The sequence below is a fragment of the Prosopis cineraria genome, unplaced genomic scaffold, assembly GCF_029017545.1.
Source record: "Prosopis cineraria cultivar Desert tree isolate PC_DT_omini unplaced genomic scaffold, ASM2901754v1 PC1, whole genome shotgun sequence".
NCBI classification, from domain to species: Eukaryota; Viridiplantae; Streptophyta; class Magnoliopsida; order Fabales; family Fabaceae; genus Prosopis; species Prosopis cineraria.
The window spans coordinates 43,577,390-43,629,549 of NW_026555332.1; the positions used below are offsets into that span (position 1 = coordinate 43,577,390).

Sequence of the window (52,160 nt, forward strand, 5' to 3'; positions counted from 1 at the left end):
CCATAGCCCAAGTAGCCTAGTAAATAAAATTCTTTCTCAAAACAAGGGGAGGATTATGGCTGATAGAATTGACCACCAAGACTCTGTGATTAGACTTGCATCGAAGATCATGGAAAAAGCTAGATTAGAGGAAAGCATAGAGCCATTGGAGGTTGGTGAAGGCCTAACCAAGACGTTCTTTAACGTGTGTTTTCTCTCAAATGAATCTATTACCTTTGTGAGGAAGAGTGATCAAACCAGCATCATAGATATAAGAGTTGAAGTTCATCATACTTATAAAGTCAGAAGGTGATCCCCTTCTTTGTCTTCATGAGAAAGGAAAGAGTTTAAGTTATTTGTTACAAGCCAACGTTTAATGGTGAATCGTGAAATCAATATGAGGGATTCTCATAAAAATTTCTTGCCACTGCTAAAAGTTTCACCATAGACAATTGCTAGGATGTGCTTATGGGTTTTTTCGGTCAATGACATTGTAATGGAGAGTTTGAGGTTACATAATTAATCATGTAATCTGCATTGTTCCAAAGAATCTAAGTACTTTTAGAGAACCCATTAGACTCAACTCAAATCCAATTGTTGAAACCCAAAGTTATGAAGGAATCGGTTAGCACGACTATTGCTAACGCGAGGTTCTTCCAAATAAAAAATGTCAATTTTATTTTGCTAGATAATGTTCTTGACAATGAGTGGGAATGTGTAGCCACCAGCATATTGACAATTTTAAGAAAATATTACCATGATAAAAGATGAAAGTGGGAAAGAAGATGAACCTTATTGTAGTTCATTTCTTTCATCAACCATGGCCAACTCATGCTATGTCTTTGGAAGAATTGATTCATGATAAAAATTTAATTATATAATTTATGAATGAGATAAAAAAATATTATCTCTTTACTCATAAATAGGATCAGATGATGTAAGTGTTATTTAAAAATTATTCAAGTTACCCTCAAAATATTATACATATAAGAGGAAGTATGTGTTATTTATAGATATTTTTCATCCTATGTGAATAAATTTTATTAATTAAATTGCGGGTCCTGCATTGATCTCACCTTTTTAAAATGATAGATCTCACACCTAATTTTTGTTATCATGAATCCCACATCCATATATTTTTTTTGACAAAATATCTATTAACTATTTTTTAAATCAAATTTAAACAAAAATTTAAAAATAGCATAGCATTATTCAAAATACTGTATATCTATAATATTTTGATGTTCATTACTATATATATTGATTTATTAGTGTGAATATTTTACGATGCTCTATATTTTTCTTTTTTATCATTTGATTTATTATTAAAATTAAAAATAATATTTGAAACAATATCAATCTTTCCTTGATGCCCATGACTTCTCCAAATGATATTTAATAATTCATTCTATTTAATTGTTGATTTTGAAATTTTCTTCATCCCTAGTTGTCATTGATTCCTCTAATATTCTTTTTATTAGTTAAGATTTTCTTCATCTCCAGTCACCATTCATTCCGCCGGTCTTCGTTTCGTTCAAATTCACATTGCTCCAACTCTTTCTATCATCCAACTCTTTCTATGCTCCTATATTTTTATCATCAACCACCACTTAACAAATATAAGATGATATATTTCTTTTAATTTATTAATGAAAATATTTATAATGTTCTATCTTTTTCTTTTTTTTATCACTTGATTTATTATTAGAATTAAAAACAATAGTTTAAACAATATCAATCATTTCTTGATATTTGTGCAAAAGCACGAGATGATTTTCTAGTTATAATTAAATCACTGTGCTTAGAGTAATGGATAGACTAATAATTTTTTAATAAAATTGCATACAATTTACGAAGCCATTCTAATTTAATATTATTTCATATCAGACTTCAAAACTACACTGAAGTTGCAATTAATGTATCCCTGTCATCAACAAAAAAAAAAATATATTAACGTATCCCGTCCATTTCAAGCAACAAATTTATTTATGAAGTTAATTACTGAACGGGGCAAAGAGTTAAACGGGGTTTTTGTCCAAAAAAGAAGAAGAAGAGTCAAACGGGTTTTAGGGCCTAAAATGAGGTGGACTAATAGCATAAACAAGCTATAAATTAATTAATTTCACGCCTTCACGGGGGTTTTGATTCAACGCAAAAAATGAACCTCTAGAATTCAACAAGATTGCCTGTGTTTCATAAGGAGCGAAGCAAAACCAGGACGGGGCAACCCCGCCAGATTGGCGAATTGCCATTTTTTTCCTTCGCTGCTTCTACTGCCACTGTTTCTTTCCCTCACTTTGCATCAATGGCGGTTCATTCCTCCTTCGCCGGTCGTTCTGGAGTTCGAGTCGCCGTCATCGGTGACCGAGGTACCGGCAAATCCAGTTTGATAGCTGCTGCGGCTTCTGAGTCCTTCCCCGACGCCGTCCCCCTGGTCCTGCCCCCCACTCTGTTGCCTGATGATTGGTTCCCCGATCATGTTCCGCTTACCATCATTGACACATCTTCCAGGTCCGTCGCAGAGAACTGTTGTATCAGCATGAAGAAAGTTGTTTCCCCCTCACCCCTTAATGACAGGAACCGTACACAGACGCATATTAATTTCTCCCATATCTTTTATGAAGCTGTTGCTAATCAAACATATGCCGTGCAATCGTGCATTTATCTTACTGATGCATTGCTATTCTTTTTCAATCCTGATTAAATTTGGTTTCCTGTTTTCTTCACAATTGCTTGGATTTTTTTTTTTTTACTCTCCGTGCTCACAATGAGTGTTGATATTTTCTTCGGGAGAAGATAATAGCCTGATCATTCTTCATTCTACTTAAACTATTATTTTCTCGTTTAGCTTGGAAAAACGGGGCAAGCGCAACGACGAGCTGAAGCGAGCTGATGTAGTGATTTTGACATATGCTTGTGATGAACCGACGACCATTACTCGTCTTAGTACTTACTGGATCCCTGAACTGGAGGAGTTGGAGGTTTGAACTGTCATTTCCAATGACAAATTAAGTATTAATGTCAATCAAATAATCGTTTATTCTTTATGATTGTGCAGGTAAGGGCACCTGTAATTGTGGTTGGTTGCAAGCTAGATCTACAGGACGAGAATCAGCAAATAAACTTAGAGAATCTCATGACGCAGCTCCTACAACAGTATAGTGAAATCGTGACCTGCATTGAATGCTCTGCTGCTACACTATATCAGGCATGTTGTCTAACCGTGCGATACTTGACAATCTTACTTTTGTTTGCCTAGGAGGTAACCCATGTTTAACCAGTCGTTTGGCGTTTCATTAATGATTAAAAAAAGATTAAAACCTTATTATTGGATCACTCTATTGGTTTAGTGTTTTTGTATTTAAAAGATGAGCCAATCGCATAACTGATCATCACAATAATTTCTTATAGTAGCTAAGCAAGTTTCATTCATGGGCATCCCAGTGGGACATTGAATCTTCCATTTAGATCTATTTGTTTTTGGAAGGGGGTGCCATCTTGATTTCCAGCAGTCACCTAATACAAGAAGCATGAAAGGTTGAAAAACGTTTAAATTATTTTGCTTGTTTTCCCTCTGTAAGTATAATAATCTGAAATTCATTCTTGTTGGCAATCGTGTAATTGTTTGGGTTCATATGTAAAAGTATATTATCTTGATGATGTTGAACTCACATTTGGCTTCCTCTATGCAAAACTGAAGCTCTCCATAATTACGTATTAATTTTACTTGCTATCAGGTCCCTGAAGTTTTTTATTTTGCTCAAAAAGCAGTACTGCATCCAGTGGACCCATTGTTTGATCACGAGAGGCAAGCTTTAACAGATAGATGTTTAAGGGCACTGAGAAGAATTTTTGTCCTCTGTGATAGAGACATGGATGGTGCCCTCAATGATGCAGAGCTAAATGGATTTCAGGTTTCTGATGACCTTTAGTTTTTTCTTATTATATTTATTTTGAATAACAAGGTTTGTATCCTTTTTGGAACCTCTTGTATTTTGAAAATTCTGAAAACCTGTAGTTGTAAATATTTCAACAGGTTAGATGTTTTGATACGCCATTGCAGTCAGCTGAAATAATGGAAGTCAGAACACTTATTCAGCAGCAAGCACCTGAAGGAATCAACCGGCATGGTCTTACTTTTGCAGGCTTTACTTATATCCATAACACATTCCTGAAGAAAGGGCGTCCTGAGACAATATGGGCTGTTCTGAGAAAATTTGGATATAATAATGATTTAAAACTCCGTGATGATTTTCTTCCAGTTCCATCTAACTATGCATCCGATCAGGTCCATTTTTTTCCAAAAAAAATCTCGATTATATTGAGATCCGCTTTGATCTACCCTGTTTGACTTAAATGGAAGAGGTTAGACTACTGGCACAAGAATTGGTTGTTAAGAGTAGATTAAATTTCTATATTTGCAATATTCCTGTGAGTTTGAAAGTGATGAACAAGGAATGCTAAAATGTTTCTCATGGTTCATGCTAGTATGTACTGGTTGTTAACCATCAGATTCACTGGGGTTGATGAGTGCCTAAATTTAAAAGCATATTTGGCCGTATGCAAAAAAATTGTTGTGTGCTTCTTGGGTATCATGAAAAGAGAGAATTTTATCTGATCCTATAATTGACACTTAAGTATTGCCTTGCATTTATTGTCAGGCTTTTTCCATTAGCCTCGACATTTTGTACAAATTTCATAATTTGAATCCCACTTAGTTAGCAGCTGTTACTTGGTAGTGGTCATTATATATTATTTCTTGTTGCTCATGAATGAATTGAAGATGGGGATGTGTTCTTTGATGGTGATGGTTTTACGAAGCATGATTGTTGAATTAGAAAATTTTATACTACATTTCCCTTGTCTATAGGTTATTGAGTTGTAGATAAACTTTGTTGTGAAGCTGTTTCAGAGAATCAAAAACCTAATTTATGTCATGTGTAATATGTAAGTAATCACATTTTTGATACCATATTACAGAGAGTGGAGCTGACAAATGAAGCTGTAGAATTTCTGAATGGTATCTTCCGATTGTTAGATACAGATAGAGTATGTGTGATAGCATTTTGAATATTGTGTCATACTCACCACTTTGTGCTATTACTAGCTTCCCCCCCTTTTAGGTTGTATTCCATAGCTAATGCTTCTCTAACCTGTGCTTTGGAATTTTGATGTTTTCCAGGACCGAGCCGTACAACCTGCAGAGCTTGATAAGCTATTTTCTACTGCCCCAGAAAGGTCAGCTTTTTTTTTTTTTTGCAGTACTTTTTTTTTTGGGGCGGGGGGTATGCATTAGTGTGACTTTCTTTGTGAAATTACTGTCTTAGTAAGGATCAAGTAGTCTAGAAATAGTTGGCTGTTTGTAATAGCTGCTATTGCTGAAGTATAAGAGGAGAACTTCGAGATAAATCCCAGGTTCAAAAATCAAAACCCAGGAAGAGAACTGTCCTCGTGAGATTCTACTTATGCCCGCTGAATATTAAAGGTTTTTCATTTCCTGTAAATATTTCAAGTCAAATCACATGAAGCTTGCTTCTTCAACTTCTAAGTGCTAAGCCCTTCATATTTGCTGTATTTGCATGGGACTTTTCACAAAGAGAGATTGATTAGAATTGGCCATACGTGTAGGGGAAAATAGATTATATAATATCTCAATCAAAGCTTTGATGGGATGAATTTTGTTTGCGTGGAAATTAGAGTCTTTAGGTCGTTGCTTCTATTCATGTTTTCATGACAATGTAGTTGGCAGTGCTTATGACTAAACTGTAGCCTATTTCTTGCAAGTTCTGGGCTTTATATTCTTGATTCTTCTATTTAGCCCAGCCATCTGGTGTTCATAGGGTTCTTTTGGGTCCCATCCTTTGAGACTGTTGGTCTTGCTTAGAATGTAGTGGTAATGTCTTTGTCATTATGGTTACTGCTTGGGCACTCTAGTTAGCATCCAACGTCTCTTGCTTTCTCTAATTAGAAGTGATTCCCAGAAATATTTTAGTTTGCTGCTAATAATAGTTGATTTTTGTTTTGCCATAGCTCATGATATTTTAGGCTTGAGTATATATATAAAGTTGTTTCCCCTAAATCTTCATTTGTTTTTCATACAACCTATGCTAATTTCCTTTATATACTACATATGATATGGGTATGCCACTTGCTATACTATTATGATGTTGTATACACATGCTAAACACATCTATTTTCTTTCATTCACTTGCAATACTTATTAAAAAATTCCAATCTATCACATTGTATAGAAAACTAATAATGACAGATTGGTGTAAGCAGCAATGTATGATAGTAAAGGCACAAGTAACAATTTCGGATGAGTTTGTGTTTGACAAAAAAATTTTTGCTTAAAGGATCACTTCTAAAAAAAAAAACAAAAGGAAAAAGGAAAAAAGGATCACTTCTCATGGGGCTGTGGTTTCTGTTTCTGTAGCGTTACAAAAACATTCCCCCCTACTTGTTCGAGGATAGATGTCTTGTTATTCTGTTATACTATGATTAGCATTAGAGTTATCATAAGATGTGATGGTGGTATGCACTAGTGAACTATTGGCTGTCTTTTTATTCTTTCTTCTTCTTCTTCTTTAATATTGCGCAAGTTCCTTTGGTTTGGTTCTCCTAATTCGTTTTGAACTCTAATTCTTCCTTTGAACTTAACTTTATGTATGTTGTGCCTTATTGTATGTCTCAAACATTGATAATTTGTAGAAGAATGTAAAGGAAGCTGTTAGGACACTATCCAGTGCTTTCAGAACAAATCACCAAATGGCCCTATGGGGAAGAAATTTAACCAAGAAGTTAAAAAGAAAAGATGAAATACATCACTTCCAGATGCGGGCACAACACCCTAATTCATATGAGCACATAGTGATACAAACTTTAATAACACACGCCAGTTACAGACACTAAACTTCAACAATACAGAAGATACTAATGATGCTGAGAATGAAGATATAGACAACAATACATAACACAACAAAGATGGAGAACGAGAGGATTACAGATCTTTTACTACACTGAATAGGAAGGCGCGCACACACAATACTGCATATTAATCTTCAGAACAGAACACAAGACTCAGTTGCCAAAATTTTGAGAGGTTGGCTTGATCCATCAAGACCTAACCCAAGCTTTTCTTCCTCACCCTTCATACCTCTCAGTCCCTCCCTTGCACACCTACTCATGACTTTTCAACTGCTTCCTCCTACCCTTCATCATTATTCCTTTCTTTTCTCCTTTACTTCCTGTCTTATCTGATTTTTTAATTTCTGTGTATTCTCCTGGACTTTCCTATAAAGATTGGACTACATCAGGGATCATCTCTGAGTCCTTATTTGTTCAACTTGATCTTAAATGTTTTGACGGAACATATTCAAGAGGAAATTCCGAAATGTATGCTCTTCGCGGATGATATAGTTCTTATAGCAGAGACAAGAGAAGAGGTTAATTGCAAACTTGAGTTATGGAGGAGGACATTGGAGTCGAAAGGTTTTCGTTGAGTAGAAGTAAGATGGAATATTTATATTGTAAATTTGGTAAAGGACTATTCGACAATAATTTGGAAGTGAAATTGGGAGATCAAATTATACTTCAAGTGGAAAGTTTAGATATTTGGGAGCCATTATTCAAAATGATGGCGAAATCAGTGGAGATATTTCACATAGAATTCAAGTTGGGTGGTTTAATTGGAGAAAAGCTAAAGGAGTTATTTGCGACCGTAAGGTGCCTAATAAACTTAAAGGAAAGTTTTATCGCACTGCTATCAGACCGGCAATGTTATATATTAGTGAATGCTGGGCTCTAACGGGACAGCAAGAGCATAAAGTTGGAGTAGCAGAGATGAGAATATTACGATGGATGTGCGGACATACACGTAAAGATAAAATTCGAAATGAGCACGTACGCGAAAAAGTGAGGGTGGCACCTATTGAGAAAAAAATGGTAGAAAATCGGTTGAAATGGTTTGGGCATGTACAAAGAAGACCAAGGGAGGCACCAGTGAAAAGAGTGGAGCATATAACTTTGAGTCCGATTAAGAGAGGTAGAGGAAGGCCTAAGAGAACACTCTTGGAAGTTGTTGAACGCAATCTCTTAATTAATAATATTCCTAAAAGCTTGATAAATGATAGAGCACAATGGCGTCTTGCAATCCATGTAGCCAACCCCACCTAATGGGATAAAAGCTTGTTGTTGTTGCTGTTGTGTATTCTCCTGGACCAATAGATCCCCATTTTCTGCCTGTTGCCTCTTTTCCACTTTGCTATGTCCCTTTCTATGTGTTTTGGTGGTAGTAGGGAGTTGGGTCTTATCAGAAGAATTTGTCATTTTTATCATACAAATATTAATTAAGAAAACCATAGTCCAGCCAATGTCATATTGTATCGTGATATTGAGATCAAGGGGTTCCGATTGCCACCTATTCTTCTAAAGGGTGGAATGAGACTAGTACCATTGAATGAATAAAAAAAAAAAGACTATTACCATTGAGTATTTGTCATCCTTATCATATAGGATTTGGGAAGACTTGCTTGGTTTGGATACTGATTGGGTGTATGAATGAGGATAATAACAAAGGAACGCTTTAAATGAACTAGAAAGGGGAAAACATTGATAATCGGCATATCAATTTGTCATAGAAAATCTAGAGCAGGCCACACTATTCAATTTTTCATAAGTTATAAACAGTATGATTTATTTTCCAGACTCCATGTAATACACAAGGAACCATGTCTAGTTTTTCTCTATTTTTTCCTTTTCTCTTGGGTTTCCATGATTCAGTGTACATTTGCCTTTGTGAGATTTCAAAAAATTTTTGTCATATGGTTTTGAATATTTTGGTCTTTTAGACATGAGATTTTAGAAAAAGATATGTTTTCATTATCCTATTTGCAGAATGTTACCTTGAGAGTGAAACTGATCTTATGGTATTTATTTCTATGCTGTTATCTATTTTCCGTGGGGATATGTTCTTTGTAAATTGTTTACCTTTGTTCATATTTTGATGCTTGATATGATCCTATATCAATGCCTTTTTCATTGACATTCTACGATTTTAATTTTGTACTTATATTTGAATTCCAGTCCATGGAGTGATGATCCATATAAGGATGCTGTTGAGAGAACTGACGCAGGCTACATGACTCTCAGTGGATTTCTGTCCCAGGTTGTGTAACATCCGCTGACTTGATTTCTTGAACCAGCCATTTTTGTTTCCCTTGTTCCTAACCATCTGTACTGTGTTCATGTTCTGTTGGGGATAAGCTTGTGTCCGATCAATTTCCCTGAGGATTGTTTGTTAATAGTTATAGAGATATACCTAATCGTATTGTTTGTCTGTGACTTTCAAATTATGTGGTCGTCTGACAAACTAGCCAGAAATTTATTGGGGATAAGTCTTGTGCCCGATCAATTACCCTGAGAACGTCATTGCATTATGATTTCTTCCTTTAACTATCTTTTCTACCCTTGCTCATCTTTTGGAGGGGATGGGACGTTGTTTTTCTAGTTGGGACCCCTGACTTTGTTCATTTTTATGGTTTAATATTTACAGATTCAATTCTCAGTTGAAGATTTGTGCTACTTTGCATTATTTCTTTCCATTTAGTTGGAAAAATGAGTTATTTATTGATATAGCTACTAAATCTTCAGTGGGCTTTCATGACATTACTTGATCCACCATCTAGCCTGGCCAATTTGATTTACATTGGATATAGTGGCAATCCCGCTGCAGCACTCCGCGTTACTCGTAAGAGATCTGTAGACCGTAAGAAACAAAAAACAGGAAGAAATGTGTTCCAGTGCTATGTCTTTGGTTCGAAAAATGCTGGGAAATCTACTTTGTTGCATTCATTTTTGAGAAGGTGGTGCTCCTCAATCAATTAACACATCTTTGTATATGCTAGTTCATTATATTTGATATTTCATTTAATAAAATCTAATCCATAAATACAGTTGTGCCTTTTTAATCCGAGCAACCTTTGACTGCTTTCAGTTGTTGCTCATTCCTTTCACAGGCCATTCTCTGATACATATACTCCGACAATGGTCGAGCAATATGCCGCAAATATTGTTGAATTAATTGGGGTGAGTATTAGTTGCCAAAATATGATTGTGCCTCAAGGCTTATATTATCTTGTCTTCCCTCTCACAGTTCATTTCAATTTAATATACTCTATTACTAATGAAAATAACAAGTCACTTTGAGAAGTCCTGGGGGAATAGGTGTGCGACTAGCAGTTTTAAGTTGGATCTAAGTGCTTATTATCCCGAAGTTCAATGTACAGGGGACTAGAAAAACTCTTATTTTGCGGGAGATACCTGAGGATAAAGTGAAGAAATTTTTGCCAAATCGGGATTGTTTGGCTGCATGTGATGTTGCTGTTTTTGTATATGACAGGTATGATGCTGTTTTCCCACCATATGTTCATAACTTCTTACTGTTTAGGACACCTAAAATAAATTCTATTTTTTAATCTACTTCATTGGTGAACTCTCCTAATTTTCTGCTGGGTGATAAAGGCCGATATTTTGCATTATATGATAATCAATTCAAGAACTTGATTTTTGACCCAATTTTTTTAAAAAGCAAAAGAAAAGAAAAGGCATCTCTTAGTTGTAAGTTTTGTTATTTTACAAGGCTATATTATTAACTCAGACTATAAGAGAAATTGTTTCTCACATGATATTAGTATTGGAACCTGATTTTGAGGCTGTACTCCATGCCTTTTCTTCTTGGTCCTTGGTTGGATAAAATTCCTTAATTGAAAAAACCTTGTCTTACCTTTGTTGCATATGCATTTTTTTGGCATGTTGTCTTGTGTTGTGGTTCAAGATCTTCGTTCCATGTTCTGTAGTTCAGATGAACATTCGTGGAAAAGAACCAGAGAATTGCTCGAGGAAGTTTCTAGACAAGGAGAATTAACTGGTCATAGAGTCCCTTGCCTTCTCATTGCTGCTAAGGACGACTTAACTCCGTACCCAAGGGCAGTGCAAGATTCAGTTAAGGTGTGCATTGTCTGCTTATGACTAATTTTTTGATAATGCATGATTTCTGTGCTATTCCCGTGAGCTCAGGATCTTATCATCTATTATTTGTATGTTATCCAGGTTACGGAGGAATTGGGGATAGAGGCACCCATTCATGTGAGTTTGAAATTAGGTGATTCAAGTAATGTGTATGATAAGATTGTTAGTGCTGCAGAACGCCCTCATTTGAATATTCCTGAAACTGATATTGGGAGGAAGAGAAGGCTGTACCATCAGCTTCTTCATCACACGCTTGTATTTGCCTCAGGTGCGTTTTGTTTAGCTACCTCCTAATGAAACTTTACACAGTACCGCAAATATGCACATCCATTTTTTCTGTCGTCTCAACTTATACGTTTTTCTATCATGAATTTACAGTTGGGGCTGCTATGGCAGTTGTCGGATTAGCAGCTTTTCGTGGATACGCGATGAAGAAAAATTCTGCTTAGCTCAACAACTTTCCTGAGGATGCCTTTGAGAAAAAAATAAAAAAAAATATAAATTAGAATTTTTTATCGCGAAATACAATATATAATGTACAGTAATTGCATCCATTTTCTTGTGAGGATGCCTTGTTTGTAAGTCTTCCTTGTTAAAATAGTTATTCAATTTGTTTGGTTTTCAATCTGATTTCCATCGTGCATATTTTAATTTTAATAATATCAAAATTGAACTGAAGAATTGAAAATATAAAATGAAGCAAAAATGGAGGCTCTATCACTCATCAATTACAGCTATTCTGAAGATCATTTTCTATTCGACAAGATCAAAAAAATTAGAGATCTTATTATGAGAGATTGAGTGGTCACTTTTGATCACGTATATAGAAAAACAAATAGTTGCGTAGGTTTTCAGGCGTGTAGATCTTATTTAGAAAATTTTAATGTTATAATCTTAAATGATTCATCGGATGACTGTAAAAGCTTTATGATTTTAGACATGATTAGAATTTAATTTACCTGTATGGTTTTGCTGTGGTCTTTTATTTAAAAAAAAAAATGAAGAGAGTGACGAGCCCTTTGACCACCACAAGGCCAGGATTATTGTGGAAACTCAAGCACTGCTGGCTGGGGAGTAATATTTTGGCCTTTTTTTTTTTTTTTGGTTGTTGTTGTTGGGGCGGTGGGGCAATAGTTAAAGAATTGCGAGAGACGTCAATGAAGCTCTGATTTGCCTGTGAACATAGCCTTATCTTGTGTTTCTGGATTTCATATTTTATTTTCCTCTCCTCCTAGTTTAAATGTAATTTTACACAGGACATTAGTACTGTTGTTTAATTTATGTTTTTTTTTCTATTTTATCAAAAAAAAAATGGAGAAGAGAGAGTGAGGGAGACAAAGTGGACAGTGGATATTCAAAGAGAAGAACATAATTTTTTTTTTAATGAAAAAGAAAAGAACGCATGCGTCATGAATGAATGTGAAGCTAATGTGTGATCATCTAATTGTGTGTTCCGCCAAACTAAAAATTGGATTGGAATAATTCTTGAACTATATTAGGCAACACGTGATTCCTTGATGAAGGAAATAGTTGGTGGAAGAGAAATTAAAATTGTGGATGATATGTAAATTTAGATAATATATTTCTCTTTAAATTAATGTAAATTTTTTTAATTTCACTTGTAAATTGTGAAATCTTACTTATAAATTTTTTTTGTTACTTGTTAAGAATTGAATATTGCTTATATAGTATTTATTTTGTATAAAACTATCAATGACTTCTTAAGTTGCTAACGTCACTTGTAGAATATCTAATATTATTTATAAATTGTCTTATAGTACTTGTTAAATTTGTAATGTTACTTGTCAAATATTTAATATGTGTAAATTTATACATGATTTGTTAAATTATTAATGCCATGAGTAAAATGTCTTGTAAAGTCTGATAATAAATATACTTGTTTTAAAATTAATGTAAATTTTCTTAACTTCACTTGTAAATTGTGAAATCTCACTTGTAAATTCCTTTATATTACTTGTTAAGATTGAAATATTAATTGTAATATTCATCATTTATAAAATTATCTATTACTTGTAGGATGTCCAATGCTACTTGTAAATTTCCTTACATGGCTTATCAAATGTGTAATATTACTTGTCATATACATTATTTGTTAATTTTTTAACTTTACTTGTTAATTTCACAAAAATACTTGTTACATTTAATCTCTAATTGCGAAAAAAGGCAATCGTCAAATGCATTTAATTTTTAATTACATTTCAATGTAAGGAAGTTTTGTTGTTAATTTAAATCCCATCTCTAATTACAAAAGGGAGAACATAAAAAAGACGCATCCTTCAACTATGTCATTGCCTTTTTTGTTTGGCCGACTCGATATTTGAAATTAGTAAAAAAGCTATTGCAAATTTGAATTGGATGGATGGTTCTCTAGCCGCTAGAACAAGTCAATCATTAAGGCAGATAATTCACTCTACAAGACAATCATTCATAAGTTAATGCATATCCTACCTATAATAACATTAACTGGATGATATTAAAATAGATCCGTGAACTAAATCCCTACAACGATGTACACTTAAATTATTTATTCAATATTACTTATTAATCTCTTACATTGGAGTAGTTAATTTTAGAGATTTATGTGTTATTATACATCATACAATTTACAAACCAACAAACACACGTTAGATTCAATATCACTTGTTACACTCCTATACTAATCTTGTCTTTTTAGGTTTACTTTTTATTAAATTTCATACAATTAACAAACCAACAATTCGACATATACGTTATTAAATTACTATAAATAATCAGTAAACTCTATAAGAATATTTGTCATCCGCAAAGCAAGTTTACCGATACTCTTCAAAATCAAATTAGATTCAAGCATAATTGAGTATTTCCACTATGGATATTTAGCAAAAATGTTTACAGCATCAACAAGAGGAGGACAGTCCGACAAGAGAGAAATTCTTTGCATACCAAGAACATAACACCCAACTGAAAGATGGAGCCGAGGCTTCATGACCCTCCATGTGCACGCAAGCCACATTATTATTCCATAAAGTGAAAACTACACCCCCTGTACCAAAATGCCACCACGCAAACAATAAAATCAGCACCAGTCCTTGACCAAGCATTAGAAGCATCCAAATTCCCATTATCCTGGCTTCGTGAGTTAATCTTAAATAGAACTTTCAAGATCCAAATATCCTTCCAGAGTCCACTATCCATCAAAATGTCCCACACCAGATAAAGAAAACCCATCTTCCATTGATTCAAATTGAGCTTACTGGCACAAACTGGGATAGAACTCGTTACAGCAACCACAAAATCTCTCCAAACTTCATCCACAGCTATCAGGACCCCAAAATCAAGAAAATAATCAATAGTATTTCCTAAAGTTTTAAACAGCCAGTCTCTATGTAGAAGAGGGAGAGTTTACTAAAACAAAAGTGCAGATATCATCCCTTCTACAGGCACCTCTAGTCGCACTTCAGAGGATTCACAGGTCGTATTGAATTGGGTCACAGGTATCTCGAAAGCGATAACCAAATCCTCTATCCTTGGCTTCATTAACTTTTCCATCATCTTCTTAATGTCCTACCGGAAGCATGATTTCACCATCACCTCCAAGAAGACAGGTAGAGCCACCAGCATCTCATCCTCCATTCAAAAACCCTCTTTAGCCCTTGATTTCATATCTCCCAACCATTGAAATATTTTCAAAATGAAGAGATATCTTTTTGAAAAGTCATGTCATTGTAAATTAAGGAATATTTTTATGAAATGTTATGTTAGATAGTTATAATCACTAAGGTGATGTCTCTCTAAATTCTAAAGGCATTTTTACAAGGTTATAAAACTAAATATGTCACTTAGTGAAAGAAAATGTATTTCAAAAAAACTCTACATATTAAAAGGATATTTTCATAGAAAGTTATTATAAATAACCTTTGGTTAATATTTAATTATCAAGCTATGTAAGTTTATGAACTAACACAAGGATATTCATGAATTAATATAAGGTTGTTCATGAACCAATATAAATGTTATGAACTAAAATTGATTATAACTCTTAAGGAAAGTTTTATTATTTAAAAGGTACCGTCTTAAAATATCATTTTAATATCTATAAATATTCTTTACCATCACTTATTTGAAACATCCAAAAGAAATCTATCGATTAAAATTCATTGTCTTTATTTTTTGAGCACACTATAGATAAAGTGACATTATCACTTTGTAAAGACTATTATTGTCTTGGCTTGAATTTTAATAGTGCAAACCTTATTTCATTGTATCGTAAAAATTTTTTATCATCAACCCAACTGACACCTGAAAATTAAAATAAGTGAGAACGAATTAAGTCTAAAGGAAAGTGTTGCCCACATCTTAAAGATGATGTGCACAACTTTTTTCTTCATTTCTACTTTTGTTATTCTTCAAGAGTCATCCCTGTCAACACCAACATCTTCATAGTTCCCAGTGGCACCCATCTGAGATCGTTTGTCCATATGAAGTTCACTTGAGATCCAGCCTAGATGCACAATCTATTCTTATTCCGCCAGATGCAATCATCCTCTCAACCACCGATCCCCCATTTTAAAAGGTCACCGCCGCCATCATCAGCAAGCTTACATACCCTAACTTCTACTGCCATTAATGCACACACCTAGAGCAATTGCTTGCTCACACCCAGCCTAAGCCGGAAAGAGATGCCGCCGATGACATCACTCTCTCCCAAGTGGTGTGTGGAAATTTCACCTATATGATCATTTTTGCTTACGCTATCCTTCTTTAAGTTAAAGGGCAATATTTAATCATTTATTATATAAAATTATTTTTATTTTAGTCCCAAATGCTGTGGTGTATTGTTAGATTTTCTTGGATCTAAATTTTAATTTAATTGCTACTAAGGTCCTATATTGAAATTCACCCAAAAAAGAAAATATAAAATGAAGAGAATGGGTGGGGCTAACTTTCACCAGGAAGAATCGATTAGAAATGCTATTCGTGTGGAGTTTCATGCAGTGTATTACTTTAGCTTGGTTACATTTGAATTTTGAATGAAGTGTTTGATTTTATCTTTCTTTGTTGAAAGGTTAAAATAATAGGACAAGATTTATATATTTAGCTCTATACACTTAATATACTTTTATCCAATCAAATTAAGATATGTGAATTTTAATATGCTAATAAAATTAATAACAAGAATTTTTTTATAGAATAAATAATCTGTAAAAAATACACACGTTTTGATTTATTAAAACAGACACATTAAATATATTAGAATAAATATATAAGTTTTTCCTGAATAGTATAACATCAATGAAGCGTCTATGCGGTTTGTGTAAGGTAAAAAATCTATAGGCATAAATATATTTTTATCTTTTTAATTAAAATTTGATCAAAGCATAATTTTTATGCTATTATTTAAAAATTAATTATTTTTGAGTTTATAAAAAATAATAAAATAATTACTCTATTAGAAATTCAATGTGACATTTTCAGATAAAAATATACATGCTGTGATTAAATATAAAATTATTTTAATTTTTTATATTATATATATATATATATATATATATATAAAACCCTGCACACCCTCACGAATCCACGGGAAGAGGGCCTTTCATTTTCCTTTACTCTCCATTATCTCATTTTTCTTTTATCATCGATATATCAAAATTTCTAACCATTTTGATTTAATATTTGATAAAATTATTATTATAATTTTACATAAAAAAATATATAAATAAATTTAAGCGATGAAAATTTGATCTAAAAAAATTAATTATTTTATTTATATATTTAAAAATTAAATAAATAATAAATAATGGATAACAGATATAGATATGGAATAAAACCTGCGATCTTAGCAAAGGTCATTGGTGCCATATTGGCACTTGGCAATGGGGCTAATGGTAAAAAAGTTATTTTTGTATAGAAGTTTATTTTGACCCAGAGAAAGAGTAGTTTGTAGATGAAGATGATTGGAAGAGGGGTGCGATCTTAGCAAAGAGTTGTTTCTCGAAAGGGTAATAATGTGTAAATAACAGGATTTTGCCCTTGCTACTCATTCAAACAAAAAACAAAAAAACAAAAACAAAAAATCCCCATACTTCTAGATTTTGCAAAGGTGGTTTCACCTTAAAAAAAAAAAAATTCTTCGTTTCAATTCTTGTCGATTTTTTCCTCAAAATTTCAGGTGAAATGAGTGTTACAGCTTATCATGTTAGGATAAATTTCACAATTTATTGATTTTTTGTAGTCAAACATAGTTCATAGACCTGCATATACTTATTAGTGAGATCAGGAAAGATTAATTTTGTTATGAAATGAATTTTCTATTATTGCTGAGACATCCTCACATTAGGTAATAGGTAGGATTGTCTTCTTTCCTTTAGGTTAAGAAAGCTAATGTAAATAAACTTTCAACTATATATTATGAGACACATGCAAATATTCCCAGTAAGATTCCTTCTTCATTCATTTTAATTCTCATTGATACTTTTTTTTTCTTATCCTAAATGTAGGAGTTAGTTAAAGAATTTGTTTTGTTCCTACATATAAGACCTCAATCTCTCTTTAATTTATTATTAAATTTATTATTTTTCTTCCAAATTATCCCTATTGATTTGCACATATTATGAATGTAATCAATATCAATAATTTTCAATATAAGTGATTAAAAGGACAGATATTTTTAAAAATAATTAACTTAACTAGTTTTTTTAGTCGGTCTGTACTAATTATTAACTCTCACATTTAGGACTAGATGATTAGTTTTTTATTAAACGAAACTTGGGTGAAATAAGTATTGGATTTGGAGCGCTCACATGCCCGTCACAGCTTAAATAAATACTACCCTCATACACATCAATAAGATACTTTCTTTATACACACAGCTAACTAGTGCTTACATACATTATGAGTGCATGCGTTGTCAATTTTTATGGGTTCCTTAATTATGACCCGCCTCTTTTTGTTGGGAAGAGAAATCTAATAGCATGTTACGACAAGAATATTTGTTCTGCTATGCCATATCTATCCACGAAGAAAAAAATGTTCCTAAGTGGCCTTACCTACGAGACCTTCCCTAGCTAGGCAGCTATATCACCCTGGAGAAATATCTGCAGAACAAAACAAACGCAACAGAAAATCAAGGAGCACTTAATAACTATGTGGCAGTAAAATCTGTACAAGGCATGCAGGGTTTCGACGCGTAAGGAGATTGATTGCAGCACTCAAGTGTATTGGGATCTCATGTCTCTATTCCCTTTTTCTCAGCACGCCAGCAGCAACCATACCAATTTGGCCAGACCACCCTACTGTGTTGGCCGGAGCACCAAATGTTTTTTCTCACTTTGGACCGAATTTCGAAGCAGCCAGCAAATTCTTGTTGATGCGTTTTTAATTTCTTGTCCCTTTTAGACTGAGGCCGCCGAAGATTTGGACTTCGTTAATCTTGGTGCTTGTGAGTGTACGCAGTTTGCGAAACACTAAGCTGTTTGTTTAGATGCTGGGAGACAAAGAAGATGAATCTGTACTTGTTTCTTCTGATACATGTTTGTCGTTTTAATATCATTTTTGTTATATCCATAAAACAGTATACAAGCAAATTGAAAAACGCCCCATCGACTAATGAAGTAACGTCAAGTTGAATGAACGAGTTTGTTAATTGTAATTCAATATGTGTGAAATATACTTTCACAAGATTTCATTCTATTTTACTTTCAGTGTACAGACAATGTGATTCAGGGGACATATATCTGAGAATTTCTCCTCATTTCTCACGTTCACTGGCAGAAGAGTGGGCCATATTCATCAAAGTAAAGACTTCACGTTCACGTTACCTTGATCTCGTATATGCTCCCACTGAGAAACTTTTTCTTTTTTTGTGTGTAAAAACCTAAAGCTTTATTCAGACAAGAAGTTTGGTGAAACTGAACAGACGAACGAACTCTAAATAATTCCTCCCACACACAGTAAAAGGCTTCAGCTGATGGGAACAATTAATCTGAGAATCTCAACAGGTAGACACCTTCGCTAGATTCTTTGTTGGCATCCATCTGGCGTGTGTGTGTACATACAAGTTAAAAGAAACAACAAAACGAGAGTTTTATTTACGTCAAACTATGTATATTCAACTCACATTATTGACTTCCCAAAAGTGATTAAAAACAAAAACCATTCCCAGCATTTTGTTACCCATCCATATTCATATATAATTATTTTCTACTCTGCTTCTTCCCAAGTCCAAAACACTCATCAAAACTAAATCGTCAACTTGTGTGGGTGTGTATCCAAAAAGCTGAACCTCAACCACAACCAGAAGCAGCACCAGCTATCCTCCTGGTGGCTGGTGGAGATGATGATGGAGCACCATGAACTGTGCTGGCCTTGCCTAACAGCCACCCTCTTTCATGGGCCCTGTCCTCCTTTTACATATCTGCTTCTTATCTTCTTTTTCTTATTATCACATGTTTATACTCTCCTGTGCATCTCCTCATACATTATTCCGTCGCTTACATGCAACCAATCCTATCATCGATCCCCATATATATATACATATATGATCCCGTTGACCCTCTGTAATTTCATGTACATGCTTTTAGCTTAATCAGCTATACATAACCAGCTACGTTGTACGGAACTATGGATTAATTAATACAGTACTTTAAGCTCTTTAAACCCTCTGGAATTAACTAGGCAACCAAATGGATTAGGTTTATGACGTTGATTATTCGTTAGCAAGTCAGCGTGTATCCGGAGTTTCGGACTTTGGTTTGTTCGGTTCAGCGCTCAAGAGGCCCTCGTCGACACCTTTAACTCGTCCTGCTTGTGTGGTGCATGTCTTTGCTTTTTATCCACACATGGACAAGGAAAAGTCCACACCCTATCTATATATGCACTATCTATATATGCACTCACACACGCATTTAGATATATAGATATTACCATTTAACTATATATGACTCAGAATAATTTAGACAAGGGAGATTGAGATGGAGAGCGAGTGGCTACACACACATACACGAAATGTGAGTAGGGTGTTTCAAAACTGAATGAGTATAGAGGGGCAAATTGGATCCCAATTATGTGAGTTGTGGGGCTATGTTTCATTCATTCGTGTCCTTAGTTGGGTGGACAAATTGTGGGGTTCGTTTTTCAACGCAAAAGATAAGGCCTTTTCGTTGCTAGTGATGGCGCACAAATCAGCATTATATCCAAACAAAACTATGTAGCTTTCGTGGGGTTGTGTAGCATATATCCATATATATTTATTGATTGAGATTATCTTTTCATTTATGCTCATAATAAGAAGGAGAGGGACCTTCCTACCGCCTAATGATGTAACTGAAAGTTGACTTATAATTTTGTGCCTTGCCGGTTTTGGGGGTCAACATTTTTAGGTTTACACCATGCATGTAGAGAATGAATCAGCATCTCCTGAAAAAGTTTCTCAATTCCAACACAGAAATAAGTGTAACATGGCATTGCAGGATGGAAACCGTGGTACCACGTTGGATCCTTGTCAGATTATGTTAGCTACCTACTTGATGCAAAATCATCATCTCCAAGACAATATATATGCAACTCTTCAAAAGTCAAATGCGGTTTTCCATGCATCACTGTAAACTACAGATGAAATGATGAATAGATCACCCAAAAAAATAGTGGACCCCTCATATAAATGAAATAAGATTTTAATATTAAAAAATTTTTGCATTTTTGTATTGTTACAAGTCTGAGACTTGTATAATATACGTAAAAAGCTAGATCTAGTCTCTTTAGGTTAACATAAAATAGCAGGCTTATCTTAATTGACCTGGATTAGAAAACAAACCTGTTGTTATATCTCATAGGGAAATAATAGCTTAAGTTGGCTTGTTATTGGGCTAATAGCAGATTAAGGAACAATTAATTACAATATTGTCTATGACTGTAATATATTCTTCCAAGTGCAGAAGGCAACACCTGAAGCAGCAGGGTTTGCAAAGACCCCATCTCTCAATTTGTGTGTCTGTTGCTTCGGCTTTAAATCATCTTTTAGCAGAGAAAATTGGCATGAGTGCCTTCATGCGACATTATACATAAGGGGACATGCTGATTGTTTTTCTTTTATTTTTCTTACAGGGACACGGTATATATGGTGAGAGAATCTGTGCTTAAAGCAGCTACGTAAGCCCATATATACTTCACAAAGGTTCCTCAAGCACATGATATTTGGGACAGATCGATGCATGTGCACCTGCTTGCAACAACAAACAAAAAACGTCTCATTTCGCTTCTCTCCTCTCATCCAAAGGCCATTATGTACGAAAAACAAAAAACGTGTGGTTGCTCAGACTCCACGATCACCTACTAGCTTCCTCTCTTGAGGAATTATTTCACAAATCCTTCTTCTTGTTCTTGAAATAATTATATTCCAAAGATTCTCCCAAGTTGGTCTTATTTTGCTTTTGGCCCCCAAAGATATTCTACTCTTTCGTGGAGTATGATATTAACGTGACACGGGAGAAGGGTAAAAATATAAAAGGAGAGAGTAGGGCCATGAGTCTTGACATTGAAATGGTTCTGAGGAATGGCATGGGAAGCACATGGATGATCCTACGTTATGAGGTCAGTCCATGTTGCTCTCGTGGGATCCATATTCCTCTTTGAAAGTTACCTTGCACTGGTACTCACTCCGTACAACACTACTTGCATAATTGCCTAGCCTCCTTTTATTTCCTTCAATGTCATTCCCCTTTTCCTGTTCTTTAGTTATCTGTTTCTGTGTTAGACCAAATAAAAACAGAGAGCCATGCATTATCATTTCTCACAGCAAATTAAACTACTCAATTCCGTGAGAAAGATTCTAATGCCAGCCCTCTTTTGCTTTAAACGACATATCTGCAGGGGACACTTCAATTCAGTTCGTTTCACCTATATTTATTTCTCTACTCTTCACCATTTAATTACATGACTTTGATCATCACTTTCACTATGGATAGCTAGATAGATAGAAGTGAGCATGCAGATGATGAGCAAGATTTTCAACCTGCATGTCATGTTAAGGCTTTGGGTCCACTTTGTAGTCGGTAACATGTTCAAGCATCACCATTGTTGACTTATAATTGAATCGCAATAAATGAACGAGAGAAAAGAAAAATATCAACATTTTTGCTTCTCTGCTTTATTATTATTTTTTTTTCTAATTGTGTGTTTACCATAGATCTATCTAAATTTTAATCATGGGCGTCAAGGTCTATGCTTTCAGAGTATTTTGTAGGAACAAAGAAAGCGTAGTGAATAAAATAAAAAGTATACAAAAGGGTGGGAAGAGTGAGAATATAGAGGAAAAGAAGGACATAATGTTGGATATAACTAATAACTATAATAACTACCAATTAGGACATTCTGAAACTCCAAGCACCGATCTTCCAACCATAAATAACCACTGAAATCCTAAAAGGGAACTAAAAAAAATGAAAATGAAAATGAAAGTAAAGATAAGATTGGCGAGTTCAGCAGCTGAAAACCACACACACTGGGGAAAAAGCTCTAAGTGGCCACCCAAAATGGCTCCCAATTGGGCATCGCGTTCTTGTTTCTATTCCCACTTTCCTTGCACCTTCTTGGTCTGGCCAACTTCCTCTTTCCAATTTCATCATCAACAATCTCATTAATCCCTTCCAACTCCTCTACATCACTATCTTCGTCGTCGTCGTCAGCAACAACTACTCCTTCTTCTTCCTCTTCTTCCTCTTCCTCTTCTTCTCCTTCATCATCATCAGCTGCTGCTTCGTCATCAGAAACTTCGTCATCAGAAAGGAAGGTCTGAAACATCGTAAGAGTGAGCCTGCCATTAATTCGCTGTGCTTGAAAACAAGGCTGAACGGAAGGGGTAGCTACAGCTTCCAAGATTAGTCTACCATCTTCACGATGAGGCCTCACTTGAACCCCTCCTAAATCTGTAAGAGAAGTCAGAGGAGGAGGGAAGCTCCTGGAACGTTTCATTCTGCTGGAGGACACAGAGTCACTTCTACAAGCTTCTGAGACGTGTCTTGAGAAACAGGCGGTGCTATTTTCTGATGAAAGGAAGGCAAATTCGTCCATGTTATCGCTGGCATTATCACTACCAGTCTCGCAGCCTAGACTTTCTGTGCACATTTCCAAGCTCTTTCCGGTGAGCATGGAGGAGGAGTGCTTCACCGCGGGATGAACATAGACTTTCTGAGCCTGAGGATCTTCAGTTTTCTTGAGAGACAGGAGAAAACTCCATCCACCCATGTCAGCATTTTTGTCCATCTTCGTGGAAATTTCATCTTTTGTGCTGGAATTCTCTTGGGCTTCAGGGAGAGAGAGCGACCCTGGAGGAGTCAATTTGAGCCTCAGAATTTGTGGTTCGATTAGCCAAGGCTCCATACAAGACTGAAACCCTTGACACACACTTGAGGAAGGCATTTGCGTTATCCACAAATACTAACCGTTATAAAAAGCAAAGCAAAAGAACAGAACAAGGGAAGAGAGACACAGGAATTTTTTTTTTTTTTTTTCAACTCTCTCACCAAGTTCCAGTTAAAACGAGGAATGAGAAAAATGAAGATCTGTTGCGAAGGAGGAGGATTTAAACAGAACCCATTTCCTTGAGTTTGGCTCAAATTGAAAATGGGTTCTGGGGAAAAAGAGAGAAAGAGGATGGGAGAGAACAGAGGAATGGGCATGAAATAGAAGTGGGAAAGATGTATCTCAATATATAGTTGGCAACACCAGAGTGCTGCTTGTAGCTTTATTGTGGTGGGAAGGAAATTGTATACCAAGCATATGGTAAAATCATTACTATTTTACATTTCCTATACGTTACAAAGAAAGAAAAAGGCGTGGGATCTGACTGTATACTTAGTAAATAGCACATGTAGAGTAGCCTTCCACTTTAAGCATCCCAAATATCAACTTATTTAATTGGAGTCCCTCTGCGTCAATAATGCCCTCTATATGATTATTAACCTTTAGTTTTGGCTGTGTTTATGCCACATACCTACGTATAAACACATAATTGCATGACAAATAATGATCAAGCAATTTAACAAGACATCTACTTTTATCAGTAAGGACTTAAATTACAGAGGAATAAAGTGAGGGAAATCGTAGTGGAAACATGACTAGTTGAAAAGGCACGAGACAAGAGTAGTGGAATATATCTCTGGTCACTCAACTATACTAAAAAGATAATGTGAAAAAAAAAATTAAAAGAAGGAAAAAAATATGGAAGTAACAGTGTGATAAAGGAAGCTTTGTATGGTTTTGCTCCTAAGCTGGTTGACCACCAGAAGCCAAAATGATCTTTTCGAGCCTGTCCAATGGATTCCTTACTTTGGCTTCTATTTTTTGTAGCCATTGGTTGAAAATTCTATCGATATGGCACACTGCCATCGACAGAACCAAAAGCTTGGCCACAGAAACCAACAACAGTTACTGCTATGTTCAATCATGCTCAGCATGTTGTCATTCCACCGTTTTGATTCTTTCGTTATGTTTAATCATAAAGATTACATCTTTCCGTCCAAATACTTTATTAGGGTAGTTTATTCTGGTGTTATTATTGTTTCTTTTTTTCCAAGATTCAAATATCATTTATTGAACTGACACAAGAAATACTCGGCTAGGTTTATTCCAAACATAACATGGTATTCAGAGTTGTCCAAAACTCCAAATTCTAAATACACTGTTTAGTTACTTGGGGCCGTCGTGGATGAACAATGGTTTGACATGTTAAGTGAAACTTACGTAAAGTAGATAGTGGGAACGTCAGATAGGTGCTTGTCTGTGGATTATAATATTCTCAGAGCAGACAGAGAACCATTTCTTTAATAATATAAGCTTAGATATTTTTAAGAGTCAACTGACTAGACAATGGAACTAGAGGAAACAAAACCTTTGTATGATATAATCGCCGCTCTAATGTCTTTTTTCTGGACTTCTGATACAATCGTCACTCTGTCTTTCTTCTAGACTTGTTTCATCAATCACGAGTTTAGGGCACGCCCAAAGTCTATGGCTAGTGTATTTTCCTTGTCGAAGCAATAGAAAGCATCAATTCATCACCTTTTCCTTCTTGGCCTTTCGTGTCTTTCTATTGGCCAATTCTTTTTTGCACTGTCAAAATCTGTACGGGAATTAGGCATATATTGTTTTGCTTCGACATGCTGAAGAACTGTTCAACCAAATCAAGCAAATCTACAAAAGCATATAGTCTTTAAAAGCCTCATCGATCATCATCCCTCCTGGTAGGAAATTAGTCCGTATATATCTCTAGCTTCTTCAACAATATAAATAATAAAAAGAAAAACGAAAGAACCTGATTTGAGCAACAGGATACAGAGCAGCATTTGGCTGTCTAGGAATCTATCATGCACACGAAAAAAACGTGAGAATCAGTGCTTTAAAATGTAACACTTCTCCTTCATCTTCTCATAACAAGCAACTTCAAAGAGTGATCGCGTTTAAGTAAGTACCTATACAATCATAAATTCAATAGAAACAAACTCCTAGGTTAAGGGAACAATAGGCATATGGGATATCAAGCAGCAGAAGAAAGTTGCTACCACCATGTCTCAACACTGATAATTAAGTTAATGACAGGTGCCATACCATTAATATGCTCTTTATGAAAAACAATTAGAAAAAGACCATTTTTTTGCCAATAATATTGTAAAAAAAAAAGGTCCTCTTTAGTCATTTTTGGTTGGTGTTATCTATATGCATGTCACATAAGACGGTGCAATCATATGATTATCATATGTGGGTGAGTAATTATGATCCGTGAAAGGATAACACGTGCAAATGTCTGTCTTATTACATCTTAAATTGCTGTCATTACTACAGGGATGTAAAACAAGATGAGATGGAGAGAAAAATGTAAGGACGCAAGTCACATGGATCATTGTTCTCTTCACCATCCTTATAAAACGTTGATTGATTGTGGTCCCTTTTCAACACATCAAACTACCGAAATTGGTTTTTCAGATAGGATGACGTGAAACACCAATTATACGGTTCTGAGGTTAATTTTGAGACAAACATACATATATGATGCGAACTTAAAGAAGGAATCTCATCCCAATAGAGGAGGACGTGCATGAATAATATTGCTGAAATTAATAAGAGGGACCTAGCATTCACAGTCCTTCCGATAGCTAAAAGCAGGTTTAATTTATTGATATTAAGTGAAGAAATAAAAGGAAAAATTGGCGGGAGGCAAGAATATATGCGCCATGCACACTTTCTCAGAAAAAGGTCGAAGCCCTAGCCATCGAATTTGCTTGCATGATACACTTTGCAATCTGAGTTTTGTTCTAAGTTGACCAACCAGGGAAGGAGAAACCCTACGGCCAGCTAGACCTCATTATATGCGTTCTAGGTGTATGCAATTAAAGCTCTAAGTTGTTTGTTACCTGACCTTGGTTCTGCAATATAATATAAATTAGGACTTGACTTTCTCAGGAAGAAAATTAAAGATGAATGATTGATTCTGTTCAAATGTTGATTTTTGACGAGGTTGATATATATGATAGCGGTGCTTCCATGTCTTGTGTTTCGGTTCCAATTTTCAGGCATGCAGTGAGGTGAGATCAAAATGAATAGCAGAAAAGATTGGGCGGCACGTAGACCACGCAAGCTTGTCACGAAACTAATGGTTGCTGCTCAATCGTGAGTTGCGGAGGATGGACCAAAACGAAAGGCACTTTCTCTTACATTAATATATTACATTGGATGCTTTTTTATGGACGGCAGAGATATCATTCTTGAAGCTTCATTTTCAACGAATTTCTTCTCCACACAGTACTTCCGTTTCTTGGATTCCGAGGTAAGAAACCTCGTTCCTTGGTTTCTGACGTATCCAGTGTGAGGACATCAGACCAAGAGGCTTGTCTGTCTCAAACTGGGCTTATTCCTCAAACTTACAAAGAGTTATGTTACATAAAATATAATTAAAGCATATAGCATTTTGATAATTTTTAGTTTGACATTGAAATATATAATGGATAAGGCAATTTAGGCTAAACTAGGAAGTTATGGTCTTGAAAATGGGGTCTAGTTGGATTTGGGCCTATGTGGTACCTGAAAGAGTAGGTGTGGCCTGGCGTTCCATAATTTCTTAATTGATTATACTTTTGGGGACTAGATTCCTCAGTCTGCAATCATGTGTTTGTTTGGGCTTACCGCTCTTTTCTCACCCCCAAAATAAAATAAATAAATAAATAAATATATATATATATATATATATATCCTCAGACGTAAATTTATATTGTCTTAATTAATTAGAATTAAGTAGTTATTACCCAAAAAAATAGACTTAAGTAGTAAATTTTAAAGTTAAAAATAAGCTAAAAGTGTTTATAACAGGGATTATGGCAACGTAAGTGATACTCCCTCCGGTCCCATTTATAAGTCCAATTTTAGAAGGTGTATTTGGTCCCATTTATAAGTCACGGTGTGTCTTTTTAGGTAATATTTGAAAGGTATTTCCAAAATTACCCTTCATGAGAGAGAAAAAGTAACAGGATATTATTTTTTAGATTTGTTATATAGGGGCATGTTTGAAATTTTACTTACTTTTATTCTTTATACTTTTATTGTATTGGTATTGATGAGATTGATAGAGATGACTTATAAATAGGACCGGAGGGAGTACGTTACAAAATCTATAGCCCTCATTTGATTAAAAACAGTTTCTTAATTTAGTTTAGATACCCAAGTCTTTTTCTCCCAATTAGTAAGCGTTTCAATTTATTTTCTAACCACGGTTGGGGGCAAAAAATGCTTCGTTTTTTTTTTTTTTTGGACAAAGAGAGAACAAAGCCTTGAAAAAAGAAAAAGAAAAAAAAACCACATGAATATTCCATCCCTGACAACAAACAAATCTCACACCTCACTTTTACAAGGGATGAATGGTAAAGCTATATACATTTTTTGCCAACATATGGTTTTACCTTTTCAAAAACAAAACAATTGATTTCAGCCCCATAATTCAAATAAAGCGCTTGAAAATTTGTTTTAAATGATCATTATATTAGTAAAGTAAATATATATTGGTATAAATAAAAAGACGATTGAATGTGCATATAATTAATATCAACTATTTATAATTTCGAGTTATTTGTATTCGCAGTGGAATTAAAATTACAAAGAAATACAATAATTAAGGCATTCGAGATCAACGAAGATGCCTGAAATTTTCCGTTTAACTCGAAGAGAAATACAATAATACCATGTGACATTCAAGATTAACGACGATCAGGAAATTTTCGGTCTTTCTCATCATCCCCATGAACGCCGTCATCGTCGAGTAAAGTAGGGAACTCGAAGAGGTCACTCCTGGGCGTTTGAAATGCTTTATTCTTACCATTGTCGCCATCCTCTTCTTCTCCTTCTTCTTCTCCGACAACTGACGGCGACGGAGACGAGAAGTCCAAATACATTCCCTGGATGACCTGCTCGTATGATTCAGAGAGGTCTTGAGAGGTATGCTGGTGGTACTCCACTAGCTGATGCAGGCACTGGTTTTCTCTTATCAGATTCGCATTTTCATTGGCCAATCTGGACTTTTCTGCAAGTAGTGCTTCTAGTTGAAGCCTCACAAGATCATCTTCCTCGGGCCTTATTCCTTTAGCAAATCCATCACGCAGCCTGCTATTCTCCTCCTCAAGCAGAGCACATCTTTCTTGCATGAAGCTCAAGTCTGACTTTATAGACTTCAATTCTCTTGCAAGCGACGCTGCTTTGCTTGCCATTAAAACTGCAAGCTGACGGAGATAGACAAGTACGCTTTAGCTTGATTAATAGTGCTTTTGGAAATGGAATAACAATGGCTATTAGAAGATGAATTGTACCAACATTTTTGGCTTTCTTTAGGTTTTTGTTTCTGTTTATTTCTTCATTAGCCTTCTGGGAATCATCCACAGTATCTTCCGACAACTCGCTGGGATCATACTTCCTTTTTATTCCTTTTTTTGATTCTTCTTCTTTCTTTTCCTCTTCCGCTTCGCCTTCTTTACTCTCAACCTCGTTGTGTTTGTTCTGTAATATGTCGGTCAATCTGGGTGGTTGACCCAATTCTCTGGCTCCCTTCGGCCAAAAAAAGAAACACACTAGAAATTTTAATTTCACCGTGAATAAAATACCTAAAACACCGATAAATCAACAGGTATATGAAAAAGAATGTACGAAAACGCCTAATCGGAGATCAAAATTCAGAATGAAACCTGCAAGGCATTGTCCAGATTGTTTGAAAGCAGAGAGAGAGTGTGGGCGATGGAGTCAAACCCTCTGATAAGTAGCAACGAACCTTCCTTCAACCTCTTAGATTTATTACTCTGCAAAACGAAGATGAAGAAGCCATTATTTAGTTTTGCCAGCATATTCGAGAATCCGTCGTAATTTATGCAGAGGCAGGTGTGACCTCGTGTGCGAGAGCGTGAGTAGATGAATCATCGTCCATGGAGACTTTGGTATGACGTTCATCAAGAATGGTATCGATCCTGTTGCGGAGATTGCTCCAGAAACGCTTATCTGAGGAAAGGCTGAACAGAGGAGAAGAAGAAGCCATTGGTACACTGTCGGTCTCCTGTGATGATGACAATAATTAAAACTCATAAAGCATAAGAAAAAGAGAGAAGAGAGAGAACGATGAAGAACAAGAAACCTGGTTGAATCGGAGAGGAGAGGGAGAGGAGAGAGAGGCAGCCATTGCAGAGAGAGAAGGTAGGGGAGGCTCGAGATCAAACGGTTAGTTTTCAAAAGTGAGATGGGGAGGCGGAGGATTTTAATAGTTTAAATATAGATGGGCCCTACATCAGGGTTGGGTAACGTTCGGAAATCTGAAGCTCCTTTTCTTTTATTGCTCTGCTGTCTGGGGTTGGTAAGTGTCACGCTCCCTTTTCATTGGTCAATTGTGATTTCTTTGTTCGGTGCTCCTCGGCTCTTCTTTAGATTATGCCAGCCCCACCCGCCCTTTCTCTCTTTCTTGACCATGAATAATTATGCTTTTTTCTTTTTTGCATGAGAATTATAATGCTTTACTGCTTCAGTAATTCCCGTCTTATAATTTTTGTTCAGATATAATTCCATCTCTAAATTTTAACTCAATGCAACTGAATACATATAATTAAAAAAAATAATCTTTTAATTCTTCAACTTTTAAATCACTTATAATTCAGTTCCTCAATTATGACTCATTGTAACTCAGTCCCTTAACTATAACTCACCTACTCAATCCCTCAACTTTTGAATCACTTATCAATTAGTCCCTTAACCTTTATTAAATTTTTTATATTAGCTTATATCTCACATTAATAAATAAAAAGAGGGTATTTTAAAATAATATATGAGCATTATTTGATAAAAAAAATTTAAAAATAAGGATTGAGTTATAGGTAAATTAAAAGTTGAGGGATTGAATTACAGCGAATTATAGTTGAGGGACTGAGTCGCAACAAGTTATAGTTGAGGGACTAAGTTACAAATGAGTTAAAAGTTGAAGGATTAAAAAATTAATTTTTTAAAAAAAATTTAACAATAATTATATTTTCTAAAAAAATAAATTTGTATAAAATTCATCACATGTCGCTGAGTACCTTAAAAAAAAATTACGGGTTTATATAATACTCGTACTTAATAAAATTTATTGAGCATTTATTTGCCCTTAACTCCAACCTTCTTAGAACAAACTAGTGTATAGTTTGTATACATAAGAAAAATATCATTCAAAGATCATGAAAACTATTTAATATCAAATAAAGATTAAAAAATTTTAAAATATTATTGTAAGATCATGTAACTAAGATAGAAAAATATTATAATACCTATACATTAAAAAAAAACTTGTCAATCACGAATAGTTTTTTATTAAATGCAAATGATTATTTGTTAATTAACGAATAGCTATTTGTTAAAATATAATTCACACTTGTCCCTTCTCACAATTAAATTCTTTCAAATTCTTAAATTTGTCACTTAACAAATAACGTTTTGTTAAATGTAAGTTGATATTTGTTAGGGAAAATGACAATTAGGTCCCAAAGGACCAATTTTATTCAAGATAAGTCCCAAAATATTCTGAAAGGCCAGTTAAGTCCCTAAGTCCTTGAGTGGCATTTTAATATAATGAGAAATGACCAAAATACCCTTATTTGGCTGATAAAAATGTGAGGTTTCTCCTTATCTACTCTTCCTTGCCCTATTCGTCATCCCTTCTTTCCCTGCCCTGTTCCTCGTCTCTTCTTTCCTTACCTTGTTTATCGTCTCTTCCCTGTCTCATTGCAAGCGAGTAAAGCTCTCTGTCATCTCTTTCCTGAGCTGTCCAATAAAGTTGTCTATCATCTCTATTCCAGTCCTGTTTAACAGCTCTTCTCTGCCCTAAGTGATCAGTTACTTAAGTCATTAATCTGTAATCTGTTTTGGTCATTAATCTTTGATGGGTGTGATGCATTTGTCTAGCTGAAGAGTCTGATTCTCATCAATATTTACCATTTTGATTATGCAGAAATTACTTCTTCAATTTTTTTCCCTAAGTGTCTTAGCTGAAAGGGACTATGTAGTTTATACAAGTGATGACATGCTCTAATGGATTTTAAGTTCAAAGTTATACATTGTACCCAATTAATCAAGTTTGCAACTTTGTAACTCTGTAATTTATTTTCACAATTTTATTCCCAACTTCTAATATTGAAACGTATTTATAATGTTCAAGTTATATATTATACCCAATCAATCAAGTTGTCAAGCAACTTAGATACCCAGTTTTGCAACTAGCTTGAGACAAATTTGCCACTGCTTGTCAAAATTTTGGATGGAAGAACCATTGAATTTTTAAAAAATTTATTATTCTAGGACAACGCTCCAGTAATTTGTAATTCAGACACCAGATTTTGCAACTATCTTATGAATAATTTGCAACTTCATTTCAAAATTTTGGGTGGAAGAACTATTAAATTCTTAAAGTTAATATTGTAGGATAATGCTCCAGTAATTTGCAATTGAGACACCAAATTTTTCAACTTTCTTACAAATAATTTGCACCTCCTTTTCAAAATTTTGGGTGGAAGAACTATTTAATTTTTAAACTTGCAAAGCTACTAAATTATTTTAGAACATGGCTCCAGTAATTTGCAACTGACATACCAGATTTTGCAACTTCATTACAAATAAATTGCAACTCCTTCTCAAAATTGTAGGTGGAATAACTTTTGAATTCTTGAACTTACAAGCTATCAAATTATTTTAGGATAACGCTCCAGTAATTTGCAACTGACATACCAAATTTTACAACTTTATTATGAATAATTTGCAACTCCTTCTCAAAATTTTGAGTGGAATAACTTTGAATTCTTGAACTTGCAAAGCTACCAAATTATTTTAGGATATGGCTCCAGTAATTTGCAACTAATATACTAAATTTTGCAACTTCCTTACGAATAATTTGCAACTCATTCTCAAAATTTTGGGTGAAATAGCTTTTAAATTCTTGAACTTGCAAAGCTATCAAATTATTTTAGGATATGACGCCAGTAATTTGCAACTAACATACTAAATATTGCAACTTCCTTACGAATAATTTGCAACTCATTCTCGAAATTTTGGATGGAATAACTTTTGAGTTCTTAAACTTGCAAAGCTACCAAATTATTTTAGGACATGGCTCCAGTAATTTGTAATTGACATACCAAATTTTGCAACTGCCTTACAAATAATTTGCAACCTTTGTTCAAAATTTTAAGAAAACACACTTTTAGTGATTACAGAAGATATAAACTGTACATATAAGTTGCATGTATTAATTCATCTAATGCATCTGCACATATCAGTTGTCCACATACACAAAAGCATGACTTGAATTTATAAAAGAGGGGTTGCTATGTATCAAAAAAATCCCCCAATACTACCAATATATATGTATAAAAACCTATATATGTTAACCAAATCTAACTTGATCTAAAACTACCCATATATGTATATCACCCAAATCCAAGTTCATGTGGTAACCCATTTACAATAACATCAACTTGAATTTAGATTTCTACACCTCTTCCATGTACGATCTGCTTTATGACAATGAGAACAATGATAAACCTTCTTCTGCTGATATTGAGACTCAATCCTCACATGACGAGGTCTGTCAGCTGATCGAGATGTTCTAGGAGGTAGCAAAAAGGTTTGGCTTATGAGCTTAGATACTGTCAATGCATTTAGCTTTGACATCTCATGGGTTTCAACATGATGCAAAGTGCCATTGTATATTTTCTCTTATGAACTACAAAGATAATATGCATAGTGCAACACTATACTTGTAGATTGCTTGTCTACAATCATTAGCACTCGTAAAAATCTGCTCAAGTCCTACTAGTAAATCTTTTCACTTTGTTCCATTTAGCTCAGGCATTGGTGTTGGGATACTTTGCATTGCACATGGTAGAACTTCAAGATCTTGTGTAGCATGTGAATTCTCAGCTGAACATCCTGCTCTGCATTTTCATTCAAATCATGTTTATTACTACCATCCATATTCATATTAACATAATATTAATTATGCAACTATTAAAAAAACTTACCTATCAATTGAATCTCTTGTTGCCTTTATACTTTGCTATATCTTCCCAATGATGTACACATGAGCAAGATTATCATTCAATTTCATTAATTGATTTATCCCTTCATCATCTTTAAGGTCTAAAAGAGCATTGCAATTAAACTTTATTGTTTACTTCAACTTTATTCCATTTAAATTACAATTCAAGTATGATGAAATCAATCTAACAAGTCCTTCAAGAGATTTATCCCTTCATCATCTTTAAGGTCTAAAAGAGCATTCCATTTAAGTCCTTCATGATAAATTAGAGCATTCCTTCTCTAATCATTCTTCCATTACAACTCCCCCCATCATAATGCATTGTCCTATGCATATCTTTTACAATATCTCCACTAAAATAAAAATAACAAAAAATTTTCTTTAAACAACTACTTTCCATCGTACCCAATAATATCAACCTACAAGAAACAAAATAAAATGTAATAATATATCACTTAAAAACAAGTTACTTTTGACATAAGTGATTTTCGCATCAGTTAAACAGTGACAGCGTTCCATCTTAAAATATGGACACTTGATAATAATTTCTTACACTTTCAGTTGTAAAATGTCGAATCTTCATGCCAAATATTTAGAAACGTGAAATAAAAAAAATCTTTCATGTTTAGTTGCAGAAAACCATTCCATCTTTTTTCTTACGAAATCCATTTTGCAAGAAATCAAACCTTCATGGAGTAAACCTTTTTGTTCAGATGCAAGGATTTGCAAAAAAAAAAAAAACTTGTCTGCACGCACCAACACAACTCCTTAAGCTTTCTTAAGTCAATAATTGAGGCAACTCACCTCTTCCAAGCATAACTCTATTTTATGAATGGGTATTCTTCAATGTACAGTTCCACCACTTACATGCAGCTCTAATCAATGGTGGGAAAGAGATAAATCGGGAGGGAAATGTTGAAACTGATGAGTGTACATGTTATATTTACTCATAAGGGCATTTTCGTCATTTCTTTTGTAATTCTGATTGGGAAAAAACAGCATGAGACTTGATTGGCCTTTTAGAATTAGTTAGGACTTAACTGGTATAAAATTGATCCTTTGGGACTTGATTGTCATTTTTCCTATTTGTTAATTAATCAATGATTACTTGTTAAAACATGATTTACATTCATTCATTTCCACAATTAAATTCTTTTAGATTATTAAACTTGTTAATTGATAAATAACTTCTTGCTAAATGCAAAAAAGTACTTATCAATTAATGAATGGTTATTTATTAAAATATGATCTATAATTATCCTTTTCTATAACTAAATTCTTTCGTGTATTTGAACTTGTCAATTAATTAATGACTTTTTGTTAAATTTAGTTAATTCATGAATGATTACTTATTAATAAAAAAAAAGGATAAGGGTGTTATAGTCTTTTTAATCTAAAATTATTTTCAAATCGGTCTTCTGATCTTATAGTGATATTTTAGATTTTTTTTTTGTCAATGGTCCCTGAATGATATTTATTCTATACATAAACACATGAGTAAATCTTACTACGCTTTCTTCAGTGTAATATAGTATTTCTTCTATTTTTATATATAAGATAAAAAAATTGTATTACATAATTTTAAAAAATTAATTATCTATCATAATGATGTTTGGAAATAAAAAAATTGAATTAAAATATTATGTACTCCCTCCGTTTCAAATTATAAAATATTTTTAAAATGAATTTTCTATTTCAAAATATAAAATATTTTAAATAAATTAAAATTTTATTAAATATATTAATTTTAATATTATATTTTTTATAATTAATTTTTATTTTTTCTCATTTCAATATCTTCGTTCTTCTCATTTTAAAATTTCGTTATTAAATATATTTAATAAAATTTATTAATATGTAAAATTTAGGAAGCTAGGTGTATTAACATGCATTAATGTTAAAAGTGATAGCATCTATAAACATGCATTAATGGTTTGTCGAGGTAAATTATGGCAAATAATTTAAAAAATCTATAACAAATGTTTACTCGAACATGTGATTTTGCTTGTTAAAAAAACAAATTAAATTAAAAGTGAAAGCACCTGGGGAGAGAGTACAGAGTGCGAGGAATAAAATTACCCGGGAACTGGGGCACGCGTGGTTATTGGTTAACTCTATCTAGTGTAAAAGCAACTGCTGGTTCTCATTCTCTGAGAAGAACCAGGATCACGAATCAATGGCTTCTCTTGCCTCTTCTTCGGTTTCGCTCTACTCTTCTTCGTCTGCTACCCTCCTTCCACCTTCTCTTTCTTCTTCTACCTCTCGTATCTCTTTCTTTTCATTATCCTATTCCTCTTCTCTATCTATTTCCCCCGTCCTTCTTCCCCACCCTTCTGCTTCTGCACGTTTCGCCACTCCTTCTGCTTTCAGTCTGAGGGCCAGCGCTGAGAAGAAGAAGGTTCTTATTGTGAATACCAACAGTGGTGGGCATGCGGTAATCGGCTTCTATTTCGCCAAAGAGCTTCTGGGCAATGGCCATTCGGTCACTATTCTCACTGTTGGTGAAGAAAGCTCAGAGAAGATGAAGAAACCCCCTTTTACCCGATTCTCAGTTATAAACTCCTATCTTACGCTCAACAAGTTGTTTGCTTACGCAATGCTTACATGTCTCTGTGATATTGGCGATGACTACTGTGAGTCCCTTGTATTTACGTGCGAAATTTTCTTGTGTGATTGAAAAATATGCAGGAAATTGTGAGCGCTGGAGGCCGCACAATCTGGGGAAATCCGAAAGAAATAGAGAGTGTTGTCGCAGGGGAACCATTTGACGTGGTTTTGGACAACAATGGCAAGGACCTTGACGCAGTGAGGTTTGTTGCTTTAATTCTTGTAAGTTGTTAGGTCTTAGGTGATGCTTAGACTTTGATGGGAAGTCATTGCTTTGGGTTTGATTTACGTCTTCCTTGGGATGATTTTGTCTTGCCAACTATGAAGGAGGAAGAGAAAAACAAAAATAAATCATTACGGTTCATCAGTATTGCGAGAAAAGCATATGCTGTTTTGATCCCATTTCATAATAACGTTTTGAGACTATAATAATGACAAATGAATAAGTGGTTGTTGGAAATGGCGAGGCAAATAACCTTTTCTCGGGCATTCCTTCTTAAAATGCATTCAGGAAATAATATGCATTTGCAATCTCCAAGACACTTGTCTAACATCAATATTGATCACTTGTAGACCTGTGATAGACTGGGCCAAAAGCTCTGGAACCAAGCAATTCTTGTTCATCAGCAGTGCTGGAATCTACAAATCAACTGATGAACCTCCCCATGTTGAAGGGGTATGTTATACTCCCTCCAGTTCTATTTATAAAAAACCTTTTAGAATTAATTTTGGTCCACTTTGCAATAATTAAATCACTTTTTTTAATTTTACCCCTTCTTGATTAGCACGAAAGTATTTAATGTAATTGTATTATTATTTAAAGCAAAGAGTAAAAATGATAGTACATTTTACTTTTTTATTATATAAAAAAAAACTAATTTTTTTAAGATGTGTAAAATAATTAAAAGTGTCTTCAGAGGGAGTATTTATAATCATCTTGTATAGATACACACAAGTATGCCAATAGCAGTATATTAGCCGGAGTGAAAACCTCCTCTCATTCAGGATGTTGTTAAAGCTGATGCTGGTCATGTTGGAGTGGAGAAATACGTTGAGGAAACTTTTGGTAACTGGGCAGTATTCCGGCCACAGTATATGATTGGCTCTGGCAACAACAAAGACTGTGAAGAGTGGTTTTTTGACAGTAAGTGGAAAATTCCCGGACAAGATTTATCTCTTGTCTGGCTCCAGAAACCTCAGATAGCATATGTAATCTGTCAAATAAGAGGTCGCTTGCAGATTTCATTGGACGCAAACTCATGAATATTCTGTTTCAGGAATTGCAAGGAACAGGCCAGTACCAATTCCTGGCTCTGGTCTGCAACTCACAAACATATCTCATGTTAGGGATCTGTCCTCTATGCTCACTCTGGCTGTTCAGAAACCAGAGGCCGCGAATCATAGCATTTTCAACTGTGTGAGCGACCGTGCTGTGACTTTGGATGGAATGGCCAAACTATGTGCCCAAGCTGCACAGCGCCCTGTTAACATCGTGCATTATGACCCTAAAGCTGTTGGAGTTGATGCTAAGAAAGCTTTCCCCTTCCGCAATATGGTAATTACATAGTCTTCTACTTGGCACTGATGTTTCAAAAATTACATGACACTGATTATAACATCAAATTTAGCAAAGGCATAGATGAGCGTCTTGCTCACCAGGGGATTAGCCGCATTCTCATCTTTTACGCACATACATACAAGAAAACTCCCGTTTCTTGAACTATCGATTGTTGAGCCTAAGGATACATGTAAAACGTGCATTATGCAGCACTTCTATGCGGAGCCTAGAGCAGCCAAAGAAAAATTGGGATGGACATCCACCACAAACCTTCCTGAGGACTTGAAAGAACGGTTTGATGAGTACGTAAAGATTGGGAGAGACAAGAGGGACATGAAGTTTGAGATTGATGATAAAATATTCGAGTCCTTAAAAGTTCCAGTACTCGCATGACCAATTCATATCCAAAGCATATTGTAAGTCTTCCTTGTTATTCTATGAGTAAGTAAGTGTATTAGAGAACGCAACTTGACCAAATTCTTCTTTGTAGGAGAAAGGTTATAACATTTTCATTTGCATCTCTACCAGATCGCAGTAGTTTATCTGGTGGATCTGCTTCAGCTTTAGAATGAATATAATATAATGTATCATCTCAGTTTTCCAGAGTGCACCTCAAGCATTTCAAGAGCCCAGCGCGGATCACAAATATTGCTGGTTGATCAAAATATAAATCATAACCTTTTAGCTGAAATTGGTGCCTAAATTTGTCATCCCGTTCCATTTATCTATTCTCCACACAAGCAGCATTTTGGTGGCTACAATCAAAACTTCAAAAATCCTGGCTATCAACCGGATAAAATAGAACACTCGAATTGCCTACTCACGTACCAGGCATTCTGTCAAAACCTCAACAATTTCCAATAAAAAATGATGCAATGAAAGGGATCAAAATGCACAAACGAATAAAAAGAGGGGAAGTCACCCAACAGGCAACAACCAAAGATCAGGGATTTCCTTGAAAAGGCATAGCATGGCCCAACAATTTCCGAAACTAAAGGTTGAAGACCTTGATGGAATTAATTGTCAAAGTTATGTCGAAGGATAATCTAATAAAATACAACAGTTTTGTAGCCAGCTACCGTGCTGTGAAAAAGTTTGTCAATTGGAAATATAATTGAACTACAAGATTAAAATTATAGGTCACATTAAGAATCCTGCTTGATGTTGAGTCCCTTCAATTTTGATTCTAATTCGTCATGATCAGCATCGTCCTCTTCAGCTTCGTCATCAATATCTTCTCCTTCTGGATCGTTTTCATCCAAGGAGCCAAGCATGTTGGGGCAACTTTTAAATATGTTCTTCAGCTCATCAACCCCTTCATCAGATATGAAGTTAGCATTGATATTGAGCAACTTGAATCCAGGTTTTTGCACAACAGCTTGGGCCAATAGCCTTGCTCCCGACCTTCTGATGGCATTAGTACTCAAATCAACTTCATTTAATTGGCCATGACCCTCTTCCAGTGCCTTGCCAATCAAAATTGCACCTTCATCCTTAAGTTCATTCTCAGACAGATTTAACTTGGTAAGGAACTGTTTTGAAGCTATGCAGGCAGACAATGAAGCAGCACCTTTTGCACTAATATCATTTCCAGATATTTCCAGAACTTCTAGCGATGGTGCGGATTCCTTGAGAGCATTAGCGATTGCTTCTGCCCCCTCATCCTCTAAGTTCAAATAACTGATATATATCTCGGTCAGATCTGCAAATACAGGTATAACTTTACTCAGAGCAACTCCAGCTTCTACACCGAACATATTGTCACGCAAATCAAGCTTTTTCAAATGTGTACAAGTCCCTAGGGCTTCTGCTAGGGCAACACCACCATCAGAGCCTACCCTGGTAGATGAACACCGAAAATCCTCCATAGCTGGGGAATGTTTCAGAATACAAGCTATAGCAATTGCCCCTGCATCTCCAGTCATGTTGTTATGAAAATGAAGAACCCTGAGCTTCTCGGTGGAAGGAATCAATTCAGAAACTGCTTTTGCAGCTTCCTCTGATATACCATCATTCATCAAATAAAGCTCCTCCAAGTTAATTTGTGAACTTAAGAGTGACCCAAATGCCCTAACCCCCTTTTCACCCATGGCATTGTCTGACAAATTGAGAGACTTTAAAGCACAACCTTCCAGCACTGATGAAAATATAGTCATCACTTCAAGAGCTTCTGCTTCAGATCTTCCAGCAATAAAATCTGATAGGTCAACTTCTGTCAACTGATGCTTAATTGATGATAGGATGGGTTCAGCAACACGAGCAGCATCCAAGCCAAAACTTCGATTGCTAAAGCATATCTTAGTATATGAATTTGGTTCTCTCAGTGGTTTTAGAATTTCTGCAGCTTCCTCTCCATCAACGAAGGCTCTGCGCCCTCCAGATATATCAAAAACAGTACCAGCAGTCACATTGACCTTTCCATCTAACGATTCTCCATCTTCCTTCACACGAGGGCCTCTTTTCAATACTTCCAACATAAGCTTACTTGATTCTTTAGCATAAACTTGCACAGCAGAACTCCCATCACCATCAGGCTCCTTCTCAAAATGTTGGTTTGCTATACCAAACACCGTTTCCTCAATTTTCTTTGCATCCTCCTCAGCCTCTTCTTTGCTAAGCAGTCCATACTTTCGAGAGAAAATGGATGGAGTTGTCAGATTCTTGGTCATTCGCTCTACAAGCATTAACCTGGTACTCTGGCTAGGGGGCCACAATTTGATTGAAAATGGGCGATGTTTGTACGTCTGTTCTATGGAATCCATACCAAAGCAGTCTGTAAAATGCATGGCAATAACATTATATGCACTGCCAAAATTAAACACCTGAGATATCATATACTACTTGTTGCCTGACGAAAAAGAGATATCAATTACTAGTTCCTAGAAGACACCAGAAGGATAGCAATTGTTTATTAAAAAAGGTAAACAATAGAATGCATAGATTGTATGAACCAAGAATATAATTGTAGAGATAGTTGCCACAACAATGGCAGGGGAATTGACTTGACCATCGAAGCAAGTGACCCTACTGATCAGAAACAGTGCACCGCAATAGGTTATATGACCAAAAAAAAAATTGGTGTGACTTGTCTTGTCAGCAACAAACTTGATAAGATAAACCCAGATTAAAAAAACGGGGGGGGCGCATAAATATAAACCATCATTTTAAAATTCAAGGAAATGTAATTTGCTTGCTATGACATGATATTTCGAAATTATGATGATATTAGTCTGCACATAAATTCAAAAAGAAAAAAGAAAAGAAAAGAAAACAAACAAACATCTGAAATCATCGATTTGCCCAAGTCGGTAGAATGGTGCAAAAGCCACAAAAGATCTAATCTCGGCAGAAAAACCAAGGTAAACACAAATCGCAGACCATAGACAGTTGTAAACGAAAGTCCACAAATAATATGAATCCTATGAGGCACAGGACCTGCGGAACTGATCCAGCACAGAAGTGCTATTTCAGCATCTAAAGCTATGATTTTTATCAATTATTACAACTCGAAAAATATATGGAACCTCTAAAAGATCGAATAGATCAAATCCAAAGAAACTTGTCCTATAGGAGGAAACGTGGAGGAAAGAAACAAAAGTTGGCTAATCGAAATACAAACATTTACTGAAAAGGACGAAGGAAACAAGTGAATTATAAGATATCATCAGTTCAAAGTCTCCTGACACGAGAAGAGAGACTCAAAGAGAACAAATACAGTAAAGGAAGAAATCTCGAATCTAAGAAAAACCCAGAGTCATCCGCTTCCATTTGCAAGCCCCGAGAGTAGTGAGATAAAGCATAGACAGAGAAGAATATCCACAAATGGAGCGAACACAGAGAAGGGTAAGGAAATTGGTACCTGAGAGTGGTAAGTTAAATTCGATTAAATAGATCCGAAGAAAACCCTAGAGCGAGGCGAAGGGATAATCAATCAAGAATTGGAAACGAGGAGAAGAAGGATTTCAGGGGATTTTGAAATTCGAAATTTTGGAAGTAATCAGTTCGCGGCCTCACTACGATAGCGGAATCTGGAAGGGAGCCATATAAGTACGGAGAAAAGCACTGTCACTCTTTCCCGCAGGCGCGACGAATTTTTTTTTTTTTTCCTTCTATTATTTCTATTATTTTCTAAGTTAGATATTTCTACTATTATTGACTCCAGCTCCTGTTTGTAGGATAAGAAGAGAGCGTTAGTTTTAATTTCATTTATAAAACATTTTATTATTTTTTTTGCCTGACACTATTTTTATATTTACATTTACCTTTTTATCTTTATTAAATATTAAAAATAATTTTTGTTACCTTTATTAAGTGATTAAGGTCAAAAAAATTTAAATTTTAATGTAAAATTGATAAAATTTAAAAAAATTAATTCTTATAAAACATATTAAAAATAATTTATAAATAAAATTAAGAAAATGTGATCGATCATCTATTTTTTAAATACCATATCACTATATTACATCCTGCAATGGAGAGAACATTAATTCTCTTCTTGATTTGAGAGAAATGGAGAGGAATAGAATGGAGGGGATATTTTAATGAGTTTAATTTAAAAAAATAAATAAATAAATTTGTAAAATTTTGAATGAATTTTTTTTCAAATTTATTTTACATCTTCTTTGATAGTTAATAAATTTAAATAAAAAATATTATAAAAATATAATTAATATCTCGTTAAACACTTTATGGTAAAGACCAACAAATTCTTCTAAAATACATCCTATAATAAGGATCAGAGTAAATGTAAAATATTTCTTTTGATCTCATTTATAAGTCTCTTTTGGCATTTTCAGTATAATCAACAAAATCTTTAAATATCATTAACTCTGTCTAAATATTTAACAAGTTTTTAACTTTATTCTTATTAAATATATATACTTTAAAATAAAATACTATAGCATTCAATATACTTCACAACATTTAATAAGGGCAAAATAGTAAAAATGAATGTAATAATTATTGAGATGTCCTATAAATATAATCAAAATAAATACTCTTTACATTTTACAAATAGGACTATAGAAATAAGAGTATGATTGAAAAAATATATAAAATGTATCCAAGGCCTTAATTTTTTTGACCAAGCAAGTTTTTAAAAAATATCATATATTATAATTAGAGAGAAGTTGTGAACAATGTATTTTATTCAGGCTCTAATAAATAAATAAGATAATATTCATAATAAAAAAGAGAAAATAATGAGAATGGAAATAAAAAAATATTTTATAACAAGAAAATATAAAAAAAAAGTTAAAAAGTATTGAATATGAAGATAACGAAAAAAATAATCAAGCTATATCACAATATAATAATTTGAATAATCATAATATAATATAATATAATATTATAATTTTAAAGATTTCAAGATAATATAATCTAATATTATTTAAAAATTTTAAGTTAATCTAATATCTAATATTAAGATGTTAAAATAATATAATAATCAAGATATAATAATAGGAGAGATAACAATTAATATCCAATATCTAATAATAATAATAATAATCATCATCATCATCATCATCATCATGAAAAATTTAAGATTATAAAAAAATTTTGGGTATAGAAGTCTATATAAATGAAAGTAAAGGCAAAGCAAGGGGACAGTTGAAGAAAATCTCAAGGAAAGAAAGATGAAATGATAAAAATTTAAGTTAATTGAAATTTATAGAGGTAAGCGTACCTTCCATTAAACTTTAATATTTCAAGAATATAAACCTTTGCTTGTGAGCTTTATTTGAATCTCCACTAACTATCATATGCATTGTAATTTTTTTCATCTCCTTACCATAGCACGATGTGGACTTGTTACAGTCTCATATGGATTTTTTTTCTTTTTTCCATCTCATCTTGAATCCTATTCCTTTGTCTTCATATGCGGATCCCATGACTGGAGGAAATTATTCACTTTCTTGGTAAATAAGGCATGGGCATTTACATACATTCAAATTTATTGCATTAATAATTTTTTCTTAATATTTTGATAGCCTCACAAATTTCTATTCAATTTTATTACATCAATAATTTCTTCTCAATATTGTAATCACCTTACAAATTTCTATCCATTTGATGCACAAGACTTTTAAAGTCCTCGCAAACTTATATCCTTTTGATTGTTTGAAACTTTCAAAATTCTTGCAAATTTATAAGTTAATCGATTTATTATTTTATATAACGATAAGTTATCACATGTACATAATTTTAAAATTGAATTGTGTGAGACTTTCAAAGTCCTCGCAAATTTACAAATCAAATAGCTTCACCTACGCGGCAATGAATTATCGCGAGCATATATTTTAAAATATTTGATCTTTAAATAAAATAAAATATTTTTTTAAAGTTGAAGGTAAGCTTTCATAAAATTTTATTAAAATATTTTTTACAAAATTTTCTCTCAAGATCTTGCCATAAATAAAGAAATAAAATATTTTCATAAATAAAAACTACAAACCAACAATAAACATTTTTCATAAAAAATTAACAATTAATAATTTTCTTAAAAAATTTCCAACCAAGAGACACACATTTCTACCCCGAACTATGTAAGCTTTGATCTCTCAAAAGGGTATGTAGGCCCTAAGATTTTATCCCATGTCAAGTCCAACTTCTAAATAATAAAATTTTGCCCTTTTAAATTTTGTACTTTTATCTTATTTTTTATTAAGGATAATTAACATATTTTTAAGGACATTTAAGTTTATATAGTTAATTTAAGGTAACCATTTATATGAATGGGTGTTGTAGGGTGCCTAACACTTTCCCTACGCGCAATCAACTTCCTTACCTTTTTTCTTTATATGTAGACCATATGTCAAAAATAATTTTCAAAATTATCTCCTAAAAAATTTAGAGACGACTTCTAAATATTTATATTTTGATTTGATTTTCCTCCTCGAGAAATTTCGAATCAGGCACAACAGCAAAATGGTTCAATTAATAAATGGGTGGAAGCTAGTTCCTTCAATAACACTACTCAAAGTGCTTTTGTCAAATTCTTAAACATAAATATCATGTGTAGATATAGGTTGTCAAAAAGAATTATCACTAACAATGTGTCAAATCTCAATGGGACAGCAATAAAGAGCTTGCTATCGAGCCTGATTCGAAATTTCTCGATGAGGAAAATCAAATAAAAATATAAATATTTAGAAGTCACCATCAAAAATTTTAAGAAATAATTTTGAAAACCATTTTTGACATATAGTCTACACATAGAGAAAAGAATAATAGAGTTGATTACGTGCGGGGAAGGTGTTAGGCACCCCACAACACTCATTCATATAAATGGTTATCTTAAGTTAACTATATGAACTTAAATGGCCTTAAAAATATATTAATTATACTTAATAAAAAATAAGATAAAAGTACAAAAATTAAAAGGGAAAAATTTTATTATTTAAAAGTTAGACTTGACATGGGATAAATTTTTAGGACCTAAATACTCTTTTGAGAATCAAAGCCTACATAGTTCGAGGTAGAAATACGTGTCTCTTGGTTAGAAAATTTTTAGCAAAATTATTAATTGCTAATTTTTGTAAAATTATTTTAATGTTGGTTTGTAGTTTTTATTTATGAAAATATTTTATTTCTTTATTTATGGCAAGATCTTGAGAGAAAATTTTGTGAAAAATGTTTTCATAAAAATTTTTGAAAGCTTACCTTCAACTTTTTAAAAAATATTTTATTTTATTTAGGAAAAAATATTTTATTTTATTTGCTCGTGATAATTCATCGTCGCGTAGGGAAAGCTATTTTATTTATAAATTTGTGAGGACTCTACAAGTCTCACACAACCCATGATTTTAAAATTATGTACATACGATAATTTATCACTACGTAAGATAATAAATTAATTAACTTATAAATTTACAAGGACTTTGAAAGTCTCAAACAATCAAAAGGATATAAGTTTGTGAAGACTCTAAAAATCTCACGCATCAAATAGATAGAAATTTGCAAGGCTATCAAAATATTAAGAAAAAATTATTGATGTAATAAAATTAAATGTATGTAAATGCCCATGCCTTATTTACTAAGAGAGTGAATAATTTCCTCTGATTATGGGATCACGCACATGAAAACAAAAGGATGGGGTTCAACATGAGATTGGAAAAAAAAAATTCATATGAGAGTGTAACAAGTCCACATCGTGGTATCATAAGGAGATAAAAAGAATTGCAATACATATAATAGTTAATGGAGATTCAAATCAAGCTTGCAAACAAAGGTTTATATTTCTAAAGTGTTAAGGTTCAATGAAAGGTAAGCTTACCTTTATGAATCTCAGTTTACTTGAATTTTTATCGTTTCATCTTTCATTTTTCGAGATTCTCTTTGACCGTCCCCTTACTCTACCTTTACTCTCATTTATATATACCCTTATACCTAAGGTTTCTCAATAATCTCAATCTTATCATGATCAACATTATTATTATTATTATATTAGTTTTAGTAGATATTGTATTTTAATTATTACCTTTCCTATTATTATATTATTTTGAAATCTTCAAATAATATTAGATTATATTGTATTCTGATTATTCAAATTATTATATTGTGATCTAACTTGATTATTATTTTTTCATTATCTTCATATCCAATTAGAGCCAGAAAAATGAGTTGAGCTCACGAGTTAGCCCATTCAACCCATAAATTTTGATGGGTTGAGTTGAAAGAATTAACTCATTTTTCAAAATACTTAACCCGCAAAAATGATATGTTAAAATGAGTTAGCCCATAGGTTAAACGGGCTGACCCACCGGTTAGCCTATTTTTTAAAAAAATAATTTATTTTTTCAATCATAATATATCTTCTTATAAATTTATAATAATGATAATATTTTTTAAATTTATAATTTATGAGTTTCAATCATGTTCTTTACATTTGAAAGATAATGGAAATCTTTATTACAATTTGTAAATGAAATTTTTATTATAGTTTGTAAATCAATTATTTATTAGTTTTTATAAAAAAATATTTTGAATATATATTATTTGTTAATATCATAATATCTATTGATTAAAATTATAAATATAAATTCATTGATAAAAATAATTTAGATTTATATTCAAAATTTATTTTAAAAATAATATGAGAAAAATCATTATCTATATATATATAATATGTTGATTATAATTTTAAATAATTTTAGAAAATAAAATTACATTTTACGGGCTGGCCCGCGAGCTAGCCAGTCCTTCAGTGTACGAGTTAGGTTGGGTTGAGTTTTTCTAACCCATTTATCTTAACAGATTGGCCCAACCCAACCCACTAATGCTAACCCGTGCGAGCTAGCCCATAACCCATTTGCACACTCCATATCCAATACCTTTTAACATTTTTTTATATTTTTTGTTATAAAATATTTTTCTATTTTCATTCTTATTAATTTTTTATTATGAATATTATCTTATTTATTTATTAAAGCTTGAATAAAATACAGTTTACAAAAGTACAGATTAAAAAAATTGTATGTTCATTTTTTAATGTGGCCCACATGACCACACCCACATATTTTTATTGTAGACCCCAGAACTCCCACTTCTTCTAGATATATATAATTTTTTTAAAAAATAAAAAATATCAAAACGGTACTATACTACTGTGGAACTAAGTATCATTTCCACGGCAATTACAATATATAAAGATAAAGATAAACAAGATCTGTATACCATAAGTCATGCAGTATTATTTATGTCTTAAACTCCATACAGTACATAATAATTAGTAATTAATAATAAAATCAAGGATAAAAAGGCAAATATACTTCCAAAGTGATCAATCAAGGGCACTCAGTATCCTAAAATGAGAAAAGGGACAAAAATGCTCATAACGTTACATGAGTGGGTGCAAAAATAACCAAATTATTAACTTTGACCTAACGTCATTAACTTTAACCATTAAATATTGATTGTATATGTCACATGTTAGCCTTTACTGATGTGGACTAATAAAAGGGCAAAAATATTCACGAAGTCATCAGTTAAGAACAAAAATACTCATAATATCATAAGAGTTGGTGCAAAAGTGATCGATCTATCAAATCTCTTAAATGTTAACCGTTTAATTGATATCTAAACAAAAGTTGACTTTTGTTGATGTAGACAAAAAATATTTTCAGATGAATTTTTACGAATGTTGATCAATTATCATATGAGTACCCTTAATCAGTGACCAATTTGTCAAAGCCCATGCCATATGATTTCTTTCTATCACCATGTATCTCGCTCCCTTCCTTCCTTCCTTTCCACTCATTTTTTTGTTTGCAGAACCTGATATTTAATATAGTAAGATTGGTTATACACATTCAAAGATCAAGACTGATCATACCTTCTACGCAAACATTGTCACAATCTTAAGTAATTTCATTCATGATGGGTTCAAAATTTTTAAATGACTTTTGCCACTGTTGTAAAAAAACAAGCGATTTAATTTGATACTTGGTCAAAATGACATTTTCTCACATGATATTCATATTATGATCGATTAACCTCCAAATAATTTTATTTGGAAATATTTTTTATTCGTGTCAGCAAAAAATGATTAACTTTTACTTAGATATGAGCTAAATAGTTAACATTTAAGAGATTTGATGGAGTAATCACTTTTTCACCAACTCTGGTAACATTATAGGTATTTTTGCTCTTAGTCGATAACTTCGTGGATATTTTTGCCCCTTAATTAGTCCACCTCAACAAAGGCTAACACGTGGTATGTACAATCAACATTTAACAATCAAAGTTAATGGCATTAGGTTAAAGTTAACGATCTGATCACTTTTGCACCTACTTATATAATGTTATGGGTATTTTTATTATTTTTCTCACTTTAAAATACTGAGTGCCCCTGAATAACTACTTTTATAGGCATTTTCCCCTTTACCCTAACACTAATTTTGAATTAAGGCTGTGAGACCATAAAAAATAACACATGCAATTAAATATACGATATATATCACTGTTATGAAAAATAAATATGATATTTCAAATTGATAATCCAGTGAGTTGACGGCAAATAATTTTTTTAAAAAATATCAATCAAGAACCGCTAAAATGTATTAATATTAGTCAAGGATCAATAGATTATTGGCCCTTAACTAATATTAATTTTTTATATGAAATGACCAAACTGCCTCAAAAATATAAAATGGTTAAAAAAGGCGCCCCTACTGTCATCAATGCTAACCACTATATCATTGCTAAAGACCTTGCCATCGGCAGGGTCACTGAAGCTCTAGTATTAATGACACTTCTAAAAAACAATTGGTAAAAAGGGCCAAGTGAGGTTTAATCTCATAACTCCTTAGTCAGTTAAAATACTTCATGGCCATTAAACCCATTTTATTACATATGAAAAAAATATATATGTAGCAATCCAAGTTTTTAAACTACTTTCACTATAAAATCTCATAGCAAGTTATAATATTCCTCTTTCAATATCTTAGTTAACTTCAAAACTGAGGCAATCATAGAACTAATCCAATTAAATTAACAAATTTGTAAAATTTTACAAATAGGGATCCCAAATTTTTTTAATATAAAATTCTTTTAAATTTACATATTTATTCGTAATCAGAATAAAAACATTATGCAAAAGCATGAGAATTCAAATACCTTGTAGCATTTGCAACAAATGTGAGAAAACATTGTTTTTAGCGAAAATAGCACATGTGCTGCGGCACACTGCAGATGTATATTTAAATAATCAATATACATTAATTGTAAAATTTTTAATACTAAATTGGACCTTTTAAATTAAATCTCGATCAAATTAAAAATAAAAAACTTATTAAAATTATTTTATAATTTTTATAAATTTTTATTTTAATAAATATAATATAAAAATATATAATAATACCTTAAATATAGATTATTTAGATTAAAATTTGAATGATTCATATTTCATTTTAAAAATGAGCACCAAAATTTAAATGCCCTAAATCTTATCCTTCGAATGAGTACGAAAATCAATTCCATATTCAACCAGCCTAGCAATCAAAACCATGAACCCACGCACCACAAGTCAAGAGAGTTTGCACACTTGCTAAGAAAAAGGAAATGACTTTTTTTTTTTTGTAGCGGTGACTAATCCTTTCACCGCAGGGTCTCCCACAATCTCACAAAAGGGCAAACGACTGGTCATAGAGTGTTATCCACTCGCATGAGTGAGGAATTGAACCTCCCACCACATGCTTAAGGGATGAAATGAGATAGCCACTACGCCACACTCACATGGTCAAAGGAAATGACTTTTGAAATGAAAAAAGAATCTAAAAAAATGATTTCGTGGATACCTTAAAAAGATGGGCTTTAGCTATGGCCCATATACCAACTTGAACCTGGGCCTGGATGGGGAGTAAGAAAAGAAAGGCTTCGTCCCATCTAATACATGCGAGTCCCAGGCCAATAACAACATCCACACCCAATACAAAATTACGAAAAGTATTATTTGGATTAATGAATTTAAATTTAAATTTAAATTTTAAATTTTAAATTTGATTTTTAAAATTTATGTATTTAAAATTTTTTTCTTATATAGTTTAAAAAATTTATGTATTTTTTAATTGACAAAAGACTAGAATGAGAGATGAAAAAAGATATAGTAGTTACAAAGATATCAATAATAAAAATAAAAATTGAATGATATGTTTGAAAAGATTATAATTTTAAATGAGTAGGTATATAAAAAATTTAAAATTGTAAATGAATTATAATATGAAATAGATTTGAATTTGAATCAAATTCAAATTCATAGCTTTGCTAGAAGTTGTGATCAAACTTTTGAGGGCTTAACTTGGTAGTTGCCTTTTATTTTATGTGCAAGTTTAGGACTTTTTTATTGATAGATGTTAATTTTTTGTGACAGACATTGTTATCTTTTATATAATTGTATGATATTGAATGCTTCCCATGCAACGTATGATAGAGTTGGTGCTAATTATAACAAAAAAAAAAGATTTAAATGAAAAAGCTTGTAGGTTAGTTTCATGACTGTCTATTATAAAAATACTTAAGGTGAAAAAAAAGGCATGTGGATGTGTGTAAGCGATCATATTTTATTATAAAATTTATAGGGAAAAAAATCCATGTTGCACCTTTCCAACAAGGCTTATTCATTGTTCACACGTGCGTCGTAAATGGAAGTTTAACATGCACAATGCAGGTAAAATCATTAAGTTTCACTAGAAATACAATCCTAAAATATTTAAAGACGCTACGTCCCAACATATTTTTTTTTTTTAAAAAGGCACAATTCCGTCCTTTCTACTAGTTTGAATATGTTGACCATTTACTTTAACCATCAGTGCCGATGTGGCACATCCACGTTCCCATTTACTCCTCATTGTCTTCCTCCTCCCTCTTCACTCCCCGTTCCTCTCCTTTGCACGTTTCATAGACCAATAAATGTCTCCTTCGTCGTTGTTTTGATGGCCGACTCTCCCACCAAATTTAAGCAACAACAACATGTTGAGGATATCAAGGTCCTTTGGAAATCGATTTTTGGCTGCTTTCACTATTAGGCGCAAAATCTAAATTTGAACAGTAGTCAAATAATCAGAAGCAAGAAAGACTCCAATTAGAATTGGCCCCAGGTTAACAAAGATGCATCTAAGCTCCAGATTGTACAGAATCCAAAATGGAAAACCAAAATATCACGCAATAACAGTGCATGTCTTCAATAATGAATGCAAAGCAATAATCGCAATAATTGACAGCTCAAATCTACAATTAAATAATCGACCACCCATGCAACTGAAACCGAAATGAAAAGGAAAAAATCAATAACAAGCAAACAAGAAACCACCGTAGCTGGTTCATTTCCCAAACCCAGGTCGACAATGAAGCTTTATGAAAGCAAAGTATTGAGCTCGATTGGCAGTGCCAACGATGTTTAATGTGGGGTTGAGTGAAGTTCTTCCCTTTCACAAACCCGGATTGACTGCAAAGCTTTATGCTTGGAAACTAAGGAACCTGCAGGCTTAGACTAACAGTGACGATAACAACAACGGTTAATGTGAGTTTGTGCGATGTTCTTGATCTCATCGAATATGAGGTTGTAGAGATGGGTGGCGGTGCGTTGATGTCGCTGGAGACGAGGATGCAAAGTTGAGTGTGGTGGCGCATGACTAGATGGAGTGGGTGGGGTGGTGGTTTATAGGGTCTTAAACGAAGGAGATCAAAGGGGTTTGCTGGCACTGAACGAAGAGGTGGGGTGGAATTTGCTTCCATGGAAGAGTGGGCTTGGAGGAGGAAGAGAGGGGAGAAGAGGAAAAAGCTCGCAGGGAGAGGATGCGTGGTCACGTGCTTAACACGGCATCAGTGGGTGGGCCCAAGCCCTAAGATTATATGCCACCTCAACACTTCATAGTCAAACTAACCTTAACAGTAACGGAGGGCGACATTGTA

The 52,160-nt window shown here is 33.6% G+C and overlaps 5 protein-coding genes across 9 annotated transcripts; 2 read left to right on the forward strand and 3 right to left on the reverse strand.

Annotated features, from left to right (window-relative positions):
• The first annotated feature begins 2,111 nt into the window (after nucleotides 1–2,111).
• On the forward strand, nucleotides 2,112–11,632 carry LOC129317009 (mitochondrial Rho GTPase 2). 4 transcript variants are annotated; one of them, XM_054961314.1, is made up of 14 exons: nucleotides 2,112–2,490; nucleotides 2,828–2,960; nucleotides 3,038–3,187; nucleotides 3,717–3,893; nucleotides 4,016–4,267; nucleotides 4,960–5,028; nucleotides 5,162–5,217; nucleotides 9,064–9,145; nucleotides 9,631–9,842; nucleotides 9,996–10,065; nucleotides 10,254–10,378; nucleotides 10,836–10,986; nucleotides 11,089–11,275; nucleotides 11,386–11,632. In XM_054961314.1, the coding sequence occupies exons 1-14, from the start codon at nucleotides 2,285–2,287 to the stop codon at nucleotides 11,454–11,456; spliced, it is 1,941 nt and encodes a 646-aa protein (XP_054817289.1). In that variant the 5' UTR covers nucleotides 2,112–2,284; the 3' UTR covers nucleotides 11,457–11,632. The 4 variants fall into 4 exon arrangements, with proteins under 4 accessions (XP_054817289.1, XP_054817304.1, XP_054817312.1 ...); XM_054961321.1 differs by having other exon boundaries at nucleotides 2,113–2,490; nucleotides 10,266–10,378; XM_054961329.1 differs by lacking the exons at nucleotides 11,089–11,275; nucleotides 11,386–11,632 and having other exon boundaries at nucleotides 10,841–10,977.
• Nucleotides 11,633–22,311: 10,679 nt separating this feature from the next.
• Nucleotides 22,312–25,183, reverse strand: LOC129310926 (protein FANTASTIC FOUR 1-like). The gene is made up of 2 exons (XM_054952823.1): nucleotides 24,896–25,183; nucleotides 22,312–23,998 (listed from the first exon to the last, which is right to left on the reverse strand). The coding sequence occupies exon 2, from the start codon at nucleotides 23,422–23,424 to the stop codon at nucleotides 22,522–22,524; it is 903 nt and encodes a 300-aa protein (XP_054808798.1). The 5' UTR covers nucleotides 23,425–23,998; nucleotides 24,896–25,183; the 3' UTR covers nucleotides 22,312–22,521.
• A 2,897-nt stretch (nucleotides 25,184–28,080) lies between these two features.
• Nucleotides 28,081–29,770, reverse strand: LOC129293866 (uncharacterized). The gene is made up of 5 exons (XM_054931987.1): nucleotides 29,666–29,770; nucleotides 29,423–29,587; nucleotides 29,226–29,336; nucleotides 28,858–29,088; nucleotides 28,081–28,766 (listed from the first exon to the last, which is right to left on the reverse strand). Exons 1-5 carry the CDS (start codon nucleotides 29,708–29,710, stop codon nucleotides 28,248–28,250), a joined length of 1,071 nt encoding a protein of 356 aa, XP_054787962.1. The 5' UTR covers nucleotides 29,711–29,770; the 3' UTR covers nucleotides 28,081–28,247.
• A 5,931-nt stretch (nucleotides 29,771–35,701) lies between these two features.
• On the forward strand, nucleotides 35,702–38,346 carry LOC129318011 (chloroplast stem-loop binding protein of 41 kDa a, chloroplastic). The gene is made up of 6 exons (XM_054962500.1): nucleotides 35,702–36,137; nucleotides 36,275–36,396; nucleotides 36,767–36,869; nucleotides 37,199–37,337; nucleotides 37,471–37,748; nucleotides 37,962–38,346. Exons 1-6 carry the CDS (start codon nucleotides 35,763–35,765, stop codon nucleotides 38,142–38,144), a joined length of 1,200 nt encoding a protein of 399 aa, XP_054818475.1. The 5' UTR covers nucleotides 35,702–35,762; the 3' UTR covers nucleotides 38,145–38,346.
• Nucleotides 38,347–38,733: 387 nt separating this feature from the next.
• On the reverse strand, nucleotides 38,734–41,845 carry LOC129318000 (RAN GTPase-activating protein 1). 2 transcript variants are annotated; one of them, XM_054962490.1, is made up of 2 exons: nucleotides 41,611–41,845; nucleotides 38,734–40,524 (listed from the first exon to the last, which is right to left on the reverse strand). In XM_054962490.1, the coding sequence occupies exon 2, from the start codon at nucleotides 40,511–40,513 to the stop codon at nucleotides 38,897–38,899; it is 1,617 nt and encodes a 538-aa protein (XP_054818465.1). In that variant the 5' UTR covers nucleotides 40,514–40,524; nucleotides 41,611–41,845; the 3' UTR covers nucleotides 38,734–38,896. The 2 variants fall into 2 exon arrangements, with proteins under 2 accessions (XP_054818465.1, XP_054818456.1); XM_054962481.1 differs by having other exon boundaries at nucleotides 38,734–40,556.
• Between the last annotated feature and the right edge of the window lie 10,315 nt (nucleotides 41,846–52,160).

What these genes read in the sequence shown, in the direction of transcription:
- LOC129317009 (XM_054961314.1), top strand. Translation starts at nt 2,285, where the DNA reads ATGGCGGTTCATTCCTCCTTCGCCGGTCGTTCTGGAGTTCGAGTCGCC. An exon ending in CTGAACTGGAGGAGTTGGAG is followed by an intron (nt 2,961 to 3,037) that starts GTTTGAACTGTC and finishes ATGATTGTGCAG; the next exon opens with GTAAGGGCACCTGTAATTGT. An exon ending in CACGCTTGTATTTGCCTCAG is followed by an intron (nt 11,276 to 11,385) that starts GTGCGTTTTGTT and finishes ATGAATTTACAG; the next exon opens with TTGGGGCTGCTATGGCAGTT.
- LOC129310926 (XM_054952823.1), bottom strand. Translation starts at nt 23,424, where the DNA reads ATGCCTTCCTCAAGTGTGTGTCAAGGGTTTCAGTCTTGTATGGAGCCT.
- LOC129293866 (XM_054931987.1), bottom strand. Translation starts at nt 29,710, where the DNA reads ATGGCTGCCTCTCTCTCCTCTCCCTCTCCTCTCCGATTCAACCAG. An exon ending in CTCCTCTCCGATTCAACCAG is followed by an intron (nt 29,588 to 29,665) that starts GTTTCTTGTTCT and finishes TCATCATCACAG; the next exon opens with GAGACCGACAGTGTACCAAT. An exon ending in ACCTAAAGAAAGCCAAAAAT is followed by an intron (nt 28,767 to 28,857) that starts GTTGGTACAATT and finishes TATCTCCGTCAG; the next exon opens with CTTGCAGTTTTAATGGCAAG.
- LOC129318011 (XM_054962500.1), top strand. Translation starts at nt 35,763, where the DNA reads ATGGCTTCTCTTGCCTCTTCTTCGGTTTCGCTCTACTCTTCTTCGTCT. An exon ending in AAGGACCTTGACGCAGTGAG is followed by an intron (nt 36,397 to 36,766) that starts GTTTGTTGCTTT and finishes GATCACTTGTAG; the next exon opens with ACCTGTGATAGACTGGGCCA. An exon ending in CTTTCCCCTTCCGCAATATG is followed by an intron (nt 37,749 to 37,961) that starts GTAATTACATAG and finishes TGCATTATGCAG; the next exon opens with CACTTCTATGCGGAGCCTAG.
- LOC129318000 (XM_054962481.1), bottom strand. Translation starts at nt 40,537, where the DNA reads ATGCATTTTACAGACTGCTTTGGTATGGATTCCATAGAACAGACGTAC.